Below are 72089 nucleotides of genomic sequence, written 5' to 3'. Positions count from 1 at the left end.
GAACATACGATTAGAAGAAATCACAGAAGAAAGACGACGAGAAAGAGAAACACAAAAGACAGAACGGGAAGCACTACAACTAAGACTTTTGAAGATACAGGTAGCTGAGAAAGACAACGAAGCTTGTAGGAACAAGAACAGGAGAAGGGAGGGGAAGTCTTCAGAGATGGCCATACTAGCAGAGAAGGCCGGGTGGACACCTCCGCCAGTTCAAACCCAAGAATGGTCGTGGAACCACATGCAGAACCCACAAAGAGGTGGAGGAGGTTTCCGAGTAAGACTAAGAGGCAAAGGAAGAACAAGAGGTGTCCAGAATGGCGGTTGCTTCATATGTGGTCAGTTGGGGCATTGGTCCAGAGATTGTCCGCAACACCCACCACAATATCAGCAACAAGCACCAAACAACGGCCCTCCACACAGTTACCCCAGGGGAGGTTTCCATGACTACAACAGAGGCAGCGGGTCTCAGGGATGTCAAAGAGGAACAGGATTTCCAAACATGAATCAAATGCCACTGACAGCCTGGTATCATCCATACCAATGAGGAAGCCCAGAAGAGCATTTTGAAATTCAGCTATATAGAGCCATATCTGTCACCACAGGAGGGAGAGGTTGAATGTTATTTAAAAAATTGTAAGTAGCATATTGCATTTAAATATAAAGCATCCACAGATTAGTAGAAGAAGATTAAAACATGGAAGAACATTTAGCAGACTATTTTTGTAATTATGAGAAGGAAAGACATTACGAGTGATGTTGTTCCCCCACACAGAAAACTATTGTGTCCACACAGCTAGTGAGGTCAAGACGATGGGTTTTCACCCAAAAGATGTAGACGAAAACCTAGTACTCGCCCAAGACGGAGGGTCCTTACCAAGTCCTCCTGTTTACACCGACTGCAGTTCAAGGGGCGAAGATACACCTGACCTGGAGCTGTTGATGTTAGGATGCGTGGAAAGGGTAGGACCCAAATGCAGACTATCAAAAAAAAGGTAAAAGGTCTCGAAACAAAAAGCGAGCTTTATTTTAAAAGCTGAACAAAAACATGGCAAGAAACAAATAGGTTGTACAAAAACTGACCGTGACCAACATGGAGGGAGACAGGAGAGACAACCGTGACTGACATGGAGGGAGACAGGAAAAACCAACATGAACCGACAGGGGAACAAAGGAAGAGACAAGACTAAATACAGGGAGGGGTAATCACAAGACAAGACACAGCTGAGGTAAGGGAGGCAGAAACACAAGGGCAACAGGTGAACACAATCAGACAATCAGACACACCAGGGAAACTAACGACAGGAAGGCAAACACAGGAAGAAGGAACAGAGAAGACACAAGGAGGAAAACATTTCAAAACAAAGGTGGAAAATGAAAACATAAATACAAAACCGTAACAGTTGAGACCTGAAAACAGAAACTTGATTGTGCTGTGATGAAGTCTGGCTACAAAGGGAGGTGGAACAAAACAATAAATAGAAATAAGATCAAGAGACATTGAGATAGCAACAGCTCAAAAGACGAATTGTCTTTAGATTTGTATAGATAGTACACTAAAGTGAAAACCTATTTTTGTTTTACACCTGAAAAAGAGTCCAACGTTTTGTTTCTATTTTTGTATACGTTATTTGTGTACTCATCATTTAAATTCTGTAACTGACACAACCATGGATAAAATTGAGATTATGTCAAGAACAAAGCCAAAGCAATTGTGGGGTCCCCTAGGGATAAGAGTCAGAATAGCATTGTTGATTGTGTTCATTACACTTGGCACCTTTTTGGTTGGATGGGGAGTACAATATCATGAAAGACATGGATCCATTCCTTCACTCATAGAAAATGCCCACATCCCTAACAAAACACCAGCTGTGTTTCAGAGACTTTCACTTATCCCCAGAGCCAAAAGATCAGTTGAGCAACAAGAGGAGGAGTTAGAAATACTCGTTCCCAAAGGTGAGGCGGTTACAATCAAGATGATTCACCCCCCCTATATGCAGTTCTTATACCAAATGATGAGATGGGTTTAAGTGATCGGGATATTTAAGTGATGGGGATTTACAAATTAGGGGAATCTCCAAATACACTGGATCCATGTTTTAGTCTGTACCAGAAACACCCCCTGTTAGGTCACCAGTTGGTTGTCCATAGACTTATCTGAGCATAATTATTGTAAAAGTTATTGCAGTAGAAACAGGGTACTAACCCACGAGGACAGCTGTGTATGTACAAACTCTATGAACAAAATTCCCCATCAGATTGTGGCGACATTGCACAGTTATATCCAGTCACACAACTTACTAATGTTCTAAATAACAGTGAGACTTAAAAAATTGGAGAATATATGGGGACGTTCTTTTACAGTGTGTGATGTGATGCTTGAAACATGTAGGTATTTCGATTTATAGAAGAAAATGTTTTCCTGAAAGAGTTATTTGGAGTAAACATGTTACAGTGGGTGAAAACAATGTTTAGGCATGTGGTAAAATTATTAGTAGACATTAATTGTGTTTAGATGGCATTTAACAACTAAAACAGATAGAATGATTAGAAAAATAGAGTGGACCTCAGTGTGCTAGAATTTCTATAGGTAATGCGTCCCGAGACCTGGACTCTCTCTCTCTGTCTGTCAGACAGCTACGATCCCTATCTTCCAAGCAGACAAAAGACCTCACCACAGGAGACTCCTCCTTCTCCATCGAACAGACAGAGAACCAGAGCTGAACCAACAACAACAAGACTGCATCCAGAACCATCTCCACCTGAGGCATCCAGAACCAAACAGCATGCTGACATAAAGAGGTATACTCTCATCAGTCCCTCAGACAGGACATGAAGTTCCAAGCTGAGCCACGAGATTTGGCACAAGAGCAGAGTGTGAGACATGAGAGCGGAATACGCCCTCCATACAACAGCGAAGAGACTGTAAAGGAGGAGATGAAATGCAAAGCAGTTGGGCCACTGAAAAGAGTTACAGCGAAAGGATTCAAGAGCTGATGGACTGAGGAGAAGACAGAACCTGAGGAGAAGACAGAATCAGAGGAGTTGGCATGGTCTAGCACAATGTGAGGGGGTCGTGGCTTGACACAACCAGAGGAGGAGAAAAGGAAAACGGGAATGAGTGAGTTTACACAAACACACTTATTCACAGACGCACATAAAAAGGACCACATTTAAAGAACTTGAATTGACTTGATAATACGTAAAGACAAAAAGATTTATTAGCCATGAATTAATAAATTGGTAAATTAAAAAAGTAATAAAGAGGAAACTATTAAAGTAAAATGAGGAAATAATCCTAAAACACACTGAGGGTACTGTGAGATAAAGGGGTAGACATGATGGAAATATTCACTACACTTTAAGCAGTGGGTGTTTTGGACTTAGGAGTACAGAGTAGAACATATTCTTCAATCTTTTCATCATGTAAACAAATTATTCTCTAAGAGATTCTATTTCGAGTGTGAATTTGGTAGAGATTTAATTTGTTACAATATTGATCAACAGTTTAAAGGGATAGTTTTAGTAACCACTCTATAAGAGCAGACAAATCTTTATTTGTAAGGAAAATGTTAAAGGGAGAGCTAGTACCAAGCCAAATATAGTATTCCAATCTAAAGTATTGATTGTGCCATTGTAGCATAGTTATTACCATAGGAGAACTGTTAAAAACATACCAAAACTCCTGAATTGAACTACAAACCATTGCCTTGATAGAGGAGGTAGTGATTGTTACATGTTCGGACACCCAAGGTTCCACACACTGTTAAAGGGGTTGCATAGTTCTTTAAGTAGATCAGAATTGAAGATAAATTAGTATAATGAGTTATTGATATTCCACCGGTTTTCACACCATTTAAGGGACTTTATCACTGCACTATAACAGACCACCCAAAGGTACTGAAGTAGGAACTTCTAAGTGATGCAATTCTACAACTGCTGTAACTGACCAAAATCTTCTCCCAGAAATAACTATGTCTAAAATGCCGTATCCCAGAGTAGATGTTTGGTATCGTGGAACTAAAGCCTTGTACCCAGTCTTGCCACAGGATTGGACTGGGACCTGTGCACTTGTACAGCCAGTGATGTTTTTTATGCAGTACCAATGACAGCGGATCAGCTAATCAACATGGCAAAACACCCCAAAGCCAGTAGGGCTAAGAGGCCAGTCCCAGGAGGGAGTTTAGGCTCCACAGTGTACAAGGATAGCATAGGCCCAGGGGAGTACAAGATGTTGTTGCTGCATTCCATGTACCCGCACCCTAACGAACCGATTGATCACCACGGCCCTTTCTAGAGAACATATTACTTGCATACCTTAAAAGGTATGTAAGGAGGGAGGGTACATTTCTCATGAGGAAACAGTTGCAAATGCTAGCAGAACAAGACGACCCACCCCCATATACAGATATTGATGTAAATGATGAGATTGTTTAAATGATGTTAAAAGATATGGACGTTCAATGATGAGATTGTTCAAAGAATGTCCAAATGATGTGATACTTCAAATAATGAAATCATTAGAATGAAGAACCAGCTACAATGCTAATATGGAGTGAATTCAATTTGTGTTTCACCATTCTAATAGTGTGTTCTGTTATTATTGATACTATTCTCGAATGGTTCGTTGCTTTTATACTTTGTAAAAACAAGTGCCTTAAACACTGAATGTGGTATAGGAACGATTTCTTTGAAAGGAGGGAGTAAGAAATGTTCTGATACCAAGCTAATTGCTGCTATTTTGAAGAGTGATATTGAATGTTAAAATTAGAAGTTATGCAGAAAAGAAAAAACATTTATGTTTAAAGACCAACCAAAGTATTTTTTGTATTTTAGATGACGGTTATTGAACCAATCCATTTTTGATTGTATGTTTTTGATATGAGTTATGTACTATGCAAAGTATTTCAGTATTATTATTATTATTATTTACATACCTTAAAAGGTATGTAAGGAGGGATTGTAAGAAATTAAAATCAATGTTTAATGACGTCATTTAGTTTAAACATACAGTAAGCTTAAAACTGTTTTATTCTGAAAACATTTCCGGTTAGCATTGGCTTGTGGCTAACGTTGTTGCTAAAGTTTATTTTGAAAAGCTTTACTGGAAGAAGTCTCCGGATATCAACAGTGACGTCACTTCCGGTTTCACGTTAACAACGATTACAGCCGTTAAAATGCATTAAATAAAAAGTCCATGAGGAGAAAAGGCGTGTGGAGTTATGCAATGAATATACAACGTCTAAATCCTCTGTTATGCGCTATATCGGACACAGAAGAACACAGGGAGGGAGGTTCCCTTTTTACGTCAACAGCCACTTGTTCGCTCTCTTCTTCACCCATCGCTGCAGCCTCGGGACCACAGCTGTTGTCCCACTACTCCTCTGTTTGTTTCATTACCACGCTACTTAATTAAACCAATTTGACCCTTTTCAGAGACTCCATTGTCTCTTATTTATTTTAACTTTCTCCTGGACGCGAGAGAATCAACACAAATCAACAAAAGTATCGATAAGAGTATCGAAAAATACCGGTATCGATAAGCAGTATCGATAAAATCCTAACGATACCCATCCCTAATTATATGGCTCTGCTAAAAACACTCACCCATAAATTACGTTTTTGTTTACTGTTTAGAAGTCTCAAATATGCACTCTCAATCCATATCAATAGCGATGTATCTCAAAAATAATTATCTTCCTTATTATTGTGTAACGTTAACTATATTATACTAACTAATATTTAACTCCCTCCACCCAGCATAAAATCACGTTTATAAGCCCCTTTTCTCTAATTCCACAACGACGAAATGACATTAACCTGTTAAGCCCTGAGCCTGTTTTTCTTAAATTCTTACCTCCGCCTAAAAAAAAAACATTACTTATAGTGAAAACCACCCTTGAATGATGGGATGGTAGACTAAAAGCTTTAGGAATCCAAAGTATAACATATAATAAGTACCCTGTATCAAGATTGAGGCAAAACAAGTGAAATTTGACCTTTTTAGAGAGGTTTAGCAAAAGAAGATCCAGGCGGACTGACCTTTGGGCACATTTGGATACCATCAGTGCCATTTGACCTTTTTCAGGTACCATACTGTAAAAATAATTGTATTATCACTATAGGTAATCATTGCATCCAAATACAAGTGTTTTTATAAAAAATCCAGAAGCCATTTGATACTCGTCTTCATCACTGTCAGGGCTCAAGCTTAAGGACGTCCCGTCGTCCCGGCACCGAAAAAAATCGGGTCGGGGAGGATACAAATTAATTTTGGGACGAGAGTTAAAATAAAAATACCCTGCTAACTCTACTACGAACAGCGATGAAAATGAAACTGACTGCACGTTTTGTGTAGCACACAGTTATTAAACCTCCTTGTCAACATAAACACACACAAAGCATTTAGCAACCCGCGAAATACACACACACACAGTACGTAGCTACAGCTGTCAGCCAGCCGCACAGCTGTGATGTAACTACCATTTTTTTACCCAGGAGAGGTGCGGAGAAACGAAACTTAACTTATGAAGCAGCTTTTGACGGCGCGCTATGCATGGGGCACCCTAGAGGGGGTTTCCAGACATGTCATTGTAGCTGAGATGAGAACTCTCCATCGCATTTAGTCCGAGAGAGCTCCCTCCCCCATCTGTGTGCGAGGGGGCGGGCAGTTTGTAAAGGTCTCCTGACTGTGTTACAGACTGTCATCCTGGTTAGTGGTTACTCTGGGTTCTGTCTTCTGGACAGAGTGTTGGATTTTCTTGTTAATCGGATGGGACTTGATTGGATTCAATATTAGAGTAACTTTCTCGCTTGTGTGTTTTTTTTAAATATATTTGGCCTTTGTTTATGTGTTTGACTGATTTACTCAAATAAAAAGGTTGATGAATTATCATCTAATGATTTGTATGATGTTTTATTTATGTTAAAGGTCACTTTGAATGATTTTAACTAATGATAATGTAGAAAAACAAATATTTTAAATTCAGGATGGTCCACATTAATTTCAGGACGGCTTAGATTGTATTTCGGGACGGTTCCGGGAGGATGGTGAAAAAAGTTAGTCGAGAGCCCTGCACTGTGAAAACAAATGTGGAAAAAACAAATCGATTACTTCACTGGCTTATTCTTTCAAAAATGTAACTCAAATCAGGAATAATTCCTCCATTTAGCGTGTGTGAAATAACAGTATATACACACACACATATATATATATAGATATATAGATACATATATACATAGACTGGGTTGATATATACAATACAGCTTTATTTATATGGACTCATCACTGCACACTGTATAGCCTAACTGGATGGTCCTCACTTACTATGCGTAGGATGCAGCACTGGTTTTTATTAATGTATAAAGCCATTTTAGGTAAGCTTCCACTCTACATATGTGTCAGATTTGCCCCAGTTTGTGACTCTTACAACCTCAGATCCAGTACCTGGATACGGTTCCAGGTTCCTGCTGTACGGACTGAGGCTGGAAAAAGGAGTCTTTCTTATTATGGTCCTTGGTCTTGGAATGACCTTCAATCATGCCTTAAACTGAGGGCACTTGTCTCTATATCATGTTTTAAATTGAAGTTGTCTGAAGTCCTCACCACCAGCTGCTCTTGCAGTAACAAGTAGTGTACTTTTTTATTGTCCTAATGTGCACAATGTAGTGACTGCTTTTTCGTCTTTTGTTTTCTTTGTTATGTTCTCTGTATTTTATATGTTTGTGTTATGTGTTATGTGTAACGTTGCTGCCTTCTTGGCCAGGTCAGCATTGAAAATGAGATTTTATCTCAATGTTTTTATCTGGTTAAATAAAGGTTAAATAAAAATAAAATAAATATACTGCCGTGTTATAGTCACGAAATACAATTAATGTATTGATACGTGTCAGATTTGCCCCAGTTTGTGACTCTTACAACCTCAGATCCAGTACCTGGATACGGTTCCAGGTTCCTGCTGTACGGACTGAGGCTGGAAAAAGGAGTCTTTCTTATTATGGTCCTTGGTCTTGGAATGACCTTCAATCATGCCTTAAACTGAGGGCACTTGTCTCTATATCATGTTTTAAATTGAAGTTGTCTGAAGTCCTCACCACCAGCTGCTCTTGCAGTAACAAGTAGTGTACTTTTTTATTGTCCTAATGTGCACAATGTAGTGACTGCTTTTTCGTCTTTTGTTTTCTTTGTTATGTTCTCTGTATTTTATATGTTTGTGTTATGTGTTATGTGTAACGTTGCTGCCTTCTTGGCCAGGTCAGCATTGAAAATGAGATTTTATCTCAATGTTTTTATCTGGTTAAATAAAGGTTAAATAAAAATAAAATAAATATACTGCCGTGTTATAGTCACGAAATACAATTAATGTATTGATACGTGTTCACCAACACGCATCTTCCCATTGTTTTTCGTCTCTCAGAACCATTATGCGAGAACAACAAAGCGGCGTCCATTTTGTATTTTGCGTGTGTGGAATTACTATAGATTACACCAAATACATAACTAATAGATACAAACAGAGAGAGTACATACCTTACCCGAAGTTCATAATCAGGGTCTGATTGTGGCTGAAGTAGATCCTCATCTTCTGACGGAGAGTCAGCGAACACCATTTCCACGGCGTCTTCAAGCTTATACAGCCTTTTTCTGGGTGTCATTATTTGCTCAAATAAGTCCTAAAAGCAAATAAATCCTTGTCCTTGTCCTTGTAATATTATGTTCTGTTGCCTGCTGTTGTCTCTGTGTTCTCTGTTCGCTGTGTTCGTCGCTGTGTTGCTGCTGTGGTGCTGCTGTGGTGCTGCGGTGCTCTTGCTGCTGCGTCATGTGCGTAAAATAGCCGCTGCTGGCATTATTTATACTAAGCAGGATCCTATCTCTGGAACCCATTGGTCGATTTGGGTGATTGACACCTCTTCTGAACCGTTAGAGCCAATAGAATCGAGTGGCAGTTAGTAAGTCCCGCTAAACACTTACGTGGAGGAGTAAGAGGTTTGCGTAAACCTTGTGGGAGACAGCATTAGCCCCGGACTGAAAAACCTTATACCTACTCTGCTGCCATGAATGTAATGATGGATTATCAGGAACAATTCTAAAGTGACTAAGAGACATTGGATTAACCTTGAGCAGCGTTTTTATTCCCTTTGAACACGACTTTTGATCACAAAACAGCAACGGTAAGACATAATTATTGTTATGGTTTAGAAAACTGTTGTTGTTTTCTTGCTCTGTTCTGGCTGCTAGCTCAGTGAGTTCTTGTCGTCCAGTGATGATAATTATATCAAAATAATCTGTGGAGTATCAGCTTTCAGGTGATATGTAGTTTGTGCAGAACATATTACGTTTTAAAGATCGTTTTTGCTAGTTAGCACCGGAAGTAGCATCAGCCCGTTTTCACAAAGGGCTAATGCTAACGCTTCTTGTGAGACTTGTGTTTTGTTTCGGTAAAAATGGCTCCTATCGTCAGGTAGCTGAGTTTTTTCCCGTTATTTGAGTATAAGACATTCATAGGTTTTTAAATATTAAGAAGCCGAGACACAGTTTCGTGAAGAAAAAAAAACACTGCCCCGGTACCGGGGTCTCTCGGGCTTAACAGGTTAAGAGAACGGAATTTACAATTAAAAGGCTGATCATGGTTAACGTGTGTTGCTAACTTTATCCGGTATCCTAGCCTAATCTGTTATTGTTCCCTAAATCTACTCATTTAGAGGGGGATAATCCACTAAAATGCTTTAATTCACATGTTAATTTGATTCAGATGTGCTGATAATATCCGCAATATTAGTCTTTAAACGTCTTACCTTTAAAAGTCCATCACAAACGGTCTATTCTGCTACAACTCTACTGCGCTGCTAGTCTTTGCCGCTAACTTCCGGGAACTATTGAGAGGCTCCACGATCTGCCATTGCTGTAAAAAAATTGTCCATTGGAGTGAACGGAGATGACGCAACTCTCTCTAAAGGCCCGGACACACCGGGCCGATTTCGGCTGTCGATAGATGTCTGGCCGTCGATGAGCGTCCTGTCGCCCTACTCAGATTGGTGTGTCCAGCACCGTCGTGTCTTTTCGGCCGTGCCGACACCTTCCGCTGATTTATTTTGTGTGATTTATTTTGCAGACAGCCGGCAAAATAAATCACTCTGATTGGCTGTTCAGCTTAGCGAATCAGTGCATGAGAAGCGAAACGGAAGTGAAGAAGGCACACACAGACGGCTATTATTTTTCATTTTCCAGTACCGCACTAAAGATGTTTTCGATTATAAGTCGTTATGTGAAACAGTCTGTGATGGACGAGAGTGAAAATGGAACGCACGCTATTTGTTGTTTATATATATCATGCAGGCTGTCTTTGCCTCTTTTGAATTAAGAATACACACTACCGCCGCTTGCTGGTAAGGACGTGAGGCGACACAACAATCGGGTCCGTCGGGACCATAGACTGTATATATAAATGGACGTAGTGTCCGTTACGTCACCCATAGGATTCTGCAGAGTTGCCGAGAAGCCCTTAGTAGGCGGAGTCGGCTACTAACGGCTCGACAGTGACGTCAGAGTCTAACCCCTAGATTCCACCGAGTCCGTCTGCGCCGCGTTGCGGTTTTGGTCCGGCCTCCTCCGGCGTCATACCCTACCAGGCGCGTTTCAGAAGCATTTCAGAAGCGGAGCGTCTTGCCTGCCGGCTCGCAGTTTTTGTTGATTTGGGCATATTTCCTGGACAGGCTACTTTGTACAGACAAAGTTAATAATAACTGTAATATTCCAGTTATAAACGACATGAATCAAAGATGTGTTGCTGTATTTTAGTGGTAAAAAAATGCATTCATCATCATAATTATTCTATACAGATGGAGCCTCTTATTTTGGACCCCAGCATACAGCTTCCTGCCTACTGCCAGCCAGTTACCTGCCTAAGACCTGCCAAAGACCAGTATTCAGGAATGTTAGGCCCTCCCACTATTCTCCAATTTCAGGGTTTAACCAGGAGATGGCGCTATATATTAAATAACTATGGCCAAAGTAAGACTTAGTTTTTCACAAGAGACAATGCAGATATTATATAAAAAACTAAAGTTAAAATCTTGTTTTTAATGCCCCAAGAGCAATAACATCTTGTCACAAGCTTTTTGGAAGAAAAAGACTTCAAGAGACCTGTAGTTGACTAATTACAGGCCTCAATAAAGTTCTGCCATTGGTTGTGAAAAACAACGGTGGACATAGTGGAAAGTGAAATTGAGATTGTCAAATTTAATAAAAATACAAAATAATGTATCTGTGTACGTGTTTTACTATATGTGATCTGCATGCACTTATCAAACATCTAATTAAAGAATGGGGAGGAGCAAAAAACACACACTTCAAGTCAGATCATCACCCTTAGCTATTTCAATTACCTCTCAAACAACCTAAACTAGTTATAAATGTTTATTTTAAATAAAGTCTTTATGACTCGGAATATGAACAATATGGGTACGTTACAGTTTGTTTTCATCTGATTTCAAATAAACAAAGTCTTGGCTTTCAGAATATTAAACTTGTTTCGGCAAATTTAGATGATAAATACAACTATGAAGCCGACCCCCCTCTGAGTGAATACCTGTTAACTTAATTGTTAACACAATAAAAATGATAACAAGAAAAGTTCATGTTTTATCAAGATGATGGGTTTCCCTAACGCTCAGAGTCGCAACGACTAATTACAGGCCTCAATAAAGTTCTGCCATTGGTTGTGAAAAACAACGGTGGACATAGTGGAAAGTGAAATTGACATTGTCGAATTTAATAAAAATACAAAATAATGTATCTGTGTACGTGTTTTATGTGATCTGCATGCACTTATCAAACATCTAATTAAAGAATGGTAGCTGTACCTCTCAAACAACCTAAACTAGTTATAAATGTTTATTTTAAATAAAGTCTTTATGACTCGGAATATGAATAACATGGGCCCGTTACAGTTTGTTTTCATCTGATTTCAAATAAACAAAGTCTTGGCTTTCAGAATATTAAACTTGTTTCGGCAAATTTAGATGATAAACTTTAAACTTTCACACACGTTGACCGGCGAAAAACTCTGCCCGGTTCACCGACCCCCCTCTGAGTGAATACCCAAGATATCTTGGTTTGATTTGGTTTGATTTGGAGAATTTATTTAGCTACTTAGCACTAAGAGTACAGATATGTCTACCCTTTCTTTTCAGAGTGTAATATCTGCATTTTCTCTTTTGGTTTGAATAGGAGAAGGGCAATGGTTATCGACGGTGCTTTTAATGCCTATTGTATACGAACTGTGTGATTTATATTGCTTTTCAAATGCATATAAGCCCCCCATTTACACTGCACTTCCCCGTCAAGAAAATGAATAGCACTTAGTTAGATCACTTTACAGATCAGGTTGGACCAGCCCTGTCGCTACTCTCTGCATTTCCTACTGCAGATAAAAAAAAAGCTACAAATATGTATTTCTTAATAAACTAAATAGGCCACCATTGGTAGCAGTTCTCATTATATACTTCTCAGTATACTTCCCCCACCCGCCCACTGTTTGTTGCTTTTTGACATGTAAATGGGTAACTACCCCCCCTCTGAGTGAATACCTGTTGTACCTGTCCGGGGCTAAGCCCATAGGACGATGCTCTGATGTCATCACCCTCGCACATTGGTCATATGTTTATGAGATCACTGTGATTCACTTCTCCGCGGCTCCTCCGTGCAGAGAGGCCCCCCCCCCACAATTCACGAGCGTCTAACTCTCTCCCCCCTCCCCCGTCACACCTTCTAACAGAACCCCCCCCCCCCCATATCTGGATTTGGCCCACAGACCTAGAGAGTAGCAAAATACAGTGAGTCCTAAACACAAGTAGTTAGTAATTTAGTAATACATTTATAGGCTACTGATCAAATGTCAATACATTACATAAGTCTTATTCTCATTCATACTTAATTTATTTCTTCTTCTGTCAGTATGAACACAAAAAACTAACCGGTATTACATTTCATTCTAAAGTTTACGGTCTAAAAGGTATTTAAAACAGATAATTTGTCGTTGCTTTTGGCATAAGCAGTCAGAGGAAACATAACGTTCTCAGTAAGATTCCTTGAAGAACTAGAGCACAAGAACCAAAGTAAGCTTTACTTTCAATGAACCTTCAATATAGACCTAACATGTGACATACTTTATTTAAAATAAACATTTATAACTAGTTTAGGTTGTTTGAGAGGTAATTGAAATAGCTAAGGGTGATGATCTGCGAACACAAACTACAGACTGCTGGAGAAGAGATATCACAGGGGGGGGGGGGGTTGGGACACACACATTCCGATGGCCAATTCGTTTTAAACAAAGAGTAGGCTATACTCAACATAGTGGGGTGGGGGCTGGTGAACGGTATGGTCAATGTTTGTAAACACTGTGACATTTTGACTTTATTTGATCATTTCAGTTAAAAACTAACGTTCATATTTCATATTACTGTTTTGCCTGGCTGGACCTGTAATTTACAGGAAAGGAGTGCACGCTACTAAAGAGACACGCTACCATGGAAACCAAACAATGGTGTTGCTGTATTGAAGTCCGAGTGGAAACAGTCATATTTGGAGCGTTATGTTAGAATGAAACAGCGAGGTCGTGACTCACAAAAAAAAAGTGTTACTTCACTAACTGTAAGCTTGTCACTCAGAGTAACCTACAGTTAACTTAACTGTTGGAAAAGAAAGATTAGGGGGGGAGAGAGCTGTGATGGGCCATTAGGAGTGTGAACACACAGCTGAGAGCTGCCGTTTCATTCTGACTGTTTAAAAAACGGTAACAACGGACTATTTTTCTTAGCGGATGCATGTAAATTTAAATCAATACATACAACTATTTTTTAAATCAATAAAAATATTTTCTAAATCCATAAAAGCATTTTAATTAATATTGGGAGTCATGTCGTTACTTTGTGGCCATGTAATAAGCGGGATAATTTGCAGCGACTTGGTCATTATGGGGAAAAATAACACCCAGGGATCAAGATCCCTCCGCTACGCGGATCTTGATCTGCCTGACAAGGCTCCATTAAAATATAAATATTTTTAGTGAATTACTGAGTTTAGGCACGTTAATAACATTTTAATGAAGTTGAATACAGTATATTCATATTTGTCAGTGATTTCATGTCAATTCGGCGAACATAAACGATTCAATTAGGATTAAAAATCGAGAGCCGGCTGCTGTTCGTTACGGCAACCCAACTAGGACATTTGACACAGTGGCTTTTGGCAAAGCACACAAAGAAAACAAAAAAAACCGAGAGAGATGAGTTATTGTTATTACAACGTGACTTCACTATTATTTAACAACTATTTTTATTGGGTTCTTTTATTTGGGGTTAAGTACATTGTCAGAATAAGTGAGAAATGGATTTAACTTTAGTGAACCAGACCAGCTGTTTCCGCCGGGTCTTCGCTTCCCGGGCATCACGTTGTTTACAAGTGTGTTCAGATGCTAAATAAAAGTTTAGCTTGTACTTTTGATACCCCGCCTCTCGGCACCACAACATCCAGTTTACTGTATTTCACATGAGCGATGTCGAACATTGAAAAGTCCTTATAAAATCTCTGTTATTAGATCAGTACTTTTCTTATATGACTATTATTGACTTGAACACTGAGAATGTATTTATTAACTTCAGACATTTGAAATATTTGAAATCAGATGAAAACAAACTGTAACGGGCCCTGCCGTGTTATCTATGATTACTATGCCTTACTGTACATTCATAATTTCAGCCGGAGGTAGGTGGTAGGCGTTGCGGAGGAGCAGATTGCGAGTGAGGTGCCTGTTCTAAACGAACTATTCCAGCTGTTATAAAGCATTAAATAAAAAGTAAGCAAGGAATACAGAATGTTTCGTTACGTAACTTTGTTGAGAATGTGGCCATGTACATGTAATACATGGGATCATTTGCAGCGACTTGGTCATTGTGGGGAAAAATAACACCCATCCTGATCGTTTCAATGAAGTTGAATACAGAATATTCATATTTGTCAGTGATTTCATGTCAATTCGGCGAACATAAACATCAATGATGATGATTAAATTAGGATTAAAAATCGGGAGAGCCGGCTCGTTCGTTTTTTCCGACTAAACAACATTATTTAAATGATTACATGTCTTATTTAGCACAGACTATGATCCTATCCGTGACATATGGATCTTAACAACAAAGAAGTTGATTTCACATGACTCCAGTGTGGAACCCCACTGCACCCCCTGGTGGATCAATGATCCATTGCAGCTGGCTTCACAATAATTAAATGTATTTATCACGGGGGCGGTATCAAGTCAGACTGGGGGCCGGCCGGCCATCACAGAACGTGCACGAACCGATCACGACCCTCGCATTTTAAACTGTCCAAAATAAGACGCTTCATCTGTATATATAATTTACACAGTGCCTGTAAACCGGAGGAGAACGCTGGCATTTCTCCTCCTACTTGAAAGACTACGGAGGGATAGGGTCTGCAAAATTAGTTTGTGTGTGTGTATATATAGCTCTGAACGTTCCACTTCCTGCCTGCCCGACCTTACGTTACGGCTGCGCCGCGACAAAAATAGGATTCGATCCTAATTTTAGAGGAGCCCTGCGCCGAGCCGCTTCTGGGACGCTTCTGAGCCGTAACGCGCCGCGTGTGGTGGAATAGCACCCATTGACTAGAGTGGCCGCGATCGCCGTGAGCACCGCGGCGCAGCCGTAACGCGCCCGTAACGCGCCGCAGACGGACCCGGTGGAATCTAGGGGTAACTCCCGCCTGCTACAGCCTGATCCAAATAAGGGCAAAGAGGCGGAGCCGTGGCGGAGCCGAGGCGGGACAGGGCGGGACCTGCTGCCAACGGGCGTGAAGTTCCAGACCTAGCTCAGGCTAAGAAGCTAAGCTAACATGCTCCCAGTATTAAGCTAACAACCCAGCTTGCGGTCACTGCTCCTCGTTCCCGGCATATTCTGAAGGTAAGATCCCCTGTAACTTTACAAAACTTGTCCTTTTGATTTAAATGTTCTTGAACCTACACTATACAATTTGTTTTTTAAGTGCTTCACCGTTTTTCAAATATAAATGTCATTTGTAACAACTTTGTAAACAAGCCAGTGTTGCGTGAATTAGCCTATGGAATTAGCCATAAACTGTGGCCTATACAGTATGTAAAGGAATTAGCGTATTGTGAATTAAACAAAGCTTTTCCCTATGATTTAACTGTTCTTGATATTACACTATACAAGTTTAAAAACGCTTCTCCATGATTCAAATATAAACAGTGTAATATGCATGGGCTAACAAATGCAAAATGTGCATATTTATACTTTTTGACCATCAATTGTATATACATTTAATCCAACGTTACTGTTTCAACAGCGCTGTGAGAGTATAAATTAAATATGACTAGAAAAAGAAAGGCGCTTTTATATTGATTAAACCATTTTTATTTCTTTCAGCATTAAGAAAAAAATATGGGAACCTCCTCCACAACCTGTAAGTTGATGGTCCTGGCTTACTTTACATGACTTCAGATGGTTGACATTACACACAAACATACTATATCTATATACATATAGATATAGTATGTCAGGTGTGATTTCATAGTTATGTTGTATGTTATTGTCAAAGGAACAAAATGAGCAACCCTTTATACTTAATTTGATATTCCTCATTATCTGAAGCATTTGTTACTCTCATTTATTTTCCTCCCATAGTGACTGTATGGATAATCGGAGACAGCTATGTCCGGCGTGGAGCCCAGAGAGCTACAGAGACCATCGGCAGCAACCTTGGCCTCGACCTTCGCGCCTGCTGGTTCGGTTGGGGTGGACTGCGCTGGAGAGGTCTCCTCCCCTTCTTTTCCAACTCCCTGCAAGGAAGAGCAGCCCCGGATGTCCTCCTCATCCACTGTGGCGGCAACGACTTGGGGGATGTGCCCAGTGTTAAGTTGCTGAATCAGATGAAGGAGGACCTGCACCAGCTTCACCATCGGCACCCTGGCATGAAGATCATGCTCTCCCAGATCAACCAGAGGTGCCGATGGAGGGCTGGTGCAAATCCTGTCAAACTTGACAAGGCCCGGAAGTTTGTTAACAGTGTTATGGCTACTTTTGTTCATAGCCTAAATGGTGCCATTGTTGACCACTCCAACATTAGACATGACAGTCCTGGGCTTTTTTTGCGAGATAGAGTTTATTTCACCCCTAGGGGAAATGATATTTTTTTTAAGTCACTAGCCAATTGCCTGAAAGACCATCTCCAAAGACTGTGAACTGCTAAAATGTCAGTATCACTGTTTTTGGATTTGGCCTTTAGAGTATGTTTTCTAAGGCCCTTGCTAAGCCCAGACTGTCATGGCTAATGTTGAGTTAGATATTACATCTGTAGCCATAACACTGTTAACATGGCTGCTCTTCCTCTTCCCCACATCCCACCCCCCCTCTTCCCCCTCCCCACATCCCACCCCATCCCCCCTCTTCCCCCTCCCCACATCCCACCCCATCCCCCCTCTTCCCCCTCCCCACATCCCACCCCATCCCCCTCCCCACATCCCACCCCATCCCCCCTCTTCCCCCCAATGGACTCTGTAGCTCTCCAGGCCCATGCTGGGCATGGCTGTCTGTCAAACCTTTTTTTTTTTTTTATTTGTTATTATGTTTTTTGTTATTTTATTTGTTAAAATAATTCTGTAAATATTTAAAATAAATCACATTCATATTTTCACTTCTTTTGTCTACTGCTTACTGAAAATGTTAGCTATCACATCCAAATCTGACTATCAAATGAAAGGATAAGCTAACCATACAATACAGAAAACATTACACATTAAGGCTCAAATCTTTTCCCAAGCCGTAGCAGTCTGAAAAGAGTCCCAAGTTTAAAAACACAAAATCTTGACAATGAATACTACCTTGTCATTTATCAGTGACAATGCAAACACCAAGAAGGTCTCCCCTAATCCCATGTATTTTGGCATCAAATATGTCATAAGCATACCATAGAATGTAATTATGAAGTGCAATACCCACAATCCCTACAGGGTCGTAACATCACAGAAAATAATACCTTTTAGAGAGTTTCTAAATTGTTCAGTATGCAGATAATTATTTGTTTTACAATAGAAACATTTTTCTCAATAAATGTTCCCACATGTTGTGAGCATCAACTTTAAATCTTTTGTCAACAAATAAAAAACATCTTAATTTCCTTTACGACAACATTTTGTTTATAACACCACTACATTAACAATAAGCATAGGAAAATTATAAATGTCAACATTTAAGATTGTGCTTTTACTCTATATTTAATCCGATCTATTTCACATTGAAAATGTACGACTTAAGTACACTAGAAAATAAATTAAAGATGTGCAACAACTGTATCAGTAATTAAAATGATATAACTTATGTACAGGGTTGGGAGGGCTACTTGCCAAAAAGGCAACCAGTAACTTAATGTGAATATCAAGATATAAAAGTAATGTAACCTGATAACTTTATTTTTCTTTTGGATTACCTCAATATCAAATGCAATGCAAATAAACACAGGAGAGAAGAAATATTAATATGATTTTTTTACTTAAATGTATAATATACATAAAGCTGATTCAGGCAGTAGGTGTATAGATTCACAATTAAAGTATTAGCCTACAGAACAGTACCGCTTCCAGAGAAGAGAGAACATCTGATCATTTTACAACAAACACTATATGCTCTTTTCAGGTTTTGAATAAGATTGTAATCCTGAGTTTCCCTATTATTAAAAAAAGTCAAACTAATCCGATTACATCTTTCCTATGTAACTAAGGATTACACTTTCCTTTTTTTCTATACGATCTTGATTCGTGTTAGATGTAATCCATTACTACCTAAGCCAATAAAAGTCATAACTTTTGGAAAATTGTCTCAAGTTATAAGTTATGCCTTCAATCTCTTTCACCTGGAGAACACATCACATTGGCCGAGGCATTGCAACTTCCCTCAAGCGTCCTACATGAAAAAGATCACATGTTAAAAATGTGTGCACAGACTATTCAGTATGACCCGTCTTAGTTTAAAGCCCACTCACCACGACAAGGTGCAGGTCAGGAATGGGAACATATAAGACGGGACAAAAATGCAAAAGAAACTAAAAAGCATGGACACAGGACATGGACATACAACAAAGTCTGCACACAATGCTAAAAACTAGTGCATAAGGGTCAAGAAGAAAACACAGGTTAAGGCAGTTGTCAAACTCTTGAAAGATAGAGCTGAGATAAATGTTCGATAAAAATGTAATAGGAATGTGAATTTGATGAACAATCAAAAAGAGGTAAACAATGAACAAAAGAACACTGATACATTACAAAAGTATGTTTTTTATAAAAGTTTTACATTTTATAGATATATATATATATTTTTTTTTAATTTGCATTGAACTGGTCCTTAACTTGGACAAACACATCAAGAAACCATAGCATACAAATGAATATGTGAGGTTATACATGTATTTGAATAAGCATATGTTTAACAAATCAATATGAGATTAGGCCCCGTTCATGCAGACTCTAAGACATATTGAACAGTTTTCCATATGCTTACTCGTTTGGCAATCAACAGTTGCTTAACTTTGACACACAACTTATGAAACTATCTACAAAAACATGAATATGGAGGTTGCAAATGTGGTTTATGGATAACAGATCAATATAAACTTAGGCCCCGTTCATGCAGACTCTAAGATATACTGAACAGTTGAGGTAGGCAATATGTTAAGGCTCTTTGAACAATTTAGTATGTTACATTCCAATGTTTTTGTCTTTGAGTAGCATCCCGGCTTGGATTTTTGAGAGTATTTTACAGTTGGGCCCCGTTCATGCAGACTCCAACTGATAATCACAATAAACACTGAAAACAACAAACCAATCATTTAATATATATTATATAGATGTATAAATATATTTACAGATATTTACAAATATGCACACACAAGTATAGACAAACACAGATAATAAACAGTTGGGCCCCGTTCATGCAGACTCCAACTAATAATCAGGTTCACACAATACCCACACTGCAGTGCCACAAATACGTTAAAAATACCCAGAATATTTAACAGCAGACATTGAAAGTTACTCAGGCCCTTTTCATGCGGGCTCCAAGCAACATATACAATGTTTTCCAAAGAGAGTAAGGTTTGTCACTAGCCATGTTCCATGTTCCTTGTTCTAGGTCCGTAAATTACAAAAAAGGTATTAATTGGCCATGACACGTAAAACACAAACCAATAACTTAATATATATGATATAGATATATACATATATTTACATATATTTACAAATATGCATACACAATTTTTGACAAACACAGATAATAAACGTACACCTGCAAAACACAGAAATGGCCAACAACCTTTTTTTTAGTCTCCGTAAAAATTGATTAATTTGGTCAGTTTTCTACGGACTACTTTGCCTTCTTTAATCTTATCCGTCTGCCGCCTTGCTATATGATTTAATCTGACTTTGCAGTACAAGGCAGAGGCCATCTTTACCAGAACATGGACATGGTTAGCTTCAACACACATGTCAAACATGTGGTTGTGCAGCTGTGGGAAGAGATTTTTCTCAGAACACTCAGAAAGCACCTGGTGGACAACTGCTGCTGTTGTTCCTCTTCCCTGTGGAGCCTTTCCTTCATTGGCATTTAGAAGCCGCTGAAAACATCTTTCGGTAACTTGACACACTGAAGTGATGCCTGGTGATGGTTTCTGTAGGCCACCTCTGTTCTTCAAAGTTACAAATGGATGCACAGAGTCAGCTGATGTCAGTGCATATGAGCAAGGCATGCAGGTGACCTTCTGTTCTATCTTTTTGACAATGAAGCCTGCGATGTATGAGATCGCTGCTTCTTTGTACTCAGATAGATGGTTAACATCAGGAAGGTTAGCAAGGGTGTCATCCTCAGTCACAATCTCTTCCACCGGCTCAATACCCAACCTGCGTGCCATGTTGATATTTGCCGGTGTTGAGTCAAGGATGGTTGTGTTGTCACGAAGAAGACAGTTACCTGTGCCTTTTTTCACCTGGTGCCTTACAAGGAGACGCTTGTATGCCCCTCGGAACTGCCTGACATTGGGGTTGTTGTTGTAACCTCCACGCGCTCTGATTGCAGAGAAAAACAGCTCCAAATGATCCTGATTTAGCTTGTAGGTCAGAAGGTATCGACAGGGGGCAGCTGGCTGCTCTACCAGGTCTTCGTAGATGCCAATAACACTTCTCCCACAAGCAATGAAACCACAGATGGGTGTTTTCTTCTGTGTGGCATGTAAAGGAACAAGTTTGTTGTCCTTTCCTTTCATTTTAAGCCCACGGAGAAGGGACTCAGCTTCTTCTAGAATACCTATGGCACGGTGTTTAGTTGCTGGCTTGATGGGTGCTTTGTGTCCTCTTCCGAGTGGGTTTCGGCTGTTAAGGACGTCAAAGGCTGCATCAATTGTGCACAGGAACTGAACTGTGGCTGCACATCCAGTAAGCTGAGGATACTTAAGCTCCTTTTCGGAATATTCAAGCGCATTTGCCACACTGCTGCTAAATAGTTGGGCTGCAAGATTGACCTTCATTTTCTGATTTCTCCACTGGATGTGCGCCATTTTTAGCTTGTTGCCAAGACGCAAGCCCTCCTTCTCCTGCAGCTTGTGGAGCTCCTCAATGTACTTCCACATTATCTGCTGGCCATCTTCTCTTACCAGAACCCCAACTGTTGAGAAGACATTTCGAAGAAGCTTGAGCATATGACATGGATCCAGGATCACATAGATCTTTTGTGTGTGATCTTCAGGATGGAGAAAAAATGATCTCATGTCAAACATGTCCAATTTGGCACCAAGCTCCCTGATCATGGCAAAGTTTTGGGAGGGTCCATCGCATGTCAAAGAGATAACCCTTACTCCAATTGCATGAAGCCTAACAAGGCTCTCTCGGATGAGGTTTGCTCTCTCGGTTCCAGTCATGCTGTTTATGAGGAAGTAAGCAATGGGGATCTTCCAAGACTCGTTGATTGCAACAACCATAAGGACCAATGCTTGGGTTGCAATCACATTTTCAATTTCTCCAGAGCCAATGTCAACATACCCATGAATTTGGTCCCCCCCAAACTCAGTTTGCTTATGGATGTACATTTCATCCATCATTAATGAGCAAACTGTGCCTTTCCCTGCTTCTTTCCTTTCAGCAACATGACTTTTTAAAGCTGTGAATGCAGCAACAGTAAATCCAGGATCTGCCGAGATGCTACTGTACCATTTTCGAATGGTCTGAGGATGAGGCAAAGACAAGTGAAACTTATCTCTGACATAGTCATAGGCCTTTGGAGAGTAGAAGTGCAATGTGGTGGCAAATTGCTTAATGTTTTCAGAAAACACTGACTTATTTTTTTGTATTCTCTCAAAGAGCTCTCGGGGAACCTCATCAAGACCATCAAGAAGAGAGGCACAGTCAGTTGAAATAAGGAGTTTCTTCTGAAGTACTTTTATTACACCTGCCAAGGAAGAAACTCGTGCCTTCAGTCTCCTTGTCTGCCGGGCCTTCAACTTCAGTTTTTTGCGAGCTGCGCATAGCTTAACCTCAACTTGGGAATGTTTTCTTTTTAGTGTTTTTGGAGACTCAGAAATAATGTAGCAGTGATCACTCAGAGAGCTGCTAGCCAACTGTGTTGTAATGGTGTAAGAGTGAACAGAGGCGGAGTCTGCCTGTTTTCCAATTTGTTTTGTTTGTTGGCTGCTGCTACCCAAACCAACATCCTCACAAGCATTGACTGTTGGAATGTCATTATGCTCGACATTTTGAACAACAAAGGCTTCTTCAGGTGTGTCTTGTATCATAATGATATTGCTCTGATCAGCAGCAAGACTGTTTTCACCACTACCATGGTCTACATCTGCAACCTCCTCATTGCTATTAACAGTAGAACTAGGAGTGTCACTTACCTTGTCATTGTTACTCAGTGTTAATTTCGTCAACGAAAACTATGACGAAAAATGTTCGTCAACGACCTTTTTTACATGACTAAGACGAGACGATGACGAGCTAAAAATAGATTCTTGATAACGAAAATTTGACGAAATGTATATTTAGTTTTCGTTGACGAGACGAGACGGGACTAAGGTGTTAATGGTGGACTATCGGACATTCAAAATGCAGGGTATTTCCCCCCAATTGCCCGTCTTGTCTGTCAAAATGCATCTTGCATTTCTAACTTGCAATATCATTATTTCCGCTCTCTTCACTCCAGAAGAGCGATCTCCTCTCTGTGTGCGGGGGGCGGGGCCTAACAGACACGCTGCAGCTGCACACAGAGATCTGCCGGGGACGGAGCGTTCAGAGAGTATAGAGACACTCTACAAGTCTCGATGTGGACAAAGCTCGTTTGCCATGTTTTCGCGTTGACACGAGTAGAGTAGTCTGTCCAAACAGCCGGCCAAAAGGCGTCATATTCAGTCGGAGAAATGCACCATTTTCGACTTCCTTAACTCGTAGCTCTGTTGCCCCAATTACGAGTAACGTTATCACATCAGGTGTGCAGAGGTGGGAGAAGTACTCAGATCTTGTAGCTAAGTAAAAAAATACCATAGTGTAGAAAGAGTTCCTCAAGTCAAAGTATGATCATCAAAATATATTTAAAGTAGCGACAGTAAAAGTAGTCATTGTGCAGATTGGTCCATTTCAGAATAATAGCCCTATATATGATATGTTTTATAATGATTGATCATTAAAGTGTTCTCAAAGCTGGTAAAGGTGCAGCTAGTTTGAAGGACGTTGTATACTGCAGGGTAACTTGTGAATTTACTCCAGGTGGAACTAAAGTCTGAGTTAACACTTGATTATATTTCACATCATTCATCCACATCTGTAAAGTAACTAAAGGTATTAAATACATGTAGTGGAGTAGAAGTACACAGTAGCAAAACATTTAAATACTCCAGTAAAGTACAAGTACCTCAACATTTTACTCAAGTACAGTACAATATTTTAAAATAATTATATATATTTCATTTATTTCACATTTAAATAAAGCAATTAATTCGGTTAACAATTTGTTAGTTTTTTCCTTAAAAAAATAACAAAAAGTAAATACAAGAATACCGTTAAAGTACCGGATCGATAAGCAGTATTGATAAGACTAGTAGTACCGTAGAAAACCTTAACGATACCCATCCCTAGATATTACACAAGTAAAGTGTTAAGAGAGTGAAATGTTGCTTTACGAATTTCAACACTTGATGCTGTCACCTTGATTACAATGTCAGAAACCTGTATTTGCCTAACTGAATTGGTTTAAAGAGAGAAAACATTTTGACTAAAAGTTGACTAAAATGTAATTTTTCATTGACTAAAAGTAGACCAAAACGTTTTGAGTTTTCGTCGACTAAAACTCGACTAAAACGTTTTGAGTTTTCGTCGACTAAAACTAGACTAAAACTATGAAGGATAGAAATGACTAAAATGTGACTAAAACTAATAACCATTTTCGTCTAAAGACTAAGACTAAATCAAAAACAGCTGCCAAAATTAACACTGGTTACTCACCCTGCTTTTCCTTCTAGGCTGTTGTTCTTTGCCATTGGTGAAATAGAAAATGGTGGGCACTGCAGTGTTTTTCAGGCATCTCCTTCCCTAATAAAAATAATAAACAAAAACACATAAAATAACTTTTTGAGGTCTGTAGATATTCAACTTTCTTTTGAATAATGTTGTTTTAAATTTAAGAGTGCATTATAAAAGACAATAGAGGGCCAACATGTTAACTATGCAGTTAATCCATTCAACAATTACGTGTTTCCAAGATTCAGATTAAAAGGTTTTATGTCATATGCACATAAGCTACAGTGTAGGAATGGCAATGAAAATCTTCTGTCCCGAGCTCCTCCAACAATGCAACATAGTTATATAAGACATAAAACAATAAAAGAAATTCAAAATTAAATTAAGAATAATAAATTAGTGCAGGCAGAAATCTATATACACGTAAATATAATAAGACGTATGCAAGAACAAAATGTAAAGATAAATATTGTATAGTAAGATGAAATTAAATCCTTTTTTTTTACAGTGATAGCTATTAAGATAAATAAGTTATAAGATGACAACAGATGAATGAATGATGCTATTAAAATAATATAAAAAAAGGTAATATAATTCATCTGTTTTTAACATAGAGTATGTGGGGGGGGAAATGGCAATTCTCTATCTATGATAAAGAGTCTTTGCATAAATTGAAGAGAAATGTGATGGTTTGCAAAACAATTCGATTTCTATGTTTCTATACTGACAAAATCTTAATTTGGCCTTTAATCAAAAGAACATTACTCATCACTGATGTGCAAGCTGTGCCATAACAATTATTTTGCATTGTATGATGTATAAAATGTATTTAATTAGTAACAACAATTTACACCTACAAATTGAACCATAAAAGTTGTTTTTAAAAAAAAAGGATCTGTACCAATGAGTCAGTGCTGAAGTGATGACTCTCAAAGTGTTCACTGCACAGACGAGAAGAAAATGTGGGGGTCCATTTATTTCTCCAGATGTTCAGCACCCACTGGTCCAGCCTGTCTGGATCACCTAAAGGAAACCTTTACAAAAATACATGAAAAGTTATATGCTAGGTGTGTAGGGTTACAGACTGCTTAACAAGCAAAACATAGAACTTAAATTAGTGATGCAATGCTGAAATGTAAAAATGTGAAAACATAGGTGTTTTAACCATCCTATTGTCTTAGTTTTCCCCCCCTCACTTTGGTGTTCGCGGTCAAATTTGACCGGTCCTGTTTTAACTGCTATTACATTAACACAAAAACCATTAATCATCACCACATTTCATTTAACACTCTTTCAAACTGTGGGGGGATGGGCACATAAGAGCGGGAAATGTATCAAATTGTTCTGTGTGTGTTGTGTGTGGCAAGTGTGATTCACATGGGGGGATGGGCACATAATGGGGGGGGGGAAACACATCTAGTGCGTGCGTGCGTGCGTGCGTGCGTGCGTGCGTGCGTGCGTGCGTGCGTGCGTGCGTGTGTTTTATCCTTTATATATACAGTCTATGGTTTTATCTGATCCGGATGGTTACCAATTCCTTTTCTTTATGGCAGTCATTTTGGACCGGGAACACCTTGGGTGTTACAAAGTTGACTAAATCATCCAAAATTCAATGAAAGTGGTGATCAGTATATGTTCAACTGTCTACTGTGAAGGATATCATAAAGCCTTAATGCAATCGAATGTAAAACAAAAAAGTTAGGATTGATGAAAGTAGTAAATCGGTCAGATTTGACCCAAAGACAACACGAGGGTTAATGCCATATTCACTTAATAAAGCATGAACAACTTTTACAAATATTTTCTATATAGTCTGTGTTGGTAAATGTCATCTAGTTTGCACATTTCCTGCTGAAATACATGCATACCAAGTTACTGCGTGGCACTTTGGTTTTGATAAAACAGTGTAGTTCCACTATATAAACGTTACATTCATAATCAAACGAGACAATCTGTAAGATAAATAGCTATTTGTTGTTATTCTTAATGCTTGTCATTCACACGTTAAGAAAATAAAATAAGTACCGATACATAGCAGAACAATTGTGGCGATGTTCAGCTTAATAAGTCTTGTTCAACATCATTTATTTAGCTAATACTACAGCGGGCTGCAGGCGAACCAAGTCCGCGTTTCGCTGCATTCCTTGATCTCCAGTTATAACGCCGGACTCCCCCGCTGGCCGAAGCTAACGGAGCCGCAGGGACTAGCGCGTCCCGGCGGTTCCGTTAGCTTCGGCGGCACGGACTCCGGCGGCCACCACTGGGATAATTGGGTCCCCTTTTAACATTTGCTCCCGTTTAGCATTATGGGCGTCATAGCCATATACTATAAAAGTCTTACCCAAGGCTGAATCATAAACTAAACTGTATATGTATATATATATATATATATATATATATATATATATATATATATATATATATACATACATGTATAAAGGGTTACGTCCTTAGCTGGCTAATAAGCTACATAACAAGCTAAGCTAACAAGCACACAAACACCTGCTAACGGGGTTAACATGTATAATATTATCATTTTACTCACCGAAAAAAGCTGAGAGTAGACTTCTTGGAACTTCTGTTAGTACATTCAAGCGCACAGCACCACATTTTAATTGTCTGGTATTTGTAACAATATTCCCTAAAAGGCACAATCACCACGAACACGGTCAAGTACAGTAACTACAACTAACTAACGTTGTAGCCTCTATGGTTGTAGCCTAGCAGAGTGGACAAGTTGCTGTTAGCTGACAGTGAGGCACGTACCTGTCACTCAATGTGACCACGCCCTAATTTATGCAAAAACTTTAAGACCTAATATAAATAAAAGGGTCGTGTTAGAAAACAATTCACTCACAGATTCATAATCATGAAGGTGGAATCTAACTATATTCATAATAATATTTATAGGATCCATGGGTAGAAACATGCTTTTTTATGCTGTGAAATTGGGCATTTTAACATGGGGGTCTATGGAAATTGCTCCTTTCTGCAGTCAGCGCCTATCGGCCAATATATGAACTGCAGTTTGTGGCACTTCCGCATTGGCGTCCCGGCTCTTCCCCAGAGTTTGCCGCTTGGTCTGGACGTGTTCTTTGGTGTCAGTTTGGTGCAACACAGTCTCACGGCATTTCGTGTTATAGTCACGAAATTAATCTATTGATTCGTGTTCACCAACACGATTTCGCCATTTTTTTCATGTCACACAGAACGATTTTAAAAGCAATGTAAATAATAACAAATTAGAAGGAAAAAGACATTTAAAAAAATACAGATTTAAGTATTCTGACACAGAACGATTTTAGAAGCAATGTATTTATATTGGTAGTATGTTTCATGCCTGCACCAAATAATAACAAATTAGAAGGAAAAAAAGATGACATAAAATACAGATTTCAGTATTCTGAGGCTCTGAGCCCCATTTCTTTTCCTCACTGACGGCAAAAAAACTCAGACATTATACAATTTAAAATAAAAGGGATAGGGTTAGGCTTAGGGTAAGATATTGAGTAAGAACATGTTTTTATGAACCACACAGCTTCTGGTCTTCCAAGACCCGACCGGACAAAAAGACGTGTTGCAGGCACGAAACATACTACCAATAGAAATACATTGCATTTAAAATCGTTCTGTGTGACACGAAAAAAATGTGAAAATCGTGTTGGTGAACACGAATCAATAGATTAAATTAATTTCGTGACTAATAACACGAAATGCCGTGAGACTGGGTTGTTTGGTGTGTCAGGGCCTTTATACGGCTCTGATATAGGCCTAAAAATAGTATAATAGGAGACCTTCAAGTTAAAGGTAGGGTAGGTAATTCACTTCAGAAACACTTTTTGTTATATTCCATGGAATGCTCTGAACATAGCAATGAATAAATTAGATGCTTTGACAATAAATACATACAAAAATGTCATCTGTGGAAGCCGTGGTGCTGTAAAAAGCATGACCAATTATTTTAGCCAGTCCGGCTAAAATAACTGGATGGCCTACCTGCCTATCAGCCTTCCATCTCGTGCACAAACTTATCTCGTGCCCTCATTGGTCATGTGCGGTCATTCGTGTGTGTTGGAGGAGGGGCTCTGTAAGGAAGTCTGAAGGAAGGGGCAGATTTCTTTCGGCTGCGTACTTTCAAATTCTAGCGCACTCGAGCTGGTTTCTCCATTCTTACCTACCCTAACTTTAAGAGGTTAAAATTAAACATCTAAGGTTTTTCATGTCTCGAAAGAGATATTAAGTTTTATTATTTCAATCAGTTTTTTTCCTGTCTTTTAGTTGTATCGTGCCTTCCTGTTTTATTTTGAAAAGTAACTCTCACTCTCGTTTCAGGTCTCTGTGATTTCCCCCCCCCCCCCCACCCCATGTGTCAGCCGTGTTTGTGATTGTCTACTCTGCCCTGATTGTGTCCACCTGTACCCTTTACCTTGTGTATACTAGGGATGTGCATCTCCATCACTGAGGCCGATACGATGCGCATCTCGATACGCTACCAACGATACGATACATTAACGATACCTTTGAAACACCAGGCGATGCGATACAATATGATTCAACCCTGTTGCGATACAGTTCGATACAATTCGATTCAACATTATGCGATACGGGGCGATACGATGTGATTCAACACGATGCAAAATAATGATACAATTCAATATGGTACGACAGAGGATTTTGTTTTATTCCTTATATGCAGCAAATCATACATTAACAAAAAAGTGCTTCACATATTTGCTTCTCTCTACTAGTACTGCACATCCCATCATGCTGTTTCTTTTTTACCTTAAAAAAACAAAACACTTGGACCTTTCACAAACTGGCCTTTTCACAAGTGTAGTAGTGTTCTCTGTTTCCAGAGTACAGTTCAATTTTATAACACCTCACAGTTAAACAATTTAAGGATGCCCAGGATTAACAATGTGCAAATAACAACTACCATAGTGCAATGCACATACAACTGCCAGCCTGATGTGCTTAACACTCATTCATAGGCTAACTCACCAGTGAGCAGAAAGCAGTGGTTTCTATAGGAACAATAAAGAAAATAACCTTTCACAAACAGGTATTTCATAACTGCTTACAATTGTAAGGAAGACATTTAAACTATTATTGGCAGTCACAGGCTGTTGTAAACTAAACACCACTCTCACTGACAGAACACCTCACTGAGTGATTGAACTCATATGTCTAACTTTCAGGTTTCTCTTTTCAGCCGCAGACCCCATGTTGCCTCTATGTGCGTCGCTAAGTTCCTCGTACTACTTGTGTACTTTAAAGCCGCACGGCATCGTTTACAATTTGCGAGCGATTTTTCAAGTTGTCAAGTGTTGCCAAACGTTTGATTTGTAGGTATCTTTCGGTGCGCTGTGTTTCTCTTTCTCCTCGACTTCCATGTGTGTTGATAACTGAGACTCTCGGCCTCCGTAGTGGCGAAGCAAAGATCAAAGATCGTCTCTGCTGAGTGCTGACAGGATGAGAGGATATTATATGAATGAATCGTTTTTTTACCGATGCAAAGACGCTACAATCGATGCATCGCGAGTTCAACCCAAACTGTAGCCGATGTGCACTCTTTCAACGTGTACGTTGTCCTGGGGCCGTTCTCATTTCATCAAATTCCCCTCCTCGACTCCTAACCTCGCCCACAGGAGATGCGAGCGGAGGAGTCGAGGAGGGGAACCGAGGAGAGAGGAGGGGAAGCAGAAGGCGGTTAGAGAAATGAGAACTCCTCTCCTCTGAGCGGTCATTTTAAAGAGACGTCCATTAATGATGACAGGAGGCACAGCAGCCCTCTGTCTGATGGACAGATGTGTTCATGACGACTTATATATTTACTTTTAATTCATTCACAGTGCGGTATAATGAGACAATAACATGCTACAGATGCGGACACACACACACACACACACACATTTATATATTTCAGAATCAAACACAGAGCACTCTCATAATAACGTAACACTATCAGAGACTGGATATATCCCCCCCCCCCCCCCCCCCCTGCCTGTCTGTCCGCTGCATCTACGCACACACTGTACCACACACACCTACACCACACACACGCTCCTAAAGCATATAATCAGGCTACAGCCATTGTGTATTTTATTATGTGAAGCACTAAATGGTTTTAGAAAAATATTGACTCTTTGTTTGTAGATATTGTTGGAGCAGAACACCTATGGTGGTGGCTGATAGCCCCTCCGCTACGCGCCGTTCGTTAGATGAGGCTGATCTCTATTTAATAAAGAAAGGAATTGAAAACACCGGAATCAAAAGTTATAACAATTATCTGAGTTTACTGGTAGGAAACAAAACACGTATACAAGTTTTACAGAGTACTCCGGACTTCAGGTTTGTGATGCGATGCGGATACAGGTATCGGGACCAACCACTCAGCAAACAAGAAGCATTGACTTCAGGTTTGTGATGCGATGCGGACACAGGTATCGGGACCAACCACTCATCAAACAAGAAAGCATTTTACATACAAAAACAACAGTATTCATATTCATATTTTGGGGCGGAGATGTGTTTACTTCTTCCTTCCCATTTTACTCCGAAGCGAATTAGAGAGTCCGTGAGGAGGAGCTGTGTGAGCTGCTCACTCCCCCAGGTGTTTTTACTGGTTGGATTCACTTCTGGTCGGGTTCAATACAGCGAATCAGAGTTCTGACCAGAACGTGAGATTCTGAAGTTCCTCAAGGGCAAAGTCAATCTTATCTCTGCCCCGATATCCACTCCCTTACTTTCCCATGGGATCTTTCACATAAACTATTCTTTCTCAGACAATTAAACCTTGTGCACAAATATAATGATGTCCAGAAAGAACCTTGAAAAGAATATGTGTGTGTGTGCTTAGTAGAAAGGAGGTGTATGTGTGTGTAACAGGATCTCTTGGTCAGTGAGTTGTAAGTGAGAATATAATATCTATATATGTGATTACTTAAAACAGTTCAAACAATACATGTTCACTAAAATACAATTCAAAATAATACATGTTTACTTCAATACAGTTTAGAATCATATCTGTTTACTTCAATATCTACTAAACTAAAGCAAATAAAGAGAGTAGGCCTGTTATACTGAGTGATATATATTATACACACTGCTCTGCTTTCTGCACGGACCTCACAGCTGTTCTCACTGTAAACATCACGTCGCGATGAAAGCAGTTAATAAAATAATATCCAGGGGATGCATGCAGAGCTGTCATTGGCTGAGATAAGTCCGGCCGTGCGTCACGACTCTTTGAAACATCTGTTCCTGGAAATGCATCCACGAAGGAGCCGTGGAGGACCCATCAGTGTATCCTCGGTTATAGCTCCTCCAGAGAGCCTCCTCGACCCTCGATGCTCGGTCCTCGATGTGCATTTAGAGAAATGAGATGTCCTTCAACATGGCACGCTAAAATTCATTTCCGGGTCACTACCGGAGGACCGAGAAGTCGAGGAGTCGAGGAGGGGGATTTGATGAAATGAGAACGGCCCCTAGTCTCCCTTTGTCTTGTGCCAGTTCGTCTTGTCGTGTGACTCAGACAACCAGTGTTATCGTCTATCCAGGATAACGTTTGTTTGAGTGATGAGTGGTTTTGTTTTGTTTTGTTTTCCTCAAAAGAGGGATTTTTTGTTTTTAAACTTTGTTTACTGTACAAATTCCAGTAAATACTTTATTTTGAAACCTTATTGGTTTGAGTGGTGCATTTGGGTTCATGCCTCAGAGTTCGGCTGGATAGGTTTACATTTTTTACAATACCTTTTTGTTTGTAAGTGCCTTCATCAACTCAAGTTTATTGTAAAAATAAATATAATGTTGAAGACATTCCCTCTTTCTCCTCTGATTCCCAAAGGTGTCAGGACAGTGAAACTTTCTGAAGAGCGATCAAACCATCCTCCTGTCGGCTGGACTCCAAAGACCTTTGCATGGACTGTGAATGTCAGAAAGTCTGATGCAACAGACACACTGTGCAGCCACAAGTGCGTTACTGTGGCCGCGTGGCACCGAGCACTGTGTGGGTCAGCATGCAGTAAACCTACAGGGAGGAGGGAGCATATGCACTTTCATTTTTGTTGGAGATCTAAACCTCAAAGTTTCCAAATGCAATGCTCCCCATAAATTCACTTAATCAGAGGCAGGGTGTAGCCCTGTTCATATGCACGCTGCACACTTAAACACTCAGGGAATGACAGGTACTCATGTTAATTCCACTGAGTTGGACCACGCACTATAATACATTAGGAAAATATCTGCTGAAACGTTCAAGTCAAATTCAATAAATAAATAGTTTTGAAGGAAAAACAGGATGTTATACAATAAAAAGTGGCTTTACAATTTAAACAACGGTTGTGCTGCTGTTATTTTCACATTTTAATGTTCATCCTAGCCCCTTGGGTGTCTGGGGAACAACAATCACAGTATCATAGTGTTAACTTTTTTTCTTCTCAAAACTGTTTTAGTCGTGTAATTAAATCCAATTATTTTAGGCCAGAGTAAAATTGAGTTGCATATTGTGTAAAACAAAAATAGACGGAGCACATGAAGAAATCTGTCTGCTGCATCTGTATGTGTCTCATCCTGAGTAAGCGCCCTCACCCCCTCATATGTGTTACTTTAGGACCCATGGCCAAAGCGAACTCAATGAACGGATCCAGTAATCTAATTAAACTGCATGGACAAAACTGGGTTCTTTTGACTGTAGTTCTTCAGGACTCCAACAAACTTAAAAACACTTATTAAAACAGAAACAGAAATTATTTATTTGTATACATTCCTTTAAAGATAGATGTTAGGATCTGGACACTTATGTTTATCAGTTTACAGATGTAGCAGCTAATTTAGGACAGTTTGAAACGCGAGGGTCGTGGTCGGCCCGTGAACGGCCCGTGATTTGCCCGTGATCAAGAGACTGCCTCCAGTCTGACTTGAGACCGCCCCCGTGATAAATAAATGTAATTTTAAGCCAGCTGCAATGGATCATTGATCCACCAGGGGGTGCAGTGGGGTTCCACACTGGAGCTCATGTGAAATTAACTTCGATACAGATACCAGTATGTCTGGTACTACTGTATAGCGGATCTTTGTTAAGATCCATATGTCACGGATAGGATCATAGTCTGTGCTAAATAAGAGACATGTAATCATTTACAAAACATCACCATGTTGTTATTTAACAAAATAATGTTGTTTAGTCGAAAAAAACGAATGAGAGGAAATGCAGCCGGCTCTCGATTTTTAATCCTAATTTAATCATCATCTTCACCACGATCATTTATGTTTATGTTCGCCGAATTGACATGAAATCACTGACAAATATGAATATACTGTATTCAACTTCATTAAAATGTTATTAACGTGCCTAAACTCAGTAATTCACTAAAAATATTTATATTTTAATGGAGCCTTGTCAGGCAGATCAAGATCCGCGTAGCGGAGGGATCTTGATCCCTGGGTGTTATTTTTCCCCATAATGACCAAGTCGCTGCAAATTATCCCGCTTATTACATGGCCACATTCTCAACAAAGTAACGACATGACTCCCAATATTAATTGAAATGCGTTTATGGATTTAGAAAATGTTTTTATTGATTTAAAAAATAGTTGTATGTATTGATTTAAATTGACATGCATCCGCTAAGAAAAATAGTCCGTTGTTACCGTTTTTTAAACAGTCAGAATGAAACGGCAGCTCTCAGCTGTGTGTTTACACACCTAATGGCCCATCACAGCTCTCTCCCCCCCGTGATCTTTCTTTTCCAACAGTTAAGTTAACTGTAGGTTACTCTGAGTGACAAGCTTACAGTTAGTGAAGTAACACTTTTTTTTTGTGAGTCACGACCTGGATGTTTCACATAACGCTCCAAATATGACTGTTTCCACTCTGACTTCAATACAGCAACACCATTGTTTGGTTTCCATGGTAGCGTGTCTCTTTAGTAGCGTGCACTCCTTTCCTGTAAATTACAGGTCCAGCCAGGCAAAACAGTAATATGAAATATGAACGTTAGTTTTTAACTGAAATGATCAAATAAAGTCAAAATGTCACAGTGTTTACAAACATTGACCATACCGTTCACCAGCCCCCACCCCCCTATGTTGAGTATAGCCTACTCTTTGTTTAAAACTAATTGGCCATCGGAATGTGTGTGTCCCAACCCCCTGTGATATCTCTTCTCCAGCAGTCTGTAGGTTTGTGTTCGCATATTTATGCTGTCGCAGTTCCTGTTGTTTCTATCGCGCATTGCCGGTATGAAAGGGTCTGTGCCGGAAATATCAAGATAACACGGCAGGGTCCGTTACAGTTTGTTTTCATCTGATTTCAAATAAACAAAGTCTTGGCTTTCAGAATATTAAACTTGTTTCGGCAAATTTAGATGATAAATACAACTATGAAGCTTGTAACGGCATAATTACTTAAGCGGAGAACGGAGTAATTTAACGTTACAGCAGGCATAACAACAGCCGGTGTTTATTTTATTAATATTATATATAGTCGTTATTCATTTGTTTTAAAGCTCAATAAGGAAGATTTAAACTTTCACACACGTTGACCGGCGAAAAACTGCCCAGTTCACCTACCCCCCTCTGAGTGAATACCTGTTAACTTCACATCTTGTCACAAACTTTTTGGAAGAAAAGACTGACCCAAGATATCTTGGTTTGATTTGGAGAAGGCTTTTAAAGCCTATTGTATACTAACTCTTCCCGTCAAGAATATGAATAGAACTTAGATAGATCACTTTACATTTCTGCGAATGAATAGCTAAAAATATGTATTTCTTAATAAACTAAATAGGCCACCATTGGTAGCAGTTCTCATTATATACTTCTCAGTAACTGCTCCCCTTAAATTAAATGTATTCTGTAGATTTTGGGGATTCATTAATGCATTTATTGCCATCACCATGCTTTTTCAAGACTCTTTTAAAGTCTATCATTTTATAAGGACTTTTCAATGTTCGACATCGCGTGAAACAGAGGATTTCGACATTCTGTATTCCTTGCTTACTTCCTTAAACCTTTTCTCCTCCTTATCTCTTTCATGACTTTTTATTTAATGCCGGTGTTTATTTTATTATTATATATAGTCGTTATTCATTTGTTTTAAAGCTCAATAAGGAAGATTTAAACTTTCACACACGTTGACCGGCGAAAAACTCTGCCCGGTTCCTTCGGCCCCCAACACGTTGAATAAACAGAAGGCTGCTTTTGTGGAGGAAGTTACAGCGCTACGTACGCACATTTAGCTTTCAGCGTTACTGACCTGAGATGTTTTTATTACATGAATTAATTACATTGACCATACCGTTCACCATCCCCCACCCCCCTACTGTATGTTGATTTTTGACATGTAAATGGGCACCTACCCCCCTCTGAGTGAATACCTGTTGTACCTGTCCGGGGCTAAGCCCATAGGACGATGCTCTGATGTCATCACCCTCGCACATTTGTCATATGTTTACAAAAAACGATGTTAACACTTTCTCGTTCTTAATATATGCTATATTTAGGGTCGATATGTGTTGAATTTACTTTAAAATAGCAGATCACTGTGATTCGGCTTAGTGAACGTGTGTCTCTTCCTCCGCGGCTCCTCCGTGCAGAGAGGCCCCCCCCCCCGTTGACAATTCACGAGCGTCTAACTCTCTCCCCCCTCCCCCGTCGCACCTTCTAACAGAGCCCCCCCACATATAAAATCCCAATGTAACCCCTGGCCTCTGGAGCAGAAATAAAAGAGTTTTAAAAAAAATTACGTTTTGGTAAGTTTTTAGGGAAATGTTGTAATATTGCAACGTTGGCCTTAGGTGGGAGCAGAATTTCTGTATTTCTACTCACATTGTCTGAATAAATATATTGAACAACTAAGGGTTCATTTGTAGGATTGATTGCTTACTTAGCCCTATATCAGTATATAGCATGAATAATAATCACACATCACTCATATTTGTTATGAATAATCATTTATCATTTATTAAATAGTAAGTCGCTTTGGATAAAAGCGTCAGCTAAATGCAATTTATGAAAGCCTCACTCAGGATTTTTTTAACAAGTGTTTTTATTGCTCTTGGGGCATTAAAAACAAGATTTTAACTTTAGTTTTTTATATAATATCTTCATTTTCTCTTGTGTTTCTCTAAGTCTTAGTTTGGCCATAGTTATTTAATATATAGCGCCATCTCCTGGTTAAATCCTGAAATTGAAAATAGTGGGAGGGCTTAACATTCCCAGATACTGGTCTTTGGCAGGTCTTAGGCAGGTAACTGGCTGGTAGTAGGCAGGAAGCTATATGCTGGAGTCTGAAATAAGATGCTCCATCTGTAGTATTGATTCTTGTGGTTAAACTTTTCGCTCCGTATTTGATGGTAGTGGTGTCGAAATTCATTCGTCACTTCCTTTTCAGTTTTTTTTTTTTTTAATCTTTTTTTTTTTGGTTATTATTGTTACGTCCTGTCTGTATACACGTGCTTTAAAATGTATTGTTTAATTCTACATATTTGTCATATAATAATCAAAATATATGTTTACATAGTCTTTGTCAGCATATTTTTGCCACGTTATGCACCCCTTGCTATCTTACATAATAAAAGTGTCACATTCATGAAACTTGCTCCATTCATTGGTACTAGTCCTAGAACTGTACCCTAAAAAATGCTTGAGGGTGGGATTAATACAAACATCTTTTTGGGTGGGGTGCATTTTATGACAGGCCTGGTTATCACAATATGTCCCCCCTTGCTATCTTACAAAATAAAAGTGTCACAGATTGATGCATTTAACTTCAATATAAAGATAAACATCTTCTGTTGTAACAACAATAACATTATAAATAGTGGATAAAAGCGTCAGCTAAATGCAATTATGAAAGCCTCACTCAGGATTTTTTTACCAAGTCTTTTTATTGCTCTTGGGGCATTAAAAACAAGATTTTAACTTTAGTTTTTTGTATAATATCTGCATTTTCTCTTTTGAAAAACTAAGTCTTAGGCGCCGTTTACACGAGGAGAAAACTGCTTGTATCTGCATAGTTTTGCGTGCGTATAGCCCTATTATTTACACGAGGCCGATAGAAACTGACCCCACAAACGATAACGTGTCCCAAGGTGGATAGATTTGCAAACGAAACGCTCTGGGGGGTCAACCGAGTCCGTGTAATCACCTCTATACGAATATTTCCTGAAAAAATAGCGAAAAAAAAAAAAAAATAGCACCTCTCCTGCTCACTGCTGTAGCAACTATCAAAAATAGCTGTGTTAATTAAACGCACAAGGGGTTCTTGAATGAAATAATATTATAAAAGGCAAACCAGAATAGTTAACGCCCAATATACTCCTTAAACAAAATAAACAGAGTCAGATTTCATGCATTGATCCATTATATTGACAAAGGAGGATCTCACCCGGTGTTTGTAGAGAATATCTCTCTTTTCTGAGCGGGTCCTCTCCACGGAGACGTCGGTCGATGCAATATCCACAGATTCGGTTTCTTTCAGTTAACTTCCCCGTTGCATTTATCCATATGCTGAGGAAATTACTATATCCCGCTGAATACCAGCAATCGCCACACACACCTGTCAGTAGCTACTGCTAGTGCTACTGCTACTGACCATGCTACAGATATTAGTGCAAAAATATACAGCTCCTCTACCACAACCATCAGCAACAAGTGGACATGGAGAATTACATGAACTACATGTTGCTAAATACACGGCGGGGCATGAACAGAAGGGTAGCCATGGCAACATTGCGGCGGGGGCTGCTGGGCTGCTCTTCTTCGCTACTTTTGGTGTATTTTGGCGGAAGTTACAGCGCCACTTACAGTACCGGCATATGTACTACAGCGTTTCCAGCGGCCTCGTTTGAACAGACACGTTAAATGAAACAAATGCATGTGAACGGAAGACTTTTTTGAATACGCATACTGTGCATAAACGCAAACGGTCCCGTGTGAGCGGGGCCATATGGCGCATTTCCACTACACGGTCGGCCTCGGCCACACTCGGTACGGCTCGGTACGGCTTGGCCGCGTTGGGCCTTAACAGGGCCGACTCACTTCATGCTGCGCATTTCCATTACAGTTTAGGAACTGGGGTAGTTACTATAGTAACGCAGTGTAGGCGGAGCCGTGACGTCATCTTCAATGAGAACTCCAGAAACACAACACAACCGTTAGCTGTTAGCACTCAGAGCTCACAGCTCCTTATATATGTTCAGAAACTCGACAAAAGTTAAACAAGTACACACCACAGACTGCCTGTGTCATGGTGAATACAGTCGCTGCTTTATTTATGTCTGTATAGGCCGTTGTTGTGAGTGTGGACGGTCAGAGCATATACTGCGTTAGCTTAGCCAATCTCCATCTAGAAAAACACGCATTTTAAAAGGTTTTTCGCCTGCCGTCTGTCTGCAGACTTGACAAAGCATTAATTCATGGTTTTTACTAACCGGTATCAGTATGTTGTTACTTCGGCATCATTTTGAAACGTGTATTACAATTAAATCACGGTCAAATATGTCCATCTTGTTGTAGTTCTAGCCCTCTTGCCAGCGCTCCTCTCTCTAGTTTAGCATACTCAGCCCGACTCAGCCCTGTTTGTTGGCCCCGATAGAACCACAATTTTGTCGGGCCAGAAAAGAGGTGAAAAAGTGGCCCCGGGCCGGGCCGGGCCGTAACTAGGCCTAGTGGAAGTGCAACCAAAAACGGGTACGGCACGACACGGCACGCTTAAAGCGAGCTCCGCGCTGTAGTGGAACTGCGGCATTAGTTTGGCCATAGTTTGGCCACTCATTTTTAATCACACACGTCTCCCCATCCCATTCAAATTCTTGACTGGAAGGGCAGTGTTGCCTACATGTAAATGAATGGCATTGCCTATATGCATTTGAAAAGAAATAGTACCCCCCTCTGAGTGACTATCTGTTGACTTCACATCTTGTCACAAACCAGGGGACTTTACTTCCTGATTTTTGGAATACAAAATAATTTATCTGTGTACGTGTTTTACTGAACGAGCATACTGTACTGTGATCTGCATGCACTTATCAAACATTTAATTAAAGTAGTGAAAACAAATAGTGAGGGGGTCCAAAATCAGCCAACGTGCTTTGTTTTTAATGTTCATCACTATAATAATAAGTACATTATTCAAAAGTTTACATTAACTTTGGATAATAACACGGGAGAAACGGATCCTCTCTTTTCCTCTCTCCCTCTCTCTCTCCTGACAGCCCGTCAGTTTCTCATGCAGTGGGCGGAAATAATAATAATATTAATTATTTCACACAAAAAGGTTATGACAATATATGACTATTGACGTACAAATAACACTGTCTGTCAATTGTGTAAAATAAGAGGATTAGATTACAACTTGTATTTAGAAATACTCTGTTGTAATTATTGATGCATAAATGTGTTCATCCATTCAATGTGGCATCTGCTATAATGGGGTTAATGTAGGATATTACTTAATAATACAATGCACTATATCAGTGGTTCCCAAAAATTAAAAAAGTAAAAATCTCAAGGCACACCTATTGTGCAAAATAACCCTTATAACACGTGTTATCACTGATATCATGTAAAATATCTGTAAATGTGCATAATTATTTACTAATGCCAAATAAAATGTGACAAAGACAACTATATTACTCATGAAAAATGTATTATCCTGTTAAGCACCTAGCCTGTTTTTCATGTTTCAGGCTCGAAAATGACATGCCCAAAACAAATGACTACAACTTAACTTCAAAAAGGGTTATATGAATAATTTCTTTTATCAAAGCAAGGTTACATCTGTGAGTTGGATGTAGAAGTGTCAGAATCAATATAAATGTTTTTTATTTTAAAGAAAATTCAGATTTTACATAGTAAAAAACTGTAAATTATAGTGTCCGTCCAAAGATAATTTTTTACAGATAGTGAAAACTACCCTTGGATGATGGGTTAGTAGACTAAAAGCTTTAGGAATCCAAAGTACAACATATAATAAGTACCCCGTATCAAGATTGATGCAAAACAAGTGACATTTGACCTTTTTAGAGAGGTTTAGCCAAAACCACCCCACCTCTGAGGTGATTTGGGTGAAAATGGATTTTTTTCTCTATCTCTGGCCCCCCTTACTCGATTTTGATCGTTGACACACCTTTCTGACCGTTAGAGCCAATAGAATCGAAGGGGGAGGCCCACATACACACTCATTGTAAAGAGAAAAGGTGGGGGCTGCGCGTCTGGAAATGAAAGCAAAGTTGAAGAATGTCTCATTCTGGAATTTGGAAACTAAAAAGCAGTTTTATTGCTTATGGATTATCAGAAATAATTTCAAAGAAGGCACAGATACATTCGATGAACCTATGGATTAACTGCAGCATCGTTTTTTTATCGTTTTAATGCCATTGAAGACCAGTTTTGACCAAGGTAAGCCATGTTAGCGTTTCTAGCTACTTAGCTCCACATGTTATGATGTACGCTTTCGTTTATAGCGTCGCAAATGTTTATCACTGAGTGTTGAGGAGGGCACCCCTAGATTCAGTGTCTCCAGGACACCAAAAACGAGTGGTTGGTTGTGCATCTAGGATAAGTAATAAGGGAGTTATGAGTGAGTTTAAGTGCCGTTTTAGGTTAAATTTTTTCACTCGTGGCTAATTCAGAGGCTGAGTGCTAGCATTGTGGGTTTTCTTTGAAAAAAAAAATTAAAAATATCAGTTAGCTGAGTTTCTTCCCGTTACATGGATATAAAACATTCATAGTTGTATTCAATATTAAGATTCCTTAGACGTTGTTTCCTGCAAATGACGCGTTTATCCGCCCGGTACCGGGCGGGCCGTGCGTAACAGGTTAACGAAATATTTCAGAAATTAATTTGAAACTTTATCAAATTAGGCTTCATCAAAGCAGCAACACACTCATTTAAACCAGACCGGTCACAACATTTAAAATGAGGCAAAGGTAACTCAGCAGAAATTCAGCACAGAGAACTGTCAATGCAAGGAAGCTGCACTGTCCATGGTCCTGAACTACAAATTATAAATGTAACATTTCAGCAATCAGCATTGAAACATGTGCTATTGTAAATATTTTGCCGACTTACAAATTAGTGAGATACATGTGCCTGTCGGGGCGCGCAGATTTTTTTAATCCTTGGTGGCACTGAGGAGAGGGCCACTCGCAAGTCCTGTTCAACAGAGAGCCGTGACCTCCTGTTGTTCTTCATGTAAACCAGAGTAGAGAACGCCAACTCACACAGGTAGGTAGTGGGAAAAAGAAGAAGTTGCTCAATCGCGTGGTGGGAGATGCTTGGGTACTCCGATGCAGAAGCCAACCAAAACTGATCCAGTGGGAGCTCACTACATTTGAGTTTCAGTGTGCGGTCCACACGGAGCTCTGCGCACTCCTCTCTCTCTTTCATAGTGAGCTTTTCTGTTGGGAATTCCGGGTGGAATGGGTCTCGGATCCAGTCATAGTCCTCGATGTCAGCCACACGTGGAAAATAGCGGTCAAACCTCTCTTTTAAGGTCTGAAGGTGTTCGGCATATACAGCGCGCTCCCTAGCTGCCTGCGGCGCAGCTGATGCCAGCGGGAACATGTCCATGGAGCCCTGTTCCAAAGCCTCGCGCCACAGGATAAGTTTGCCCATAAACCCCCGAATCTTGTCTGTGGATGATAAAATGTTTTCATTCCTGCCCTGAAGCTTGGCGTTTAACTCGTTGAGATGCCCAAATATGTCTGCGAGGTAAGCCAGCCTGGCGCTCCACCTCTCATCCGCGAGCTTGTCTTTATGTGGGACAGCGTGTTCACGTGAAAACTCCATAAGCTCTTCCCGAAGCTCATAAAGACGGGATAGGACTTTCCCCCGTGACAGCCAACGTACCTCTGTGTGGAGGATCAGGCTTTGGTGGTCGACTCCCATCTCGGCGCACAGCTGGGAGAAGAGGCGAGATTTCAGGGGCCTTGATTTGATGTAATTCGCCATCTGCACAGCCTGATTCAGCACCTCAGTCAACTCCGGGGGCATGGTTTTGGCAACTAATGCCTCTCTATGCAAAATGCAGTGGTTTGTCACGATATGTGGGTTTTGTGCTCTCACCTTAGCAATAAATCCTTTCACTCTCCCCGTCATGCTTGCCGCACCATCTGTGCAAAGACTGACGCACATATTCCAGGTCAGACTGTTCTCTTTTAAATAGTTATTAGTTACCCTGAATATTTCTTCTCCTGTAGTATGGCTTTCCATTTCTTTGCAGAAGAAAAACGTCTCTTTGATAGAGTCAGCATCAACATATCTGACGTTTGCCAGAAGTTGGGCAGCCCCACTTATGTCAGTAGATTCGTCTATTTGTAGGGAAAATCTGCCGCTCGCCTGCAGTTTCTCTGTCAAATGTTGCTCAATGTCTTCTGACATGTCGTCGATTCTTCTTTTGATTGTATTATCAGACGACGGCACTTTGGATAGCTCATTTGCGGCATCTGGACCCAGCATGACACCTACCATTTTTTTGCAAGCGGGGAGGATGAGTGTCTCCGCTATTGTGTGAGGTTTCTTCTGCTTTGCAATGAGCTCCGCTAGCATGTAACTAGCCTCCATTGCCTTTTCAGACACTTTCACATAATCCAACAAACGGTCTTGCTGCCTCTGGTTCAGATCCCGCGCTCTTTTGAAGTAGGCCAAGTTTCTCTGAACATGGAAGGGATGTTTGGTTTCCAAGTGCCTCTTCAGCTTGCTTGGAACCATGTTCGCATTAGCTAACTTCTCCCGACAGACGACGCACTCGGGCTGAGGATTGTTGCCATCCCCGGTCCAACTGAAGCCATAAGACAGGTAACTTTCATGATACTATCTGCTGACAGTTTTTTTCCGGTGGTGGGTTGTCGGCAGTCTCTGCACTGGTGGTTGGTGGTTTGCTCCGCACAAGAAAGCGCTCCATTTTCCCTCTTGCGTGTTCCTCTGTTTTAATGTTGTCCTTCAGCCTTCGATGTGTCACGGTCTTATAATTCCCACCTGCAACTGCGTTAACAGCGAAATATGGGGTTCTGTGAGGATTTCTTTTAAAAGAATTGTTTTTAGGTATAGAGTTTGCCTCTGTATTATGAAATGAGTGTATACAAAGTACTGATATAGTAAATTAAAAAATAATTATTTTTGCGTAGTTGTATATTGCAATAATAACGTATGGTTGTCACAAAATCCCACGGCACACCCGGACTTGCCTCACGGCACACCGTTTGGGAACCACTGCACTATATAATATATGATATGATAATTACATTTTAATTTGATTCATTTATTATTTCATAGTTTCTCATCATTATTATGAAAGCACCCATTGTTTTAAATAATGGTCGGAATGTGACCTGTGAGCCTTCTGAATTACTGTGGGATAACACATTCTAAACTAAAATGTTCAATCAATAAAGTAACATCTTATCTTATCTTAATAATATCTTCATATTAATAATAATAATAAATCATATAGTATGTGTCCGAAAGGGAGCAGGAGGAAGCAAACACAAAAATATACAAAAAATATACTGCATATTAAAGCAAACGATTGTAAAGGTAAAAGTAAAAGTTGATGAGCATCAAATCAAATCAAATCAAATCAAGTTTTATTTATATAGCACATTTTTAAACGATTTTTGGTCGAGCCAAAGTGCTGTACATATAATAAAAATACCCTACAGTAAAGACACTTTACAGCAAATACAACAGCACAGTTTGTTCAGAATATCAGTATGAGAAAACGACACCCTCTGTCCTTAGACCCTCACATCGTACAAGGAAAAACTTCCAGAGAAAAACCCACATTTCAAAAGGAAAAATGGGAGAAACCTCGGGGAGAGCAACAGAGGAGGGATCCCTCTCCCAGGATGGACAGAAGTGCAATAGATGCTGTGTGTAAATTGAAGAGATAATACATTTTACAGCGTAGGTAGACCGCATGACAAATAAAGAAGTGTAATGTAAACATTTACATTATTATTATGATTATTAAATATATAAAGACTATATATTATTGAATTACAAGATTAGATATACTTTATTTGATCTAAAATATTGATGTGTTCAAATGCTCTTCTAAACAAAACTGAAAGTCCATGAAAAGTTGTCTTTCTGTATTTGTGAATGAAGCGCCATCTCCTGGTTAAATCCTGAAATTGAAAATCTGGCAACGCCCTCTTGGAAAATAGTGGGAGGGCTTAACATTCCCAGATGCTGGTCTCAGGCAGGTAGCAGGCAGGTAGCAGGCAGGTAGCAGAGTCTGAAATAAGCTGCTACATCTGTGTACTGTCAACAGAGGCATTACGTTAAATCAAGAGACAGATGACACTTCAGTAGGGATGGGTATCGAGAACCGGTACTAAGTCAATACCGGTACCTGATTGGATGGTATCGGTATACCGTTAAGCTGCTGGACAAACGGTGCTGCTATCGGTATATGTGTTACGTCTACTTCCTTAGTTTAAAGTGGACCTATCATGCTATATTTGAATAATATAGTGTAGGACCATACCTATATAAGGCATATTTATACTTTTTTTTTTTCAAAATACCAAACAGATCATGCATTTTAGCCATGCCTCATTTTGCTCAATTTGACATTTTTTTGCTCTGTTTTTGCAAGGGCAGATTCAGTGAGAACAGCACCATCTACAGGCCTGGCATATGTACTACAGTGTCTCCAGCGCTTTCGAATGGCAATGGCCGTGGCTGTCTCCTCCTGATTGGTGGAGTTGGCCCAATAGCCGTAGCGCCACCGTCCTGACGTCAGGACAGTGTTCAAATCTGGATCAGTTTTTATCAGATCCGTTGCAGCCCCTTTTTTAGAGATTTGGGTATGGAGGAAAATAGAGAGGGTTGTGTTTTCTGACACTTGGTGAGTTCCCTGGAACACCGGGGAAAAGATGGCGCCAGCAGTGTGCACGGCGAGACGTCTCCCAGGCCTGTTCAGCCTTTTATTAGTTCTAGTAGTTTTATTGTTTTGTGTTTTTTGTCAGAATGTCTCTGCTCTACTAGTTTACGACCGCCAGTCGCTTATGGAAATCAAAGCGTTTCAGGAGGGGGTATTAGAGCAATGTTTAGGAGAGCCAACCTCGAATCCTCCTCCTTCACTTCTTTCAAGCATACCGGCATACCTGCGCCGCCAGGTATATGCCATCCCCCAGAGGAAGCGCCCAAGACGAAGGGGAAAGCGGGGCAGAGAAGCCGTAAGGATCAGGGCTTACCTGCTATCTCTACGTGGAAAGGCCCTTGGCCTCAATAGCAGTGGATGCTACGCTGCCCCGATGACTAGGCAGAGATGGCTCCTCCGCGTCTTTCCGGATGGCCGCTCAGTGAGCCTACCGGAGCAGGCTAATTTCCCCAGGCGGATACGCAGGGGTGGCGTGGATCACAGACACCTTCACCCACTGGATCGTGCTCAAAAACCGGGAAGAGAGGAGCTTACTCTCCGCCTGGCACTCATCAATGCTAGATCGCTAGCTAACAAGACTTTCCTGCTTAATGACTTTTTTAAATCCCGGGATTTGGACTTTATGTTTCTGACGGAGACGTGGATTCGTGCTGGTGAGTTAACAGCTTTTTCGGAACTTCTACCACCTGACTGTTCATTCATCAGCACCCCGCGGACCACCGGTAGAGGTGGAGGGCTGGCGTCGGTCTTTAAATCCAGCTTTAACTGCCGTCAAACAGCTTCTCCAGCTTTGAGCTGCAACTTTTTGAACTACACTTAACACTTCCAGTGCTCTGTGCTTTGATCTATCGCCCTCCGAAGTTCAATAAGGATTTTATCCAGGAATTCTCAGACTTTGTAGTGGGGGTTATCTTGGACTTTGATCGATTTTTAATCATTGGCGATTTTAATATTCATGTGTGCTGTGATTCCCGACCCCTCGTCAAAGATTTTATGAATCTCATTGACTCTTTTAATCTTCCAGTCGGTTAATGGCCCGACACATGAGAAGGGACACACACTGGACCTTGTGTTGTCTCATGGTTAAGATGTTTGTATCACGGACATTTGTGACATTGGTATTTCGGACCATTTGCCTGTGTTATTTACTATGATGCTGCCTTGCTCTCAAGTTGACTCGTGCGTTCCGGAGCGCCGTCTACGTACGCTGAATCCTCTGACAGGGTCACAGTTTTCCGTTGCCTTTAATGACTCTGTGCTTTCCACATTAATTGACTCTTGTGAAGCCAGTGCTGAGGAGATTCTCAGCCTTTTTAATTCTACTTGCACGGATATTCTGGACCTGATCGCTCCATTCACGGCCAGACGCCCTAAACCTGTGACTGAACCGTGGATGACTGACTCTACCCGCGCCCTGAGACGTGCATGTAGACGAGCAGAGAGGAAATGGAAGAAGGATAAACTTCACGTCTCCTTGGGGATTCTAAGAGACGGTTTAAGCGAATATCAGAGGGCTGTTAAATGTGCAAAAACACATTTTATTTCAAATCTTGTGTCCAAAAACCGAAATAGGCCCCAGTTCCTTTTTACCACTCTTAATTGTCTTTTAAATCCCTGTAACTCTCCCTGTGTTGTGCCATTGTTATGGCAGAATGTTTATCACAGCGTATTTCTGGTATATTCATTAATGTCACATGGTTATAATAAGCTATAGTATAGTGGACGGTGTGGTGTTCATTTGGTTTGCTGGAAAATGGCCCATATATAGGCAACCAGCTGAAACTCTTCACCAGCAGTTGTATACATTGGGATGTGTGGTAGCTGCTAAATAAGGTCATGAACTCTGGGATCATGTAGAACTCAGAGGATGCAACATGTATGACTGTATAAGGTTGGAACATGTCCAAGTTTAGGAGAACTGACAATGTGTGTGCGTTGAGGGAACATGTTCGTGTGTCATTTAGGAAACCTATAAGTGTCCTGTGTTTCTGAATATTCGCGGGAGACAGTTCCGCGATTGGCTGCTGTGGCAGCAGGTGATGTACTCCCCATTATTGTTTGTTTGTTGCAACAACTAAATAATAATTACTGATCAGCTATATCTGTGTTTGTGTTTTATTGATTCCTCTCTGTTTCATTCTTTCCTGTTGTGTGAGTGCTGGATCTCCACAACACCATCACCTACTCTATGTGAAAAGTTCCTTTCATTTTTTAATGATAAAGTCTTGGCCATCAGATCTTCACCTCCTCCTTAGAGATGGCAAATCCGGATCCTTTTACGGACTCAGGGTCTTCTGAGTCAGTCATTGAAGAGATCCGGATCATACGAGTCATTTGAGTCATATGAGTCAGCATCACCAAGACCGTCGAAATCCTATCGGTGAAACCGAAAACGTGTTGCATTTCACGAGCATATTAAACTGACGTTATATTAACCTCCGCTACACAGTGTATTTTGCTTTAATAAAAAATGTTGATCACAAAAAAAAGGGTTATTTTGCGATTTGACAAATCTGAGTCTGCTGTTGACTCGTGCATGAGAACGAGTCTGCTGGATCTCTGGATCTATATGGTTACGGCTCTTGAGTCCGCACGAGTCTGCTGTGTTTTGCACAGTGAGTCAGGATTTGCGAATCTGAGTCTGTGAAGTTCCGCTGACTAACTCGTAGGCTACTGGTCTCTCTTGATCATTGACCTGGATTCACGGATCCCGCGATTTTGATTAAGTCCATTATGTTTCCGGCTCTAAATGAAGTTTCAGTGTAGACTTCTAACAAAATTGTCATGTTGTGCAACAGTCTCCTGCGTGTAATAGCTGTATTTCCAATAAGGATCTTACTTGGCAAAACGTTTATTTTGAACATAGCACACAAAAAGAAACAAACAATGACAATGATTGCAAAACAGTTAGAATATATAAAATGTCTTAATTATACAATTATTATTATTATACATATAATTATATCTAATCATATTCCCCCCCATATTTTCTCATGGACTGCGTAATCATTGCAATACTGGTGTTTGTATGTGTTAAATGTGTGTAAAGTGGTGTCTTTTGCTTTAATAAAACATATTGATCACCAAAAAAAGGGTAATTTTGCGATTTAGCGAATCTGAGTCTGCTGTTGAATCGTGCATGATGACGAGTCTGCTGGATCTCTGGATCTGCTGCTATACGGTTACGGCTCTGAGTCCGCACGAGTCTGCTATGTTTTGCACAGTGAGTCAGGATTTGCGAATCTCTGAGTCTGCTGTTGACTCGTGCATAATATAGCCGCGGGAGCCGGGTGCTGGAGGAGGGGCTATGCTCGTGCACATGACGAGTATGGATCTCTGGATCTGCTATGCTATTACGGTTAGGAGCCGTCGGCTCCTCTGAGTCCCCACGAGTCTGCAGGAAGTTTCACTGATCCGCGTCCCCTCCCCTGAGCCAAACGATCACTTCTGGCAGCTATCCTACTTGCTAAAGGGTAGATGGACTGGGGTACGTTGTAATGTGATTTTACATGTTATAAAGAGAGTAGCGAGTGACGCAATTTATAGTTTTAATTTGTACGTCACACCAAGTGTGGGACTCAAAGGACTCGGGTTAATGGAGAGGGGAGACTCGTCACGACCAGCTCATTTCTAGGATCCGGGTTAATGATCCGGATGAATCAGGACTCGCCCATCTCTACTCCTCCTCTCACCTTAGACCCAGCAGTGTCTCCTGTGTGCTCAGCTGTCTTCGAGCAATTTGACCTGGTTTCACTGCCCGAGTTATCTGATGTGGTTAAAAAATTGAAACCTTCACCAGGGTTGCCAACTTTGGGTACCTGGCTGGAGTGAGATTTTGATATCATGGGTTTAATTCGGTTTAATTACACATATGCGCACGAAATGACTGCTATCGTGTCAGCAGCGGGACCTTAGCATATAGGATATATATACAACATATACAAATACACAATAATGGACACAGACTATAAAGGGCACACAGTTTCATTCACTAATGAAAGTCAAACATGTTTGTTTCCACTGTTTTATTGTGTGCCTGTCGCGATAAGCAATTCATTGACTTATCGTACGATAAATAAAAATGAACTCGATAACTTTTCTGACCTCGATAAATTGCCATTTACATGAGGATGTGACTAGCAGTTTGAAAGGATGTACTTGAATAATTATTATAAATTATCATTATGTCAGTGGTCTAAAATGGTCATACAACGGTGCCGACAATATTATCGTTTATCGCAATAATTTCCGGGAAAATGTATCTAACAAAATTAATTATCGTGAGAGGCCTATACATGAAACACACACACACAAACAAATCTACAGACTTACTCCAAACTGCCAAATATATTAATTAACACACTCTCAATCTCATATACTCTTTGACTCTATTTTGGCCTAGTAGAACAATAAGCAGCAGACTTTTACTTTTTTATCATTTCTACTGGATCTTAGATCTGCGCATGCGCTTCAGAGTATTTTTGTTGGGTAATCTATGGTAGGGCTAACCCATACAGTGGTGGGGCTCAAGTCAGTATTTGCAATGTAATTACATACATACATCCCCCCGACAGTGAAACGCCACGCGTGAGGTTTAGATTATTTCTCAATCCAAATTGAACTGTATGAAATAAAAAGGCACATTTGTCTTGTAGTAAATAAAAAGGGCGACCTGGAGCCAATCCTGCAATTTCCCCACAGGTGAAAGAGTTGACATGCTGAAAACCCAACCCCTGTAGGGGGGTCTGGGGGGATTCTCCCCCAGGAGATTTTTTTTAAATACTAACATAAAATACACATTCTGGTACTCTCTTGAGAAGAAAAATAAATAAATCTATTACTACACATTTAAAAAAATGAATGCCATTTTAGTTTTTTGTTACTTTGTTCTGAAAGCTGAACCTGCTGCTCCTCACAGAAGAGGCTGTGTGAATTACTTTACATTGTGGATAAGGGTGGATAGCCCCCATTGTTCTGTGTGTCAAAATGAAAGACAGCCCACATACCTATCAATCATCAAACCGTGGGGTCTTATTTCATTACGTGTTGATTTCTATCAACACGTAATGTTGTATCGATGTATAGAGATGTACTACCGCAAAAGTATTCTCCGTCGGGACTTCCTGCAACAACACCACGCCGTTATCGTGATTCTGATTGGCCAGAAGACATTATCAAAGATGTTCTATTGAGAAGACGATCACTACGTGACAAAAGTTTTCAAAACCGTTTCTAGTCTTCGTATTCTTGTTTTTGGCGTGAGAATAGTTTGGGCAGCGTGAGAGCGTGAGATTGAGAGTGAAAGCGTGTGTCACACGCCAGATGCGTGAGAGTTGGCAACCCTGCCTTCACAATACCCCTTAGACAGTATTCCTCCGAGACTACTGAAAGACGTTTTTACTACAATTGGGTCATATATTTTAACTTTGATAAATATCTCTCTCACCTCAGGCTGCGTTCCAACCTTTTTTAAACACGCTGTAGTGCAGCCTCTTATCAAAAAACAGAACCTTGATCATTCTGTTCTCTCCAACTTTAGACCTATTTCTAAGCTGCCCTTCCTGTCTAAGGTCCTAGAGAAAGTGGTGTTAGCGCAACTGCAGTCGCACCTTGTTTTAAACTGCATATCAGAGAAGTTTCAGTCTGGTTTTAAATCACACCACAGTACAGAAACTGCTCTCCTAATGCTGCGTTCACACCGGACGCGATGCGATGTTTGGGGGCGGCGCGATTACATGTAAAGTCAATGCAGAGACGCGGACAGACGCGAATTCGCTCTGACGGCGCGCATGAAGCGGTGGACGCGGCGCGAATCACGCGATTGAGGCGATTGAACTGTGCCGTGTCAAACGCGAGAGTTCCATTTTTTGTCAAATTCACATGACGCGTTCTCGCGGAAGCCAATCAGCGGTGAGGATCTCAGCCTGCCGTCACTGACGTTCAACCACACAACATCAGCCGTTAGCTGTTAGCATTTAGCACACAGAGCTCACAGCTCCTCATATCTGTTCAGAAACTGGACAAAAGTTAAACAAGTACAAACCACAGACTGTCTGTGTCATGGCGAATACAGTCGCTGGTTTATTTATGTCTGTAGACCGTTGATATAAGTGTGGAATGAGCATATACAACGTTAGCTTAGCCTGGTCGACCCGATCTTCATTCAGAAAACAAGCATTTTAAAAGGTTTTTCGCCTGCCGTCTTGTCTGCAGACGTGTCAAGCATTAATTCATGGTTTTTACTAACCGGTATCAGTATGTTGTTACTTCGGCATCATTTAGAAACGTGTATTACAATTTAATCACGATAAAATATGTTCATGTTGTTGTAGCTCCCGAGCCAGCGCGTCTTGTTTGAATGATGCGAGTAAACACAGCTGGCAGCCGCGGTGAAACTCGAGCGTTTAGAGCGATGCGATAGGAGCGATTAGAGCGAAACGAATATTCGCATCGCGTCCGGTGTGAACGCAGCATAAGAGTTTTGAATGATCTTCTTTTAACTGCTGATTCTGGGAATTCTGCTGTGCTTGTGCTTTTAGGTTTGTCTGCTGCTTTTGACACCATTGACCACCAAATTATTTTATCACGCCTTGAACTGTGTGTTGGAATTAAAGGTAATGTCCTAAAATGGTTTCAATCCTATCTGTCAGAAAGGACCTTTTCTGTGCATCTTGGCCAGTATTCTTCAGCTGCAGCCCCACTAGCATATGGGGTCCCTCAAGGTTCTATCATAGGCCCCATTTTGTTCAGTCTGTATTTACTACCTCTGGGGTCAATTTTTAAAAAGCATAACATTTCTTACCATTGCTTTGCAGATGATCTGCAGGTATACCTGCCTATAAAAGCAAATAAGGAATCTAGGATTGCCTTGCTTAGCTGTCTGAAAGACATCAAATCATGGATGGAAATCAACTTCTTGACTCTCAACGAAAACAAGACAGAGATTATAATATTTGGACAGTCTGAACTCCTGGATGGCTTTAATAGTGTACTCGGCCCCTTAGCCTCCTACAGCCGTCCCTCTGTCAGAAATCTTGGAGTAATCTTTGACAACTGTTTTAAATTCGACAAACAAATAAGCTCAGTTGTCAAGACAAGCTTCTTCCAGCTGCGGCTTCTGGGGAAGGTAAAGGCCTATCTTCCTAGTAAGGAATTTGAACAGCTAATCCACCTATTTATAACGTCTCGTTTAGACTATTGTAACTCCCTGTATATTGGTGTTGATAAGAGTTTGATCCGTCACCTGCAGCTGGTCCAAAATGCGGCTGCACGCCTTCTTACTGGGAAGAGACGTTATGACCACATCACACCCGTTTTGGCAGACCTTCATTGGCTTCCTGTCAGTTACAGGATCCAGTTCAAGTACTTACTTGTTGTTTTTAAATCATTGCATGGACTGGCACCACATTACCTGTCTGAGTTGTTGCACCGCCATGCTCCAGCTAGAGCAGGGGTGTCAAACTCAATTTCATCACGGGCCACATCAGCATTATGGTTGCACTCAAAGGGCCGGTTGTAACTTTAAAACTATATAAATAGATATATATAAATATTGAATATAATAATGTATTATATTAAATTATTGCCTCTGCATTGGATTATTATCGGATAGGGTAATAACTTCATAATTAACTACGTCTGAAAGCAGAAGTCTAGGGCAAGTAATTGCAAGTCTCTTCAGTAAGAATGTCACAATATGATTTTAAAAGAAAAGCCACATTCTGGAAAAACAAAAAAAAATAAGTGACATTTTGAAAAAAAAATCTATTTATGAGAAAAAGGCTAATTTTAAGGAAAAAGGCATATTTTGACAAAAGTCAAATTCTGTATACATACTGTACAGTATGTTGAAGAAAAAAAGTCAAATTCTGAGAAAGTCAAATTTGAGATGCATTGTGGGACATGTCGTTTATGGGCAACGTGCTTCTGTAAAGTAGCATGTAACCGTATAATAAACATATTATATTCTTTGCAAGCTCTTGTGGGGCCACATAAAATGAAGTTGCGGGCCGGATTTGGCCCCTGGGCCTTGAGTTTGACACCCCTGAGCTAGAGCATTGCGATCAGCTCAGCAAAATATGTTGGTGGTTCCTCGGTGCAGGAAAAAAACCCGAGGTGACAGGGCTTTCAGTGTTGCAGCTCCCAGACTGTGGAACAGCCTCCCAGTACATATCCGGACTGCTGAGTCTATTGAACTTTTTAAATCTCAGCTAAAAACTCACCTCTTTGCACTGGCTTTTAATACTAGTTGAACATTACATTTTTACATTGTATGTGTTTTTTTTAATATGTTTTTAGTTATTGTGCTTTTTATCATGTTTTTAATTATTGTTTTATTATTGTACTCCCATTGTGTTATTTAATATTTATTGCCTGTACAGCACTTTGGTCAACTGAAGGTTGTTTTAAATGTGCTATATAAATAAATAAAGATTGAGATTGAGATTAAACCATTCTGGTTGGTTGGGAACCCTCATCCCGTGTGATGTATCCGGTTTGAGACCCCTCTGATTGGCCACTGTAAATGCCACTCGTCATCTCTCTCAACAGCGCTCTTATTATTGTTGTGAGACTCCCGCAGGCATGGCGGACAGAGCGAAGCGATCGAAGGTCTGGGTGCACTTTAAAAAATGTAGTGGCGATAGCGCAAGGTGCAATCTATGTACTCAATTAGTTGCTTGTAAAGGGGGTAACACAAGCAACTTAATGAAGCATTTGCAAACGAGACACTCATTGAATCTAAAACGGTGCAGCGTATTTGACTGCCTAAACAATGTGGCTGCTAGCGATACTGCTAGTGCTAATAGTGCTAGCAGTAGCACGCTAACAACGTCCTCCTCAGTGCAACCTGATACGATTTGCGGGACAAATGCGGCTGCCTCGACTTCGACAAGTGAAGGTAACATTTGTTTTTGTTAATAACTCTGAGACATCAAGCAACTTCTAATGTATGTTCCTAAATAATCCCATAGACAACGTCAGTCAAGCGGCAGCGACAGCATCCACACAGGATAACGTTAGGAGAAGTCAGACAGCGATGGCCTCTCCATTCTCTATAGCTAAACGAGGGACAATGACACAGGATCAGAAAGCAACATGTCATAGGGCTCTCGCAAAGTATATTGTGAAGGATATGCAGCCCTTCAGTACAGTGGAGTCCAGTTGGTTTAGGTACGTTTGGTACCCGGTAGCTGGTTTAGCATAAATCGATATCTAATTGTTAGGTAAGTTAGCCCTAGTTTTGACTTGCCCAACGTTTGCTTCTGTGTTGAATATAGGCAGACTACGACGTTGTGAGCATTCTTGCACTCTGTTACTTCTTCTTAAATTGGATGTTCTGAAAAAAATGCCTCTTTTCATCCTCTGTCTGAGGGAAAACCCCAAAAAGCATGATAGGGTGAGCCAGGCCCCTTTAAGTTATTTTATTTATTTTTGTCTGCCTCTAAGAAGCTAATGTATAAGTTATACAGTTATTTCTGCAAGAAAATTACAATAAAATGACTGTTTAATCTTCACATCTTGTAATCATGTCTATAATTTTGAGCACCAAATTATTGAAAAGTATCGATAAGAGTATCGAAAAATACCGATACCGATAAGCAGTACCGGTATCGGTATCGGTATCGATAAAATCCTAACGATACCCATCCCTACACTTCAGTCTCTGTTTGAACAAACATCACATGAAAAGTAGTTGCAAGTCAACTTGTGTCAAATCAGGTCAGAAGAGATTAGTTTTGTTCTATTAAAATTGTTTGAACTGAAACATGTTGGTTTTAAAAAAGCTGACTTTTCTGAACGAAGCAGAACAGATCACTTTTGAGTGTTAAATATGGTTTGAGTGGTAGGAATAAGAATCCAACATTATTGCTTTGTAAATGTTGATTTGATGCAGCACAATGTTAATGTTATTTAGGAGAGAGGAATCATGCTTGCCACACATAGCAGCATGCAATATGTAAATGCATGTAAATTATGCATGAGTCATGCTACAGTACCACCTGTTGGAGAGGAAAATGCTGTTAATAATTCCTCCACAAATCGTCTCATCTTTAATAACTGTCCATATAAGTTCTTACATTACACAGCATGCAATGTATCAGATCTATTCTGAATGATATCATTTAAATGATATCATTTACTTTACACAGTGCAATGTGAAGTAAAATGTTGTTATGCCTCGCTCCAGAACAAATCTAACAAACATAAACATAAATAAAGATATCCAACAAATTACAAATAACATGGTGTGTTGTGTTCAATAACTTTCAAACAAAGAAACTATTATTTTTACTTCTAATATTCAATATGATACAAAGTATATCGTATTACGTGTTACGTGTATTAATGTGCAACCGTTTTAGCTTATTCATTTCAAGAAAGGAATTATTCTTATCCCCGCTCCTTCTGCCGCCGATCAGGACATCCGCTGAGAGGAGCTCTTCAGAGGCTCTGATGCAGCAAAAGAAGGACAACAGTCGGTAAGAAAATAACAACGGGCAATGTTCTCAGCGCTGTGTGAGGTTCTGTACACTGTCACATGCGCGCCATAACGCCCCAATTTCAGTGCATTGAAAAAAAGTCATTAATAAAGAGTCAATAAAATATGTGTTTCTAAACTTGTAAATCACAAAAAGCAAGAGAGTCTCTTAATCGTACAGTCATAAAGGAGCCCAAATGTGCACAATACATCATTTTTCATTCGAAACGTTTACTCCCTCGGCCCTGTGGTGTTCACATATGTGTGAGCGCCAGTAAACCCGATGGATGATTTGAGAAGAAGCTTTTGCCCAACCCCTAGTGAACCCATACACATGTAGGTCCATACTTATACATTCAGAAAAACTAAAAAGAATGTCAGATAATAATTTCTTTACATTTAGAACTGAATTAAACTTCAGTTCATCAACCGAAAAGCTGTACCTGACGCCTGGATGGCTCAAAGACATGAACACACATCAACCATTTATATGATTATGTTGACCAATACTATATTAGGACAAAATCACCTTCTGTCCACAGACATTGCAAAGTACTCAAACCTTCTTTAAGTATTTTCTGCCACAGCAGGTCTCTGCGCCAGAACATCTATGACACAAACAGACTCACAAGCTGAAAGACCACTTAGAATCCAGAGCTTGGAAATTCTTAATAAAGTTCAGGTTCTCTGTAAGGTGTGCACAACAATAGAAGCTAATTGTGGAGAGAAAGTCAGAGGACAAGGTGTTCAAAGGAGGACAAAGACCAGGAAGGGAGGCAGAAGACAAGGAGGAACAGGAGAAGGAAGAGGACACAGAGCACAAGAGTTGTGAAGAAGGCAAGTCAGAAGTAGCAGCATTGTCACCTTTATATATACAGTCTATGATTGTCACAAATAAGATCTGATCCACCAGGTGGAGATGAAATGAAGAACAGGTAAGAGCCTACCATATATTTCAGTATTTCATAAGGAGATCAGTGTTTCCCCTAGGTTTTACTGCCTTGGCAGGGTGCTGCCCGAAAAAATGTTTTGAATTTCTTTCTTTTTTTATCCTCTGGAGCAGAGAGGAGCTGTGGATTATTGTTATTGTTATCGTACAGTAACAAAGTATTTGTACATTACAAAGTAATAAAGTACAGTGTTACACTGTACTGTATTACTTTTATTCAAACTGTATTCCCTTCTTATCATGTAGCCTACACTTCTTCCTTTCATTGATACATTTAAATCACCTGACTACAGCATATAACATACCTGCTGCAACCCTGTGCTGCTTCTCTCTGCCTCATCCTCTATTGCTGGAGGCAGCTCCACCTCATCTGATCTCTGATATGAAAGCAATCGTGTTATGATCATATTGAGCTATTGGTGTGAGTCTAACATTAAACAAGCAGTCTGCTTGTCATACATTGCTGACCATACATTTTAAGAGGCAATTTGTTGAGTCACTGCCGCTAAATGCCGGTAGCATCAAGCTAGCAAATCCTGCATTAGCCTCACATCAACAGGTGCAAGAACATCCAATTATCCTGAGCTAATTTACTGAATAAACCAACTCACATCTCCTGTCTTTTTTTTCACCCAACTCATTAGACTATTCTTCTGCTGGCGTTTCATTGTTGTTTTCTGTCAAATTCAATACTGTAGTTCAAAACCGCGGTACCTGCTCACCATCTGTGAGCTATTTTTAGAATGCGCACGCTATGTTCGTTGTCGCGTTCGCGCGCGTCCACCTGGGCAGGCTGTGTGTGTCCTTCTCCGTGACGATAACGGCTTGAGGTTAAAAAATAATAATAAACGAATTTGAAACTGGGGGGGGGACACAAACGGGCAGACAGCAGACCTCGGGGCAATAATGCAGATTTGTTTGACTTTTTTACACTTTGTTGTTCTCCTCCTTTCCTCCGCTCTTGTCTCTGATTGTGAGTGTGTGCATTCGTGTGTGTGTGTGTGTGGGGGGGGGGAGCGCAGCGGAGCCCCGCCCTTCAGAAACAGCGGAAGGAGAATGTGAATACGCAAAGCAGTGGACACTGAAACATGCACATGCATTGGATAAATAACCAGGGGCGGCGCCAGGGGGTAGCTTGTAGTTGCTATAGCAACTACAACAATTGGCCTAGCAACGGCTTAGCAACCCCATTGTTTTGTTATGAAATGTTTGTATCTATATATATTTATACACATTCTCGCGAGATCTTTCAGGGGTCGTTGTAAGTTAAAGCGCGAACTGTTACTTGGCTAATTCTCAGTATGTGAAGTGAACACGGATCGAAAATGGAAACATTTCTCACTTCACTAGCGAGAACCACGCCACAACAGTGGCGTGGTTCTTGCTAGTGAAGTGAGAAATGTACGTTTATTGAAGTAACATGTGAAGGATATGAGGGGGGTGAAGAGATGATCTGGGAGGACGAGCTATGGTCCGTGCAGTGGGAGACTCAGAGTGGGGGTTCCGTCTCCGGCATGATCTGCGTGGGCTGATTACGGTCCCCCAGACGATACCTGGAGTTTAATGTTAGTATACGCAGTATATAGATATGCACCGTTTAGATATAAATGGTGATGGGCAGAGGATGTTGGGATGAAGGGATGGAGGGATGAGGGATGGAGGGATGAGGGATGAGGGATGGAGGGAGTAGGGATGAGGGATGTAGGGATGAGGGATGAGGGATGTAGGGATGAGGGATGAGAGATGAGAGATGAGGGATGTAGGGATGAGAGATGAGGGATGTAGGGATGTAGGGATGAGGGATGTAGGGATGTAGGGATGTAGGGATGATAGGGATGAGGTATGGAAGGGATAGGGCATGAAGGGATGTGAGGGGCAGGGGAGGGATGGATGTTATCGCTCTGTGTGAGTCGGAAGGGGAACTGTATGGGTAGAAGGGTGAGGGAGGGTGGGTTGAAAGATGAGACAAGCGGTTGCCGGAAGCTTTTGCCGATATAAATAGGGGTGGCCGTGGTTTGAGGTCAGAGTTTTAGGCGTGGCCATGCTCCTGAACCTATGTTAACATTTTAACCTCATTTCACTAGCAAGAACCACGCCAACAACAGTGTGATGTTTGTACGTTTATTGAAGTAACATGTGAAGGATATGAGGGGGGTGAAGAGGCTGATCTGGGAGGACGAGCTATGGTCCGTGCAGTGGGAGACTCCAGAGTGGGGGGTTCCGTCTCCGACATGAACTGCGGTGGGTGATTACGGTCCCCCAAAAGAGTCGGATTTAAAAGCAGCTGACTTAAGCGTGTGCATGTCAGACGTCGTTTAGATTGTTGCGGATGTAAGCGTGGTACGCTTGGGATGACGAAGCGGCCGATGGCCTAGGTGGTTGGATATAAGATGCCTGGTCTAGCTGCTGTGGACGCTGCGCCGATGCGGGAGAAATGGCTCTAATTCTGAGAGTGCCCCTAAAATGTGCGGGATGTTCTGAAAGTGTTTCTGGACCAGAAACGTGTGGCTTGAAGGTAACGTGCCCGGAACGAGTGACTACATCTTCACCTCTAAATCCAACTAAACATTACCTTTGAGGAGTTAGAATGATGCACACGCGGTTTGCCCAGAACCGGGCCTCCGTTACGCTCGAAGGGAAAAATACGTTTATGCCATAAATGTTAGGTTGGGTCTGCTCACTGCGAGGGTCAGAGAGAGAGAGACCGGAGCGTCTGCTCGCTGCGAGGGTCGGAGAGAGAGAGACCGGAGCGTCTGCTCGCCTGCGAGGGTCGGAGAGAGAGAGACCGGAGCGTCTGCTCGCTGCGAGGGTCAGTGAGGGAGGGACCGGAGCGTCTGCTCACTGCGAGGGTCGGAGGGGGGGAGACCGGAGCGTCTGCTCACTGCGAGGGTCAGAGATAGAGACCGGGGCGTCTGCTCACTGCGAGGGTCAGAGGGAGAGAGACCGGAGCGTCTGCTCGCTGCGAGGGTCGGAGAGAGAGAGACCGGAGCGTCTGCTCGCTGCGAGGGTCGGAGAGAGAGAGACCGGAGCGTCTGCTCGCTGCGAGGGTCAGTGAGGGAGGGACCGGAGCGTCTGCTCACTGCGAGGGTCGGAGGGGGGGAGACCGGAGCGTCTGCTCACTGCGAGGGTCAGAGATAGAGACCGGAGCGTCTGCTCACTGCGAGGGTCAGAGGGAGAGAGACCGGAGCGTCTGCTCGCTGCGAGGGTCGGAGAGAGAGAGACCGAAGCGTCTGCTCGCTGCGAGGGTCGGAGAGAGAGAGACCGGAGCGTCTGCTCACTGCGAGGGTCAGAGGGAGAGAGACCGGAGCGTCTGCTCACGGCGAGGGTCGGAGAGAGAGAGACCGGAGCGTCTGCTCACTGCGAGGGTCAGAGGGAGAGAGACCGGAGCGTCTGCTCACTGCGAGGGTCAGAGGGAGAGAGACCGGAGCGTCTGCTCGCTGCGAGGGTCAGAGAGTGAGGGACCGGAGCGTCTGCTCACTGCGAGGGTCGGAGGGAGGAGGAGAGACCGGAGACGTCTTGCTCACGGCGAGGGCAGGAGATAGAGATCCGGAGCGTCTGCTCCCTGCGGAGGGTCAGAGGAGAGAGACCGGAGCGTCTTTGCTCGCTGCGAGGGGTCGGGAAGAGAGATGAGACCGGAGCGGAGTCGTGCTCGCCTGCGAGGGTTCGGAGAGAGAGAGAGACCGAGACCGGACGAGCGTCTGCCTCGCTGGCGAGGGTCAGAGAGGGAGGAGGGACCGGCGCGTCCTGCTCGCTGCTGAGGGTCAGAGAGGGGATGAAGGACCGAGCGTCTGCTCGCTGCGCGGGTCGGAGAGAGAGGAGACCGGAGCGTCTGCTCGCTGCGAGGGTCGGAGAGAGAGAGACCAGAGCGTCTGCTCGCTGCGATGGGTCGGAGAGAGAGGAGACCGGAGCGTCTGCTCGCTGCGAGGGTGCGGTGAGAGAGAGAGGGAAGCCGGAGCGTCTGCTCGCTGCGAGGGTCAGAGAGGGAGGGACCGGAGCGTCTGCTCGCTGCGAGGGTCAGAGAGGGAAGAGACCGAGCGTCTGCTCGCTGCAGGGTCAGAGAGGGAGAGACCGGAGCGTCTGCTCGCTGCGAGGGTCAGAGAGGGAGAGACCGGAGCGTTCTGCTCGCTGCGAGGGTCAGAGAGGGAGGGACCGGAGCGTTGCCTGGCTACACTGCGAGGGTCAGAGAGAGAGAGACCGAGCGTCTGCTCGCTGCGAGGGTCGGAGAGGAGAGAGACCGGAGCGTCTGCTCGCTGCGAGGGTCAGAGAGGGGAGGAACCGGAGCGTCTGCTCGCTGCGAGGGTCATGAGAGGGAGAGGAGCCGGAGCGTCTGCTCGCTGCGAGGGTCAGAGAGGGAGAGACCGGAGCGTCTGCTCGCTGCGAGGGTCAGAGAGGGAGAGACCGGAGCGTCTGCTCGCTGCGAGGGTCAGAGAGGGAGAGACCGGAGCGTCTGCTCGCTGCGAGGGTCAGAGAGGGAGGGACCGGAGCGTCTGCTCGCTGCGAGGGTCAGAGAGGGAGGGACCGGAGCGTCTGCTCACTGCGAGGGTCAGAGAGAGAGAGACCGGAGCGTCTGCTCACTGCGAGGGTCAGAGAGAGCTGTGGCTAGGGTGTAGCTGGTTGCACAGGGAGGAAAAACATTGGGAGTTGGGGAAGGGATGGGGTAGGGATGGGGGGAGGGGGAAAAGATAGAACAGTTGGAAAGGAAGGTACTGGGTAAGAGTCGGCTGATGGGTTAGCATGTAGCATGGCCCCTTGTTTGAACCGTGACGACGCGCAGCGTGAATCACGGTCTGCCTGCTGCTAAAGGAGGAAGGTAAGCAGAAGCTGGGTAGCTGTGGACTGCTGAAGGTAGAGAAGAAGAAGGGATGGAGGGATGAAGGGATGTATGTGCAAGGGGATTTTGTGAAGCCTGTGAGCACAGGGATGAGAGAAAGGTTGACATGAGCTGCGACATGTCAGACACAGAGAGAGCAGGCACAGACGGCAATACGACCTGGCCCCCGCCAGGGGGTGCTGGTGAGTCGGGCTGTGTCCGTGGAGGAGGACGGAGGCCTGTGACGTCACGACCCGTGGTGCGCGCGCGCGGTGGTTGACTCTGGGGCGGGAAGAGCTGTGTGTGTTGTTGTTGTTCTTGCCGTTGTGCTGCTGTAGGCTTTGTAGAGGTTGAACAGTCTAGCCTTGTTGTCATTTCGGTGAAAGTGGATGCCGTTTTCCTTCAGGAAACGTTGAAGTTGAATGACTGTCCACCTCCGTAGTTCGGGCTCCGTAGTTCGGGCTCCGTTTCGGAGCGCGGCTCCGTCCGAGAGGCGTGTCGAGTGCGCCGCTGCGAGTGACCGGAGCGTCTGCTCACTGCGAGGGTCAGAGAGAGAGAGACCGGAGCGTCTGCTCACTGCGAGGGTCAGAGAAAGCTGTGGCTAGGGTGTAGCTGGTTGCACAGGGAGGAAAAACATTGGGAGTTGGGGAAGGGATGGGGTAGGGATGGGGGGGAGGGGGAGGGGGAAAAGATAGACCAGTTGGAAAGGAAGGTACTGGGTAAGAGTCGGCTGATGGGTTAGCATGTAGCATGGCCCCTTGTTTGAACCGTGACGACGCGCAGCGTGAATCACGGTCTGCCTGCTGCTAAAGGAGGAAGGTAAGCAGAAGCTGGGTAGCTGTGGACTGCTGAAGGTAGAGAAGAAGAAGGGATGGAGGGATGAAGGGATGTATGTGCAAGGGGATTTTGTGAAGCCTGTGAGCACAGGGATGAGAGAAAGGTTGACATGAGCTGCGACATGTCAGACACAGAGAGAGCAGGCACAGACGGCAATACGACCTGGCCCCCGCCAGGGGGTGCTGGTGAGTCGGGCTGTGTCCGTGGAGGAGGACGGAGGCCTGTGACGTCACGACCCGTGGTGCGCGCGCGGTGGTTGACTCTGGGGCGGGAAGAGCTGTGTGTGTTGTTGTTGTTCTTGCCGTTGTGCTGCTGTAGGCTTTGTAGAGGTTGAACAGTCTAGCCTTGTTGTCATTTCGGTGAAAGTGGATGCCGTTTTCCTTCAGGAAACGTTGAAGTTGAATGACTGTCCACCTCCGTAGTTCGGGCTCCGTAGTTCGGGCTCCGTTTCGGAGCGCGGCTCCGTCCGAGAGGCGTGTCGAGTGCGCCGCTGCGAGTGGCCGGGGGCTGCGAGTGAGGCAGGCTGCCGGTGGTGGGGAGATTGGAGCTGGCTGTGCCTGTTGCGGCCCCGGCTGTTTGCCCTCGCTGGCGGAGTAGACGAAGCCTGGGACCTGTCTGGAGTTGGAGGTATCTCGTTGGGGGAGCTTAAGTGGGAGCGGTGGCGGCTGGTGTGTGGGACACTGATTGCCGAGCGCACGCGGCTCCGTTCAGATGCTTGGCTTGGATCCGTCTGCTGACCCGAGGATGGCGGGTAGCCGATGTCGAAGAGATCTTCATCTGACTCCGGCGAGTTGATCAGTAATTCGGGATCCATGGTGAGTAGAATTTCTCGTGGTAGCGTTTGCTTGTGTTGAACCGTGACGACGCGCAGCGTGAATCACGGTCTGCCTGTCAGTCTTTGAAAGATGAGACAAGCGGTTGCCTGAAGCTTTTGCCGGATATAAATAGGGGTGGCCGTGGTTTGAGGCGGAGTTTTAGGCGTGGCCATGCTCCTGAACCTATGTTAACATTTTAACCTCATAAGTCAGCGTAAACGACCACGATCTCAAACGGAGCCGGTCCAGCCGGACAACCCTGCTATCCACAAGGATCCAGATGTTCATTCTAATGAAAACCGGGAGGATTGGGACCACGAAGAACAGGTGCCCCCGCCCAACTGACCCGCTGCACCCGCAGCAGCAGGACCAGCTAGCTGCTACCGCGAGCTGCAGTGGAACTAGTGGAACTAGCGTTGCTCCCCTCCACACCGTAATTGACATCAGCCAGTCAGCCTGTGATGCACCAAGACGTCCTATGCTTAGAAAATACCCGACCAAGAAGTACGGACTGCAAATGCGGTCATTCAATCGCCGATGGTACGAGCAATATACTTGGCTCGAGTACTCAGTGACTATGGACGGTGTATTTTGTTTTGCCTGCAGGCATTTTGCTCAAGAAGGACGCCGGTTCCATAAAGAAACCGCCTTTACCCATGACGGATTTAGCACCTGGGTTAAAGCTACGCAGTCATTCCTTACGCATGATGTGAGCAGTGGAAATAAATGTGCCATGGATGCATGGTCTGAATTTAAATGAAGGAAAGAGAGTGGCTCAAAAATCAGCAACGCACTCAGCGAGGGACATTCAAAAACTGTATGTGAAAACAGGGAATATATGCGGGCAGTTGTGGAAGCATTGCGTTACACTGCGTGTCAAACCATTGCACAACGAGGGCATAGGGAGAGTGAAGCATCAAACAGGGGAAACTTCATCGAACTTTTAGACCTGATTGGCAAGTTTGACAAAACTGTGGAAAAAAAAAAATATCCGATAATCTGAGAAATGCAAAGTACACACACCACGACATACAAGATGAGCTAATTGAGCTGATGTCAAATATGGTCAGGGATCAAATCAGTGGGGAAGTACAGGAAGCTGGAGTGTTTGCACTGATGGTGGATGAGAGCAAAGACGTGAGTAAAAAGGAGCAGATGTCTGTGGCAGTGCGGTATATACATAACGATGGCATACACGAGGAGTTCCTTCACTTCACCCCAGCTGATGGACTAGACGCTGATTCACTTTTGACAACGATCAAACAGACGCTCAGTAAATGCAACATTGATCACAACATGTGCATTGGCCAATGCTACGACGGTGCCGCTGTCATGTCGGGGTGTAATAACGGTGTGCAGGAGAGATTTCGGAAGGAGGTGCCACAGGCCCTTTATGTACATTGCCATGCCCACCGGCTAAATTTAGTTTTAGTTGACTGTGTCAAGAATGTAAGACCAGCAGGGGATTATTTTGAAGTTGTGCAGATACTGTATAATTTATTTTCTGGCTCTGTCGTGCACAACATTTTCCATAAAAAACAAAAGGAACAGAAAAGCTGGTTGAACTAAAAAAACTGTCAGACACTCAGTGGCGACTGGTCATTAGGGGCAGGTGGGGCACAGCCCCACCTAGTGTCAGCAGAAAGTATTACAAATAATGATTACAAAAATGCAAAAAAATTAATAAAAAAATATATAAAATATATTTTAAGATCATGTTTAATCATCTGATTCGTCTGTACATTGCTGTTTTAGTCTGTGTTCTTCTAATTAGTGTGTCTACAGTCACAGTGTGTGCCTATTGAGCTGTTTAGAGCCATGTGGGACAAAACCTGATTATGCCCCTTCCTCTCGCGGTGACTGTAAAAACTACACTGCGCATGCTCAGAGTATTTTTCTATGTAATGTGTGTGGCAAAAAAATAATGACCAGAGGGGCACGGAGCTACCATCCCCACCATACGTCATCTCAAATCATTCAGAGCTGATTGGCTGTAAGTACGTGTGCCGCGAAAAGTGTGCTGTGTGAAGAGGAGACGAGAGAGCTGCAGTGGCGCGTCCTAAAACCAGGAAGTAAGCACAAAAAAGCAATGAGATTTCTCCAGAGGATTTTAGAAAATAGCTCGAAATAAGATCTGTGGGAAACGTACCTGTTAGATAAATACACGTTTTGATTAGCCGGATAACATCCACATGTCTACCCTACTTTTATAATTTTTTTATCATAAATCTATCGATTAGATTTATGATAGACTTTTGAAACTACAAGAAGATAAGGAGGACTTTTACAAAAAAGTAATAGAAATGTTTGTCCAGAAGGATAGGCAAATGGACTTCATCTTCAAGTCAAGGTAAGACCGCAATTTTATTGAAAATGGGATCTTACTAAGAGAGAACAATTCAATATTTAAATGATAAAATTACATTTTTTGGGTATTCTTTTGTTGAACTGTCTGTTTAAAATTAATCGAAGCATCAGACAAAAAAAGCTTTTGAAAATAATATTATATTTTGGTTTAGGTCAAAATATAATATTTGTAAACCTGAAGAGTCAGTGCCAGTGCCTCACCAGCCATGAACCTCACTGCACGTCACTGCAGAAGCTTATATATAGACATCTAAGTTTTTTGTGCCCCACCACTTTTGTACATATAAAAACGCCACTGCAGACACTAGATGGGCTTGTCAGTATTCAGCACTGTGGGCCATTCAGAAAACACTGCCAGCAATCTATGCCACACTCGATGAGGTTATCACGCAGTCAAATGCTCGAAGGAAGACAGAAGCTAGAGCAGTGATAGACGGTCAGTTTGCTGTGCAACTCACTCTATTTGAGGATATGTTTCGTGCCACCAAATTCTTGTCCGACCATTTACAGTCCCCAGATCTGCAACTGGCATCTGCTACGGATCTTGTTGAGTCGGTAATTACATCCCTCTCCGAAAAGCGAAATGAAAAATCATGGGATGACATTTTGGACAAAGCACAAGCCCTCTCCACCAAGACTGGCATCCTCCTCAAGTTGAGACAAGAGCGACGTCAGACTCAGCCTGCATGCCACCTACAGGAGTTTGTAGTTGATGCTCCAACAGGAAAACTTCCACCACTCACCTCCTCTGATGACGTCCGAAAGCACTGCTACTACCCTGTCATTGATAGAGTCGTCAATTAAATGAAAAGGCGGTTTTCGTCGGAATCTTGTGGTGTTCTACAGGGCACGTCTGCCTTAAATCCAACACATAAGTCATTCCTTGAGATGGAACACCTATCACCCATGGCTCAGTATTATGGGGTAAAAACTGACAACCTGTCTGCAGAACTGCACCAAGTTCGACGGCTCCTTGACCGAAAAAAGCAGCAGCAGGGACAAACTGTGAAAACCACGCACAAATTTCTCTCCCTTCTCCGGCCATACAAGGATGCATTTATTGATTTGCACAGACTTTTGTGTATATCGGTCAGACTGTCACGTCTGCAACCTGCGAACGCAGCTTTTCTTGTTTACGGCGTGTCAAAAACTACATGAGGAGCAACAGCGGGGACTTAAGGAATAGCAATTTGGCTTTGCTGTCCATCAATGCAGAACGTGCAAGAGCCCTTGATGAGCAGGAGATCATAGACGCTTTTGCTTTGAACCACAACAACAGACACATTGTCCTGCTCTGACAGATGTGACCCATTGGTGAGTGGCTCTGCCCCCCTTCTCACGTACACATACGTGTGTGCGTGTGTGTGTGTGTCTGTCTGTCTGTCTGTCTGTCTGTCTGTCTGTCTGTCATAGTTATTTCAGTTATCAGATGTGCACAGTTTAGTACATTTCATTGTAAAGTTATATAGGCAATGTTGTTTGTGGGAGTTAGGGAGAGACCGCCCCTTCCAGGTGTGTGTGTGCGTTTTCCGGTGTGTGTGGAGGGAGTACGAGACGCTAGGAGTTGTGTTCGAGTGTGGGGAAAAGTCATGAGTGTTATACTATTGATTGGTTCTGTAAATAAAGAGAACGTTTTCGACATTGAAGGCTAGAGTGATCTGTGATCTTGAATAGCGGTGAACGCTACAATATAAACAGGCTCGTGCTTGGCCCACTGGTATTGTTTGTTTATTTATTTTGAAAATTAACTAGCAACGCCGTGCTGTCATATAGCAACTGCTAAGCTACTGCAGCAAAAGAATCCTGGCGCCGCCCATGTAAATAACATAGGCGTTTAGTTTATTTAATAAAAGAGCACATGTTCAATGTGAAAAGTGACCGTAGATAGATTACTTCAGTTGCAATTTGGTGCTATATATATATTTTAGCGCCCCGCCAAGACAATGGTAGGGGAAACACTGGAGATCTTAGACCCTAAGATGTCGTACTGATTACAGTTCTAAACACCATGACCATGAAATGTCTAATCAGAAATCAGGTAAACGTTTGTTCTCTCCTCTCTAAGTCTGATGTCAGCAAATATCAGAGTAACGTTAACTTGTTGCACTATCCAGCAGTTAATCTCTCTGCCTGCTAACGTAGCTGAGCACGGCTGTCTTCTGTACAGTGGCGAGCCGTCAGGGCCCTCTAGGCCTCTGTGAGGGCCTAAGATATTCCATTTTTTTTTTTTTTAAAACATTAAAAAAAAAAAAAAAATTTAAAAATATTTTTTTTTTTAATATTATTTTTCATTAGTTTTACCGAAAAAAAACTTGATTCAATAAAATAACATTTCCAAAGAAATAAATCCTTCGAATCTGCCTGTTCAGTCTCTGTTTGAATGTGAAGGGTTTACATGAAAGAAGCTCGTCTGGCCCTCTCTGCGATTCACAGAGGGCCCGCTATAGTAACTCAACGAGAGAGTAATGTCAAATGACAGTACAATTGACCAATCATATCTTCCCTCTAAATGGGTGGGTTTTATAATCGCGGACTTTATGACAAGTTCCGCCCGCTGTGAAACTTTTCTTGTTTCCATAGCAACAACAACTTCCTGTCAACAGCGTGAACTCGCCTTCAAAATAAAAGCATGCCAAATTACACTTAAGACATACAACTGCAACGAAAGTAACAAACACAATGCAATATCATTTTCAATGTCAAAGAACACAAATTGGGTTCACAGGTGTTGTTTTGTGTGGTAGAGGGTCGCTGTCATTGATGCGTTTTGCACCCAGAGGCCTGTACTACGAAGCTGGTTCAACCTAACCTGGATATGTTTGAGTTAGCCGGTTGGCCCAATCCAAAACATACGCGCTCTGGCTAAACTGTACTACGACGCTGGTTATCAAGTGGATCGCTCAAGCCAACCGTGTCCTATCTAGTTAGGTGCGCGTTCACATGAAAGGGGTGGTATTTGGAGCATTCGACCAATCTCAAACACGGACAAGCGTACTGACAGCGCAGCGTCATACTTCCTGAATGAAAAGTGAACTTTAATATTAGTCAAATATGAAGAAGTTAAACTTTAAACATCCATGACTTAAACACTTTATCCAGGATAAAAGCCACATAGCTGCACCTGCAAGGTGAATACAGCTGGTAAAGAAAAAGTGTTTGAATGCGTACATTAACAGGTTTATGAAATCACTGCCCCGTCCAAGACACGAGTGGATCTGACTTTAATTACATTTGACTCGAGTGTTTCGTCAACTTAATGTGTTGCTTAAAATAATACTTCTGCATACAGTATGTGACACTGTGAGTGTTGCACGGCCAGATACGGCTCAAGAAGCTGACTCAAATAAGGAAATATGATACATTATGATGTGATATGATATAATGAACACATCGACGTCTGCACTCACAGTGCCGCGGACTGTACGTAATGTTACTCTGATCCGGTTACTTATGTCGTGGCAGATATTTAAGTAAGCTTTCTTAACGCTAATATTATAATAGTCAGATTGCTCTGAAGATGGGAGGGGATATTCTATTAATTTTCACGTTCACACAGTCAGTTGATTTTGACCGGCCGTCTTTCCTGCAACGGCAGTTTTTCTGTATTTCCTCTATCCTGTAATATGAATTGATCGCTTTAAACTCCGCACACGGAGCTCTGATTGGTCAGCAGGCGGTGCTTTCACTGAGTTGATCTCTTAGCCTGCCACCTAACCTGCTCCGGAGCAGGTTTGCCGCTCAGTATAAGTTACCATGGAAATCTAGCCTGCTAAAAAGAGAACCAGCGTCGTAGGACCGGAAAGCCCGAGATTTCCCTGAAGTTAGCCGGCTAAGCGAAAATCCAGCTTCGTAGTACAGGCCTCTGGGCCGTTGTTTTGATATTCCGCTGAAGTATACGCTGTGACGTAATAACTCTTTTTTTCTTCTTTTTTTCGAGGGAAGGGGTGGGGGTCAGAGGGCCTAGGTATAAAGCTCACGGCTCGCCACTGCTGATAAAATACAAAGTTAGATACAAATATTTTTCACGTTTGATAAACTGCAGCTTGGAAAATAGATATCTGCACCAGGTAAGTTAATTTGTCCATGCGAACCAGGTGAAATGGATACAAATTGAGTATTGATTAAATATTATATAAATAATATAGCTCAGGCTAAGATTTGGCTTACCGAAGGGTTGGTGTTTCGAGTCCCGATCGGACCAAAAAAAACGCAATGTGTTCTGGTAGCTATAGAGGGGTGCCCCCCTGGGCCCTGCCGAAGTGTCCTTGAGCAAGGCACCGAACCCCCAACTGCTCCCTGGTGCCAGACAGCCTGGCACCTCTACAGTGCATGTGTGCACCTATATATCACCTGTATTCCAATGAATGTGTGTATTTGTACTTTGTGTGTGTACTGTGTATTCGAAAATATATAAGCAAAGTGGAAAACTGGGCCATCCTTCCCTGTTACGGCCCACCCTCTACTCTGTGGTAGTGGCACGTGGGGAGACCCGCAACATAAAAGAATACACGCAAAAACCGGTACTTGGTAACAAGCATTTATTGATGTCCAGCCGTTTACTCACACAAGCGAACCGGAAAACAAAAAGAGGTCTGGAGGACTGGCCAAAAGGAACAAACAGAAGGAGGGAACCCGAGCCAGCCACACCACGGGCCGTAGGACCCAGAGCTTCCCTCCCCTAACCAGAAATCAAATATATACCCTATGACAGGGGTGCCCAACCTTTTTTGAACCGAGAGCTACTTTTAAAGTTGCCAGTCTGCCGAGATCTACCAGTCCAAATAGAGAGGCGTAGCCATTACTGACAGCCTACTACCAGGTAAATACACACTTCTACTTGTATAAAACTGACCTTTGTACGATTAATACTTCATGAAATACTGCAGATCCTTTATCTTACCTCTTTCTAATCTACACACATACAAGTATTTAACTGAAGTTACACAACAGTGTTGTTGATACAGAGTTGGAGTTTATTCACACGTCACATACTACAGTGGGTAATGTTTTCAAGAAACATTGAACAGTGCTGCCACATATGACACAGGAAAAAAAGAAAAGACTCTGAACCCTTTCTTTGCCATTATATAAAAATAGTGTTGCTCCAAAAGTATAAATTAGGTTTACTAATAAGACAACTCGGATCTGAAGCTACACAGGAATCTGCTGCCAAAGTGCAATAAAAAAGACTAAATTAATAGAATCAAACCCTTTTATTGTTGCATTTTAGTAGAGTATAAAAAGAAATGCCTTTAAAATAGGATGCAAGCAACACTAGTTTCTTAACCTGAATTGATAATAGACTATAATCAATTTAAGTTTGCATTCTTATACCATTTTGTACAATCATTATAATGAATAAGTTCAAACAAACTAAAACTTACAGCTGATTACAGTAATAACGGTATCTAACTTGAGTTTTTATTATATCACAAACCTGTTGAAATGCTACTGTTATTTTTACTGTCCCCAAAAAGCGCGTCGGCAGCCTCCAGGAATGCTTCTTTGACAACTTCGCCGTCTTTGAAAGACTTCATGTGTTTTGCAAGAACGTGACTGACACGATAAGATGCTATGGTAGCAGCCTTGCTCTTGTTGTTGGGCCTGGTGAAAATGGACTGCTGTGCATTTAGCTGTCCTTTCAGGTCCCTCACCTTTTGGGAGCGTAGGGCAGAATTAGGAGGGAATTCCGTCTCGTAGCGTTTGTGCACTGTGTATTGAAATGCCGCTCCTAAATTACCCTTCTTCGATAAAGCCACGCTCACATTGCAGATGAGACAGATGGACTTGGAATTGGAATAGATCATCCTCCCACTCGGAGTGAAAATTATATATTTTGGGCTTTTTTGCTTCTGCCATAATTGCGGTCTTGTGTGTGTGCGGACTGTCACTCCTGTTGACACGGACAACGTCAGCGAAATAGTGCCCACTGCCCACCAGCCACGCCCCGACACATGGGGTCATGCCGGCCAATCACAAAGCTTTGATGCGTTCAAGTGCATTATTCTGGCACAGGAAGATTATGTTATAGGACATTAACGATAAAACAGAATATTGTTGTTCTATTTTTAGACACATCTCGCGATCGACTGGGAATCTCCCGGTCGATCGTGATCGACTGGTTGGGCACCCCTGCCCTATGGGAAACAAAATAAAGCCGCGAAAACTGGACTACCAGGTCCTTCAGGCTAAATATAAACACATCAGCAGATAAATGGTCTACAGCTCTAAAATGGTAAAGAGATATTTAAAGGAGGGTGTCTCCCGGCGTTAGAATAGGCGAGACCTCCTTCTCCTCCAGCTTCTCCTTATATAACACCGCTGAGTGGAATTTGGAACACCTGGGCAGA

Source organism: Trematomus bernacchii, unplaced genomic scaffold (assembly GCF_902827165.1).
Source record: "Trematomus bernacchii unplaced genomic scaffold, fTreBer1.1, whole genome shotgun sequence".
Taxonomy (NCBI): domain Eukaryota; kingdom Metazoa; phylum Chordata; class Actinopteri; order Perciformes; family Nototheniidae; genus Trematomus; species Trematomus bernacchii.
This window is presented reverse-complemented; position numbering follows the sequence as displayed.